The following is a 72,089-nucleotide window of genomic DNA, read 5'->3' on the forward strand; positions in this document are numbered from 1 at the left end:
TACTTCCGTTGAACTTTCTTTCGCACCGTACGCAAGCCAACCCCGTTCAACGGAGGTGCGGGCAGGTGGCGCGGGGAGGGAGAACAAGAGACTAAACCCAATAAGCGGAATTGAGTTTTCAATCCAGACGATTTCAAAGTGCGCAGCTTCCAGTGCCTTCCACGTTTTAAAAGGCGAGAGCGTTCCAGACAGCCGTGCAAGATGCATTGGGCAAAGGGGCCGTCCATAAATGACGTCACGCGATGTTGGACGATTTTCGACCCCCACCCCCCACATCGTCACACGGCGTCACAAAAAGTCAGACCCCCCCCCTAAAAATATGACGTCACAAAGCTCTGCTCCCACCCCCCCCCACAAAAATAAAACATGCTTCAAATCGCTTTAAACTATTGTCATTGTAGTGCGTATTTAATGTGCCGCTGCACTCTGATGTTGTGCCAGGCAAGGTGCACTTTGAGACTATGCCACACACACACACGCGCGCGCGCGCGTGCACGCGCACAACTGATAAGACAAAGGTTCCCCGTGCAACCCATATAGACGGCGTGGGCAAGTGCTCTCAGCGAGCACCATTCATAAAACAAAGACTCACTGGCTAAGATAAAGATGCCCCCCCCCCCCGTTAAAATATTTGTTGGGCAAGGATTGATAGCGAACATCCACGAAGATTGGCACAGCACTCGAGGGAGTGGGTGGCCAGCAACACGCCCGGTCACCTTTGTCTTCCCCGTGGCAATGCTTACACCTCGTACCAGCTACGCATTTGAGGCCGAGTTGGCCTCAGGGAGGCACAGGACCGGTTCAGAGATAATCGTCACTGGGGGTCGGTGGCCGTGAGCGGGAATCGAACTCGGGTCGAATGGTTCATGGCACACACCTACACACAGACACCTACGCACAGACACAAAGGCAAAGATACCCCGTATAGCCTTAACACACGGTAGGGGCAAGTGCTGTTAGCGAGCGGCAAAGGCGGTCGGGCTTGGTGCTGGCCACAAACTCACCACCTCCCCCACCCCTCGTGTGCCGCAGCGGCAGCCTTCGTAGTTGCTCGCTCCAAAGACACAGACACACAGACACACACACAGACACACACACAGACACACACACACACACAGAGACACAGAGACACACACAGACACACACACAGACACACACACAGACACACACACACAGACACACACACACAGACACACACACACAGACACACACACACAGACACACACACACAGACACACACACACAGACACACACACACAGAGACACACAGACAAAAACAAACAAAGATCCCCCATATAGCCTTAACAGACTGTAGGGGCAAGTGCTGTTAGCGAGCACCTATGAAGGCCGGTAACGGTACACGAGGGGGTGGGTGGCCAGCACCACGCCCGACCGCCTTTGTCTCCCTAGTGGCAATGTTTACACACCGCACCAGGTACTCATTTGAGGCTGAGTCGACCTAGGGGAGGCCCGGGACCGGTTCAGAAAATCGTCACTGGTGTTGGCCGTGAGCGGGAATCGAACCCGTGTCGCCGGGTTCATAGCGCAGCGCGCTAACCGCTACACTATCGCTCCCCACCCACACACAGACACACACACACTTACACACACACACAGACACACACACAGACACACACACTTACACACACACACAGACACACACAGACACACACACACAGACACAAACACAGACACACACAGACACACACACACAGACACACACACAGACACACACACAGAGACACACACAGACACACACACATATACACACAGACGCACACACAGAGACACACACACAGACACACACACAGACACACACAGACACACACACAGACACACACACACACACAGACACACACACAGACACACACAGACACACACACAGAGACACACACACAGAGACACACACAGAGACACACACAGACACACACAGACACACACACACTGACACACACACACTGACACACACACACTGACACACACACACTGACACACACACACACACATAGAGACACACACACAGACACACACACAGACACACACACAGACACACACAGAGACACACACACAGATACACACACAGACACACACACAGAGACACACACACAGATACACACACACAGACAGACACACAGATACACACACACAGACACACACACACAGACACACACACAGACACACACACAGACACACACACAGAGACACACACAGACACACACACAGACACACACACAGACACACACATATACACACAGACACACACATAGAGACACACACAGACACACACACACAGACACACACACAGACACACACAGACACACACACACATAGAGACACACACACAGACACACACACACAGACACACACACAGAGACACACATACAGGTACACACACAGACACACACACAGAGACACACACACAGATACACACAGACAGACAGACACACAGATACGCACACACAGAGACACACACACAGACACACACAGACACACACACAGACACACACAGACACACACAGAGACACACACAGACACACACACAGACACACACAGACACACACAGAGACACACACAGACACACACACACATATACACACACACAGAGACACACACAGAGACACACACAGACACACACACAGACACACACAGACACACACAGAGACACACACACAGATACACACAGACAGACAGACACACAGATACGCACACACAGAGACACACACACAGACACACACAGACACACACACAGACACACACAGACACACACAGAGACACACACAGACACACACACAGACACACACAGACACACACAGAGACACACACAGACACACACACACATATACACACACACAGAGACACACACAGAGACACACACAGAGACACACACAGACACACACACAGACACACACAGACACACACAGAGACACACACAGAGACACACACAGACACACACAGAGACACACACAGACACACACAGAGACACACACAGAGACACACACACAGAGACACACACAGACACACAGACACACACACAGAGACACACACAGAGACACACACAGACACACACACAGAGACACACACACACACAGAGACACACACACAGATACACACACAGACACACACACAGACACACACACAGACACACACACACAGAGACAGACACACACACAGACACACACACAGAGACACACACACAGACACACACACAGACACACACACAGAGACACACACACGCATCAGAGTTGAACTCCAGGTCGCTGCCGTGTTTCAGATGCTTCGACCGCCCCGACGCATCTCCTGTGAAGAGAACCGCGCGGTCCACCTCCCTCCCTCCCTCCCCAAGACTCCCCCCCATCCCCCCCCCCCCTTCGAAGCCACCCCCCACACCCCCACGTGGCAATATCGTTCCTCTAACAGCCCCCTACGCCCCGATAGCCCACGTCACGTCGCACCTATCCGTGCAAGCCGAGCGCTCAATGATTGCCCGCTGGCGGTCGTATAGTTCCGTTAATAATTACAGCGCCTTATCTCGCGCAACGATCGCCAACAGGTTCGTTTTAAAGTCACGTCGAAGGGAGGCGATGTTATTGGGCCGGCACTCTGTAATCTTCACTTCTTTTTATATATACACACACACACACACGCGCGCACGCACGCACAAACACGTACACACACACACACATACACGGGTGTATTGCACCGTTGATACGCTTGTTGAGAAATATACGTGTGTGTGTGTGCGCGTGCGTGCGTGTGCGCGTGCGCGTTTGTCATAACAGCTCAATAGGCTGACACATTTTTGACAGTTGTCGCGAGGAGTACGGCTGCTTTGGTCGGTGCGTCATTGTTCGCTGCGGGCTCAAGGAGGAGGAGGAGGAGGAGGCCCGGGTAGAGACCAACGTGGGACAGACACCCGGGGTATCACCACCCACCCCCCCCCCCCTCTTCCACCTCTGCGGGAGATACCCACGGGCAGGATTTAGCGTGACGGGTAGACGTGGTGGACGCTTTGACGTGGGAACGTTTTCGTAAATAATAATAATAATCATCATTATCAACAACAACAACAATAATTCCTAAACGGCGATTGTTGTTGTGCCTTCACATCGACTGCAACCACCGCTGTCTATTGCCAAGGCTTGGACGAGAGCATTGTATTCAACAACAACAACAGCAACAACAACAGCCACAACAACAACAACAACAACGCGCGTGGTTGACGCGGCAACACGCAGCTTGAGGTGTTCCGAGTGTGATGCTAACTGCTGTGCAAGTTTCCGGCGTCTAATAGGAGACGATCGCCATCATTCACCATCGGCATCAAGTGTCAGATACAGTTCTGCACAACTAAATTGTCGTTTTTGCTTAAACAACAATCAACAACAACAAATCAACAACAACAAATCAACAACAACAACAACAGAGTCTGATATAAACTTATTTCCCAAAGTTGCTTGGTTTAGCAGCAGCAGCACCTCCAATCAATCTCACACCAACTTTCCAAAAAGAGCCATTTTTAAAACAACAACCAACAACAACCAACCACAACCACCAACAACAACAAACAAGTGACAATGTACATCAACTACCGGCTGCAGGAGAAGGACCCGAACGGTGCCACGCCGCCGATGTTCGCGAGTTCGCGGCCACCCAACATCAACCTGGGCCCTCCGACCAACTTCGGGGTCCCACCACAGTACCACCCCCACCACCACCACCACACGGACTATCCGCCCGGCTACCACACAGCTCCCGGCGACCACCACGGCTTGCAGTCCACCTCGTGGCCTCACCCCTACGTGGCTCAGCCGCGCGACGACTGGCACGGATTCGCGCTGGCACCACCGGGCACGATCCCCACGTCGCTCCACTCGGGCCAGGTCTTCTACTCGCCCTCCGCCGACTTCGGGCCCGTGCAGACTCCCGGTGGCTCCGTGATGCCCTCCCTGGGGCCCGGCGGACCTGGCGGTGGTGGTGGCGGCGGCGGCGGTGGAGGCGGTGGAGGCGGTGGAGGTGGTGGCGGTGGTGGCGGTGGTGTTGGTGGTGTAGGAATCGGGCATCTTGGAGTTGGTCTCCAGAAAGGAGGTGCATTCGAGTGGGCCAAGAAGGCGGGACAACCGGCAAATGGAGGTGCGAACGCGTCTATATTATCTACACGCGCACACTCGCGCTCAGGTGTGTGTGTGTGTGGCCCGAGTTCGATTCCCGGCCACGGGCACGACATCGGTGGGGAGTGGTGTCAATTCCCGTTCGGAGTCTTCCTTCTCTTAGGCGCAGGGGTGGGGAACATTTTTTTTCTGCCAAGGGCCATTTGGATATTTATAACATCATCATTCGTGGGCCATACAAAATCATCAACTTAAAAATTAGCCCGTTATATTTGGTCAAACATTTCATTAACTCACCCCTAATGTGATGGCTGGAACAGACCAAATGATTTCTCGGGCCTGATACCGCCAGCGGGTTGGACGTTCCCCACCCCTGCCGGCTAAGGACGACTCAGACTTGGATGAGTGTGCTCCTTGTGCGCTGTCTGCTTGTAACTCGCTGACCCGCGCACGCCCAGTTGAATAGAAAGAGCTTCATAGCTCATCTGATTCCTCCAGTCTACATAAAGACTCGGTCCAAATGTCAGCACTCGGGATACAAAGGCGGTCGTGCTCGCTAGATGTACAATAGCCTATAGAGTATATAAGATTATACGCGAGGTCGGTGTGTGTGTGTAACACAAACGTGAAGACAACTGCACCTAGCCTGGCACGAACACCACCACTGCGACTCGAGGGGAAGCTGTGTTCGATACAGACCACGTGGGGGGGGGGGGGGGGGGGGGTCTGTCCCGTGACCTCCTGCCAGCGAAATCTCGAACACTTCACGTGGCCTCAAAGCGCACCTAGTCTGGCACAAGCGCCGCTTCATACAATACAATTTCGATCGATACTGCGTCTGAGTGCAACTGAATCTTAAGACGATGCTTTAGGCTGCACGGGTAATGTTTTGTTATCATTGGTGGCGACCTTAATGAGTGCTCGCTAACAGCGATAGCCCCCCACATTCTGTTTGGCTAGTCGGAGATGTCCGTGTGTGTGTGTGCGGAAACGACAGCGTAACGCTTAGCGCGTTGCACTACGAACCTGGCGACCCGAGTTCGATTCCAACTCACGCCCAACACCACCACTGACGATTGTTTGAACCGGTCCCGGGGCCTCCCCTACGTAGACTCAGCCTCAAATGAGCACCTGGTGCGATGTGTAAACAGCGCAACTCGGGAGACAAAGGCGGCCGGGTGTAATGTTGGCCACCCACCCCCTCGTGTGGCGTGTCGGCCTTCATAGGTGCTCACTAACAGCACTTGCCCCCAACAGTATGCTAAGGCTATACGGGAGCTCTTTGTCTTTGTTCTACGGTTATCCCTTTAATTGACTAAAAACTGAACAAGGGCAACCCTGAAGCTCCCATTCGACTTCCTTTCCTCGGCCTTCTGAGTTCCGAAGATGATAACATCTGATCGTGCACCGGCATTCAGAATCAGAATCCTTTATCTGTTCTGGAGAAATCCGATGAGCTATAAAGCTCCTTTTTTAAAAAAAAACAGACGTCCAGTAAAATTGATTTAAACAAGCCTCGCTCTCGTTGACGAGGCACTGCGTCTCGAAATCTCTCCAGAGTTTTGTTTATACTGCATCAATGCTGCCGTGGCGAGGAGATGTTAACTCCCACGCCTGATACGCAGGAGAGACCGTGGGTTCGATCCTGGACCCTGACGACGCCTAATGTTGTAAATTTAGATTTCTCTACGTGTTCTTTTCTCTCTCCCTGAGTGTCTCCGTCTCTACGTGGTGGTCGCGTGGATTGTTCTCCGGGTTCCTTCGGGGTTTGCCCCCCGGCCCCCCGCTACTACAAACTCCCACGCGATGATAACCGTGATGATGATGGATGATGATATAATCCACTTGGTCGATGAGCTATCAGCATGTGTGGCCAGGTCGCCTCTGGGGAATAGATCACAGTTCAGTGGGCTTTACCTGGCAAAATGAAACTTGAGTTAGTGTACGTACTCCCAGACGACCGTGGCGCCGATTAGGGTTGTGTAATCTCAGTTCAACACGTAGCAGACTTTCGCGAACAATATTATTCACAATAAAGGGTTTTTTTTTTGGGGGGGGGGGGGGGGGTTAGATCGCGTTCGTATAAATGTGTCGTAACCCTCCGCCACCCGACGCAGCCAATTTAGTAAGGGATTTGTCACGTAAACAAAACGACCAATTAGTTAGCACTTCAGCACCACCGCTGCGTTGGAGAGTAAATCCACAGCATTTACAATTTGAGCAGTACGACGTTTCGCTGGTGATCACATCAACCAGCGTCATGGGGCGATTTACAGGAATAGTGAAGCAAGCCACCTGCCCCCGGTGTGAAGTAGCAACTAATTGGCGTTTAGCTTCTATGTGTAACCTCATTTAATGCCATATTCGTCTGAGTGCGGCTTCACTCAAGACGCTTGACAGAGTTAACGGGGGGTGGGTCACCGATGACAGAATGTGAAGATTCAGAATACGGTGGAGAGTGCACGGATAGAGGAATGAGTGACCGCGATCACGAAGGGGTCGAGGAGCGGCAGGGAAGGAGTTGGATGGTAGCGAGCAGAGGGAAGAGTCAAATCAATTTGTTGTTATTCTTGGTTCTTTCGGTAAAGTCACGTAGAAGGGAAACAATAAAATAATAAAAATATAAAACAATATATTTTTATGAAATAATAAAAATATAAAACAATATATTTTTTTATGAAATAATAAAAATATAAAACAATATATATTTTTATTATTTTATTGTTTCCCTTCTACGTGGTGACTTTACCGAAAGAACCAAGAATATGAACCCCTGCAGTCACGAAAGCTTTAAATAAAAAAAATTGTTGTTGTAAAAGTCGCGTTTTGCAAACATAAACAAGCAGTAGGCGTCTGCTTACAAATATTATCCACGCACCAAAGATGTGTTTTTTTTGGGGGGGGGGGGGGTGGGGGTTAGATCGCAATGAAGATAAATGTGTCGTTGAACCCGCCACCACCCGGCACAGACAATTAGTAAGGATTTGCCGCGTGAAAGAAAAAACCCCAATAAAAACGTGCCCATTCGTCACCACTTCAGTATGCATTATATTGTATTGTTTGCACGTGTGCTTTTTATAACGGTCATGTAAATACAATCTCATAAAGACGCGGTAACAGAAACGCAACTACTACTGTCCTGGAATATCGTACCGGTGGTTGGCGCACCAACGTGGATGCCCAAGCGGAACTTGGCCCCTGACCTGGCCGTCGCCTAGGTCGACTCGGCCTGAAATAGGTGACTGGTGCGGCGTGATGATGAGCGTCTGCACGAGAGAGACAAAGGCGGCCCCGGCGTGGGTTAAAGGTGGCGGCAAACAAAACAAAAACCACCACCCCGGCCTTAATAATAGGTGCTCGCTAACAACGCTTCCCGCACTAGTTCAGTTCAACACAGAATAATTTTGTCGCGTTGAATGTGTGTGCTGGCGGTGTGTATATTTACGTGTGTGTGTTCGTGTACGGATTCCTATACGTGTAGTGCAGCGATGTGTGCGCGCTGGGATAAAAAAAAACCGGGCAAGCCGAGTTCGATTGCCGCTCACGGCCAACGACCAGTGACTATTGTCTGAACCTGTCATGGGCATCTCGTAGGTCGACTCAGCCTCAAAATGATTACCTCGTGTAAACATCACCACTGGGGAGACAAAGGCGGCCGGGCGTGGTGTTCGCCACCCACCCCCTCGTGTTCCGTGCCGGTCTTCACAGGTGCTCGCCAACAGCACTTGCCCCAACAGTCTGCTAAGGCTACACGACGGGATCTTTGTATGTATGCATGTATGTATGTGTTATGTATCTCTATATATATACATGCGAGTATGTGTTAAAAGAAACGCGTCCCGCGTTTTATCATTATGAGGATGATAAATGCGAGTGTTATATACGCATCGGAATATATATTGTGTGTGTACAGGTTTGCGATTATTTCGCTTCTATGTGGCACTCGCAATGCGCGCGCGCGCAACGCGTTAAACCCCCCCCACCCCGCCGCCGCCCGTCGCTTTACGGACCGACGTTTCGGGCGGCTTTCCGTGGGCCTCGGCTTCGCGCTCGCCACGGGGGAGGCGAATTACTCGGTTCGCCGGCGACGGCGACGCGCGTCTCACGGGAGCCGAGCGGGAGGCCACAAAGCGGTTCGCAACTTTAATGTACGCTGCAAGCCTGCAAGCGCCCCCGTTGGCTGCTCAGCAACAAAGGGGCATCTGACACAGAGATAGAACAGCAACAGCCGCTATCGAATGTAAGACGACGATGTGGCCTGGCCTCGCCTTGCCCCTGTGAGTGAGTAATTACATTCGGTGATTTTAAAAAAAAAAATTCATGGTGGGAAACAAATATCTGGCGTCGCGATTAGGATAGACGCCACTAAAATTTCGCGGAATTTGCAGCTTACATGGGTAACTTCCAATCAATTGTCCAGTGTACCCACGCGCATCATCTTTTCAACAGTTCACGGTATACAGCCCTTTGCCAATCCAACACGTCGAGATGGAGGCCTCGCCGCGCCGCGCCATGCCAGTCACGGTGGAACTGTTTGACCATACTTCACCGCGCTGGTCAATGCGGTTTGGCGAAGGGTGAGTAAAGTGGGCTGTGGCAGGTGACCGGGAGGGCCGGTTTAGACATCACTCGCGCCACTGATGGTCAGCCGTGGCCTGGAATCGAACTCGGGTGGCTCGGTTTCACAACGCGGTGTGCGCTCACCACTGCCCCCCCCCCTCCCCCCACACCGCTGCAGAGTGTACGTGTGTGTTGAACTTCCTTCGCACCGTACGTAGCCCACTGTGCTAGAGCGTAGTTATGCATACACGCATGCGTTAAGTAACGAGTGGAACGTGTACGGCGTGTTAAACACGGCAGGGGCTTGCGTGTACCCCCAAAATGTTGTGAGCGCGTGCCACGTTTGTAAAAGCGATGGACTGTGGGTCTGCTTCGGTTGGCACAGTCGAAAGGGGAGAGAGGGGAGGTGGGGATGGCGCACAGGTGGCAAAATCTATCGGTGGTGCATCTCACTGCGTCTGTCCCGTGACCTCCATGCCAGCGGCGAGACTTTTCACGCTTCACGTGACGATCACCAGGGTGCACCTAGTAGCCTGGCACAAGCACAGTGATTGATTGGTGCTCTTTGTTTTTTTTTGTGTCCTCCAAAATATAATCTAACATCCTTCTTTTGTTGTTGTTATATTTGCGTGAATGTAATATTAGTTCGAGTGAGAATACTGAGATCAGCCGTGATCTACACACCGCTGGATGAAATCCTCCCCCCCCACCTCTCCTCCCCACCCTCCAATATCCGTCGCTACCACTTCTCAGACTCGCGAAGCGACTGATCCACCGTGTGGCGCCCGCCCACGAGTTGAATTCAACATCGCTCCGTCAAAAAGCAGAGCGCTTACTGTGCACCCGTACCTCACCGTCTCGGTGTGTTACTAGCGCCTCTTGTCCACCCACCCCACACCGCACACGTGTGCGCTGTCGTTTTGGATTCGCGTCGTGTGTTTCATGCCACTGTTAGACTAAACAATATACAAAGACTCTTGGGGCAAGCGCTGTTAGGGGGTATCACCTATGAAGGCCGGCACGGCACACGAGGGTGTGGGTGGCCAGCACCACGCCCGGCCGCCTTTGTCTCCCCAGTGGCGATGTTTTGCACACCGCACCGGGAACTCACTCGAGGCCGGGTCGACCCTAAGCGGAGGCCCAGGACCGGTTCACATAATCGTCACTGGTGTTGGCCCTGAACGCGAATCGAACCCGGGTCGTCCAGGTTCTTCTGAAGCTGCTTGTTCTCATACGGATGCGTTTTTTTTTCGTTCACGACCGTTCAACACATCGTTGGACCACACAGGGGTGCCGTGGTGGCGAGGAGATGTTAACTACCTCGCCTGGTATACAGGAGGTCGTGGGTTACATCCCGACCCTGACGCCTGCTGTGTATTTGGAGTTTGCGTGGATCTATCTCCGGGTTCCCTCCAGGTTTCCCCCTCCACATTTTGAATCAACATCACCACGCGCTTAGAGTATTTGGCTGCTGCCAGACATTTGCACGTGATGATGCGAGCTATCATTTGTGGTCAGGTCGCTTCTGAAAGAAAAAAAAAACAGCTACACAGCTCAGTGGGGGGGGGTCTTGCCTGGTTAAAATAAAATAAAAAGTGCGTTAGTGCTAGTCGTGCGGTTTATTAGTCGTGACACATTACTCAGGGAGCCTGTCGTACTCGTCGTCTGAAACGTTGGCGTGTGTGCGTGTTGATGATCCCGCCGCTGCTGCCGCCGCTGTCCAAGCAACACCACGGACTTCCCCGAGAACATTGCCGGGCAACTGGCTCATCATCCGTGGAGCAAATCGAAATGCACCCAGCACTCAATCGCACATCATACTCACGCTCGAACTGAAGTCAAAACAACAAAATTTCATCACGATTCAAAGCGGTGTATTTCATATCATATTCAGCTGGAAAATAACAACCGCGATTCGTCATTTAACACACATTTCAAATAATTGCCGTGATTAGAGCGTGAACGTACGCGTTGCAACATCACGTTGCGTCGTGTTATAATAATAATAATATTATTCTTGGTTCTTTCGGTAAAGTCACGTAGAAGGGAAACAATAAAATAATAAAAATATAAAACAATATTGTTTCCCTTCTACGTGACTTTACCGAAAGAACCAAGAATATGAATCCCTGCAGTCACGGAAGCTTTAAATAATAATAATAATGTTAATCATGTGTGTGATCACAACAACAACAACAATACTTGAGATTTGTACTGAGGATTGTGTTGAGTTGTTTTGAATGTGTAACGCAAGTCCAGCCACAGCATCCATCACTAGAACGAGCTCAGTATTGTGACAGGTTCGCACACAATGCACGTCACAGACGAGACAAAGGTAAAGATCCCCCATGTAGCCTCGAACAAACTCTTGTTGCGAGTTCTGTTCGTGAGCACCTATCCAGGTGCCATGGCAAGAACCACTCCCAGCCGCCTTTGTCTTCCCAGCGTTGCTGCTTACGCTCCGCACACGGGTACTCATTTAAGGCTGAGTCGACCTAGTGGGGGAGGTGGTGGGGTGGGGGGGTAGGAGCCAGGACTGGTTCAGATATCCGCCAACGATGTTGGCTGTGCGAGCGGGAATCAAAGACGGTTCGCCCCCCGGGCCTTCGCAGCGCGGTGCGCTAACCGCGGCGCCACCGCTCCCGTTGCTGGAGTCCCAACGTCCTTTGCGTGCGAGCGTCGCTCACGACGCAACTCGATTTTTTTTTTTTGCTGACACGGAGATCAATAATCCCAGCAACGTTTGTATTGCATCGGGGCTATTTTAAGATGTCATCGAACTTCGTAATTTTTTTTATTTTAAAAACGCTCCGGGATCTGGTGATCTGGTCGACGGGACAGAGATAGAGAGAGAGAGAGAGGGAGAGAAACCAGTTTTTCCGTCCACTGCGATTATTGCGTTGGTGTGGCTTCATCCAGCAGTGGAGTGACCCTGGCTGCCGCCGCCGCTGCTGCTGATGCTGCTGCTGCTGATGATGGCAATCAAACACCTTCCGTGTAACAGGCTGCGCGACAGCTCGTGTAGCTACGCGGTTTAATGTTGCGCGTACAAATAATTGTGAGTTTTAAACGATGACTAAACATTGCCCATTGGAATGCGGCTGTCGGTCTCGCCGGGTGAGAATCTAAGCCACATTGTAGTGGTTGAGTTCCATTGCTGAATAACGTGGTGGTTGTTGTCAAAGAAAATACAATCTTGTTCTGTGCTTCACCAATCCGCATTGACCAGCGTGGTGAAGTATGGTCAAACAACAACACAACTACCCCCCCCCTTACCGGCACGGTGTGGAAATGTCACTATCCAGCAGTAGATTGAGAAAGGAGCCTACATTGACTATACAGTAATCTCACAGAAGTTCAACATCGAACAAAGATGGTCGCTTCAGCGGCCGTCTGGAACGCTCTTCCTTCCGATATTCGGAAGAGACTGAAGCTTTGCACTTTTAAAACTGGACTCAAAACTAATTTCTTTAGAACTGCTTTGAGTGTTTAGTGTGTTGTCCTTCACCCTACCACTGTCAGCTACGTACGGTGCGACAGAAGTTCAACACACACACACACTACTACACTACTAAATACTACACTAGTACGGTATACAATACACTACATACACTATACTATGCACACTACAATACTGTTTACTGTACTACACTACTACACTATACACAGCACTACTACACAACTATACACTATACTATACACATCACTACTACACAACTATACACTATACACACGCCACTACAATACACACGACACTACTACACTATACACAGCACTACTACACAACTATACACTATACACACGCCACTACAATACACGCTACACTACTACACTATACACAGCACTACTACACAACCATACACTATGCACACAACACTACTATACACACTACACTACTACACTATACACATCACTACTACACAACTATACACACGCCACTACAATACACACGACACTACTACACTATACACAGCACCACTACACAACTATACACTACACTATGCACACGCCACTACAATACACACTACACTACTACACAACTGTACACTACACTATGCACACGCCACTACAATACACACTACACTACTACACTATACACAGCACTACTACACAACCATACACTATACACACGCCACTACAATACACGCTACACTACTACACAACTGTACACTACACTATGCACACGCCACTACAATACACACTACACTACTACACTATACACACTACACTACTACACAACTATAGACTATACACACGCCACTACAATACACGCTACACTACTACACTATACACACTACACTACTACACAACTATACACTATACACACGCCACTACAATACACACTACACTACTACACTATACACATTACACTACTACACAACCATACACTATACACACGCCACTACAATACACACTACACTACTACACTATACACACTACACTGCTACACAACCATACACTATACACACGCCACTACAATACACACTACACTACTACACTATACACACTACACTGCTACACAACCATACACTATACACACGCCACTACAATATACACTACACCACTACACAACTGTACACTACACTATGCACACGCCACTACAATACACACTACACTACTACACTATACACACTACACTACTACACAACTATACACACGACACTACAATACACGCTACACTACTACACTATACTCCACTTCACACCACAACGCCATACTGACTTTGACAACTCATCAAGAACTGCTCGCGTTAAATTTGTTGTCCTTCCCCCAAGCAAAGCGACGATCGGTCACGGTTGCCTCCGCGCGGTGTGACAGAAGTTCAACACAACCACCGCTCACCATACGCACCGGAATAATATGTGTGCGTTATGAAACAGCGTCGAGCGCTGGATGTCACCGCGCAGACGAGGGTGCCGAACGCTCAGTGCGGGATATCGGCGGGCGTGATCCGCGGGACAACCGGCGTCGATTGAAACCCCTTTCACTCGACTGGCGCGCCGTTCTCCAAGACGGAACGCGAGGCTTTACGTTCTGGTGACCCACTTGCTTGTCCAGAAGAGCTCCTCGTGATTGTTCTGCGCCGTTAGAACAAGAAAAAAACAAACAAACACAAAAACACCCCATCTCTGGTTATATATTATATAGCTTCATTTCAGAAGCCACCTGGCCACAAATGATAGCTCAATGAAGTGGCTTATTGTCACGTGGACATTTAAAGCAGCCAAATACTCTAAACGCGTGGTGATGTTGATTCTAAACGTGGAGGGAAAAACCGGAGGACCCGGAGAAAAATCCACGCGACCACGGGGAGAGAGAGAACACGCAAACCTCAAATATACAGCAGCAGGCGTCAGGGTCGGGGTTGAACCCACGACCTCCTGCATACCAGGCGAGGTAGTTAACATCTCGCCTTCGTTAACAAAACGTGCCAATTATTCACTGCTTCAGCACCGCCGGTGTGTTGGAGAGAGAGTAAACCCACAACGACATTTACAATTCGAGTTAACGACGCGACAAACCTTGCTCATTGCCTGCGTCGGGTTGAGGTGGGATCCACGTCTCCTACTTAGCCTCGTCTACTCCACGCGTGCACGTGAACACGATCCATCTCCTGCTGAGGCCCGTCTACACCACGCGTGCACGTGAACACGATCCATCTCCTACTGAACCCCGTCTACACCACGCGTGCACGTGAACACGATCCATCTCCTACTGAACTCCGTCTCATTTGAGGCCGAGTCGACCTAGGGGACGCCCAGGACCGGTTCAGATAATCGTCACTGTGGTGTTGGCCGTGATTGAGAATCGAACCCGGGTCGCCGGGTTCATAGCGCAGCGTAGCGCTAACCCCTACACTACCGCTCCCCTACCTGCTACACGCACACGCGGACACACACAGACAAAGATCACCCATATAGCCTTGAACAGATTATTTGGGCAAGCGCTGTTAGCGAAGCACCACCTATGAAGGCCGGCATGGCAGTCGAGGGGGTATGGGTGGACAGCACCACTCCCTGCCACCTTTGTCTCCCCGGTGGCGATGTTTACTACACACCGCACCAGGTACTCAATTGAGGCTGAGCCGACCTAGGGGAGGCTCAGGACCGGCTCAGCCGAGGTCACCGCAGATCGTAGCTCCCCGCACGCCGCCACAAACCCAGGGTTGTTTTATCTTGACGACGATGATGACGATGATGACGATGTCGAATTGCGTAGCACGCGCATCTATACACTGAGCGTAGTTGTGTGTTGAACTTCTATCGCACCGTACCTAGACAAACGTGGATAATCGTAGGTGCCGGGGGGGGGGGGGGAATGCCAGTTCTAAATGAGTTGTCAATGTCAGTGTGGTGTTGTAGTGTAAAGTAGTGTATAGTGTAGTGTATAGTTGTGTAGTAATGATGTGTATCGTGTAGTAGTGTAGCGTAGTACAGTAAACAGCATTGTAGTGTGTATAGTATAGTGTATGTAGTGTATAGTTTCCCGTACTAGTGTAGTATATAGTAGTGTAGTATGTATGTGTGTATGTTGAACTTCTGTCGCACCGTACGTAGCCAAACGTAGCCAATCGTAGGTGCGGGGTGATGGACAACATAAACAGCAGTTCTAAACAAATTTAAAAGCGCGCAGCTCCAGCGGCGTCCGAACATCGGATGGAAGAGCGTTCCAGACGGCCGCGGAAGCGCGCCTGAAAGCGCCGCGCGACGACCGCCGCCTTTGTTCGACGGTTCGCGGCCAGCCCCTGCCGCAGCCGCTGCGAGGATGAAGCGGAGTTGGCGTGGCGATGGTTCATCGCTCTTCGACGAGATCCGTGGGCGAGCTCTCGCTGTGGTTCATTTGTAGCGAGTACCGCGCGTGTAATGAGCGCGACCTGACACCTCTGTCTCTGTCACTCTCTCTCTCTATGTCTCTCTCTATGTCTCTCTCTGTCTCTCTGTCTCTCGCTGTGTCTCTCTGTCTCTCTATGTCTCTCTCTATGTCTCTCTCTGTCTCTCTGTCTCTCGCTGTGTCTCTCTGTCTCTCTATGTCTCTCTCTATGTCTCTCTCTGTCTCGCTGTGTGGTTCATCTGTAGCGAGTACCGCGCGTGTAATGAGCGCGACCTGACACCTCTGTCTCTCTGTCTCTCTCTGTCTCTCTGTCTCTCTCTATGTCTCTCTCTGTCTCTCTCTCTGTCTCTCTGTCTCTCTGTCTCTCTATGTCTCTCTCTGTGTCTCTCTGTCTCTCTCTGTCTCTCTGTCTCTCTCTGTCTCTCTGTCTCTCTCTCTGTCTCTCTCTGTCTCTCTGTCTCGCTCTGTCTCTCTCTGTCTCTCTGTCTCTCTCTGTCTCTCTGTCTCTCTCTGTCTCTCTGTCTCTCTCTCTGTCTCTCTCTGTCTCTCTGTCTCGCTCTGTCTCTCTCTGTCTCTCTGTCTCTCTCTCTGTCGCTCTGTCTCTCTATGTCTCTCTCTGTGTGTCTCTGTCTCTCTGCTCTCTTTATGTCTCTCTCTGTCTCTCTGTGTCTCTCTGTGTCTCTCTGTCTCTCTGTCTCTCTTTCTCTCTGTCTCTCTCTCTGTCTCTCTCTGTCTCTATCTGTGTCTCTCTCTGTCTCTCTCTGTCTCTCTCTCTCTGTCTCTCTCTGTCTGTCTCTCTCTGTTTCTCTCTCTGTATCTCTTTCTGTCTCACTGTCTGTCTCTTTCTCTGTCTCTCTGTCTCTCTTTCTCTCTGTCTCTCTCTGTCTCTCTGTCTCTATCTGTCTTTCTGGGGATGTAACGGGGGGGGGGGGGGGGGGGCAGTTCCGTTGGAGGCGACGTCGTCGGTCTGTGATCGAGCGAGCGAGAGGCAGAGAGAGAGACAGAGATACGCAGAGAGAGACAGAGAGAGACAGCGAGACAGAGACTGAGACAGAGACACAGAGAGATACAAAGAGATAGAGACAGAGAGAGACAGATACAGAGAGACAGAGACAGACAGAGAGAGAGACACAGAGAGAGACAGACACAGAGAGACAGATAGAGACAGAGAGAGACAGAGACACGACAAACGGGAACCGTCCCACAAAATCAGCGCGGGCTACGCGACTCTTCCGTGCGTCGTTCAGCTCATATTTGAAGTTCGCGTCTCTCTCTCTCACCGTGGATCGCGTGGATGTTTAACTATCCGAGTCCTCTGTTTTTTCCCTCCACGTTTAGAAACGTGCATCGAGATTAGTTTGCCGCTATAAATCTCCACGCGACGAGCCACTTTGTGGAGCTTTCATTCGTGGCCAGGTCGCTTCTGAAAAATAAGTTAATGCCTGGGAGTGTAAAAAAAAAGTGTATTATCTACTGATTTTTTTGGTTAAGTTATTTTTTACCTTCCCTATACCCCGTGCTGTTGTGTTGTTTGCTGTTGTTGTTGTAGCAACGTTCTGACCCCGTGCCCCGACTGGACGTCGATTTAAAAAAAAAAACAGCTTTATAGCTCATCGGATTCCTCCCGTGTAAATAAACGTTCTGATTCTAATGACTCGTTTTCTCCCGCCACCGTCACCCGCGTTCCCTTTGAATGGAGACCCCCACAGGGAATAACAGAGGAGGTGGCGGGAGGGAGAAGGAGAGGGGGGGGAGGAGGGGGCGAAGTGGCTGGGTAGGCGGGCGGGCGGGCGGGCGGGCGGTGAGACTGCGCCAGTTGTAAAGTTGAACCTCTTTCAACCTTGGACTTTTTCCGAGCAAACACGCCAGTCAACTCCAGCACGCACACACACACACACGCACACACTCACAGGCACACACACACACGCACACACACACGCACACACGCACACTCACACACACACAAAGATCCCCCGTGTAGCCTTAACAGACTGTAGGGGCAAGTGCTGTTAGCGAGCACCTATGAAGGCCGGAACGGTACACGAGGGGGTGGGTGGCCAGCACCACGCCCGACCGCCTTTGTCTCCCTAGTGGCGATGCTTACACACCGCACCAGGTACTCATTTGAGGCTGAGTCGACACGCACACCCACGCACACACACACACACGCACACACGCACGCACACACACGTACACACGCACACACACGTACACACACACACGCACACACACGCACACACGGACACACACGCACACACGCACGCACACACACGTAAACACACACACACGCACACACGCACGCACACACACGCACACACGCACACACACACGCACACACACGCACACACACTCATACGCACACACACACGCACACACACACACGCACACACGCACACACACTCATACGCACACACAAACGCACACACACACACGCACACACACACGCGCACGCACACACACACACACACGCACGCACACACACGCACACACGCACACACGCACACGCGTGCGGATATTAGTACGGCACCCAGAGAGAGAGAGAGACACACGCACACACGCGCGCACACAATTACTTCGATACGTCTTGTACATCAGAAGCGTGGATTACATTCAGAATCAGAATCTGTGTTTATCTCCGGAGGAATCCGATGAGCTACAAAGCTCTTTTCTCACAGGTGTCGAGTCAATTCGCACTGAATATCAAGACGCTGGGAGGGATTGGATTGTCACCGTGGTGGGCACGATGATGATGATGATGAACACGACTCGGTTCGATTTCTCGACGCGGCAGTTGATATCCTGGGCAAGCGCATTGCACCCCCCGCCCCCCCCACGCTCACCCTCACTCGGCCTCTGTCCCCCCAGCAGTAAAAATGTGTCCAGCACAGTGATGCAGTCAATCCCATTGGGTAGCGTGAAGTGTGGGCATCTCCCACCACCTCCACGACGCCTGAACTCGCGCATGGAAGAGCAGGCCAAGTAGCCTGACCAGCAGGGGCGCGAAGGAGCACTTGCGGGGCCGCGCCTGTAACTCCACTTGGATGTTTACAAATTGCATGAACTCCATTCCGTCGACCTAGCTAAGAATGCTATTTACTAATTGACTATTAAAAAAAATATATTACCAGATAAGGCCTCACTGAGCTATATAGCTTGTCTTTCAGAAGCAACCTGATCACGGCGCATGATGGCTCAACAAGTGGCTTACCACGGCACATGATGGCTCAACAAGTGACTTACCACGGCACATGATGGCTCAACAAGTGGCTTACCACGGCACGTGATGGCTCAACAAGTGGCTTACCACGGCACGTGATGGCTCAACAAGTGGCTTATCACGGCACATGATGGCTCAACAAGTGGCTTACCACGACACATGATGGCTCAACAAGTGGCTTACCACGGCACATGATGGCTCAACAAGTGGCTTACCACGGCACATGATGGCTCAACAAGTGGCTTACCACGACACATGATGGCTCAACAAGTGGCTTACCACGGCACATGATGGCTCAACAAGTGGCTTACCACGGCACATGATGGCTCAACAAGTGGCTTATCACGGCACATGATGGCTCAACAAGTGGCTTACCACGACACATGATGGCTCAACAAGTGGCTTACCACGGCACATGATGGCTCAACAAGTGGCTTACCACGGCACGTGATGGCTCAACAAGTGGCTCATCACGGCACATGATGGCTCAACAAGTGGCTTATCACGGCACATGATGGCTCAACAAGTGGCTTACCACGGCACATGATAGCTCAACAAGTGGCTTACCACGGCACGTGATGGCTCAACAAGTGGCTTATCACGGCACATGATGGCTCAACAAGTGGCTTACCATGGCACATGATGGCTCAACAAGTGACTTACCACGGCACATGATGGCTCAACAAGTGGCTTACCACGGCACGTGATGGCTCAACAAGTGGCTTACCACGGCACGTGATGGCTCAACAAGTGGCTTATCACGGCACATTATGGCTCAACAAGTGGCTTACCACGGCACGTGATGGCTCAACAAGTGGCTTACCACGGCACATGATGGCTCAACGAAGTGGCTTACCACGGCACATGATGGCTCAACAAGTGGCTTACCACGGCACATGATGGCTCAACAAGTGGCTTACCACGGCACGTGATGGCTCAACAAGTGGCTTATCACGGCACATGATGGCTCAACGAAGTGGCTTACCACGGCACGTGATGGCTCAACAAGTGGCTTATCACGGCACATGATGGCTCAACAAGTGGCTTACCACGGCACGTGATAGCTCAACGAAGTGGCTTATCACGGCACATGATGGCTCAACAAGTGGCTCATCACGGCACATGATGGCTCAACGAAGTGGCTTACCAGGACACATGATGGCTCAACAAGTGGCTTACCAGGACACATGATGGCTCAACAAGTGGCTTACCACGGCACATGATGGCTCAACAAGTGGCTTACCACGGCACATGATGGCTCAACGAAGTGGCTTATCACGGCACATGATGGCTCAACAAGTGGCTTACCACGGCACATGATAGCTCAACAAGTGGCTTACCACGGCACATGATGGCTCAACAAGTGGCTTACCACGGCACATGATGGCTCAACAAGTGGCTTATCACGGCACATGATGGCTCAACAAGTGGCTTACCACGGCACATGATGGCTCAACGAAGTGGCTTACCAGGACACATGATGGCTCAACAAGTGGCTTACCACGGCACGTGATGGCTCAACAAGTGGCTTACCACGGCACATGATGGCTCAACAAGTGGCTTACCACGGCACATGATGGCTCAATGAAGTGGCTTACCACGGCACATGATGGCTCAACAAGTGGCTTACCACGGCACATGATGGCTCAACAAGTGGCTTACCACGGCACATGATAGCTCTACGAAGTGGTTTACCACCACGTGTGGAAATTCATAGCAGCCAAACTAAACACACGTTGATTCTAAATGTGGATGGAAAAACCGGAGGACCCGGATAAAAATACACGCGACCTCGGTGAGAGACCAGGCAAATGCAATCTCCAAATGTGCATAATGGGATCTACATTTGCCAGCATCAAAATAAAAAGATAGGTTTTTTGCTTTTCTGGCAATAAAACGGTTGCGTTCAGATGTTTAGACACCAAACAGAAAACTTATGCAAGGAATCGTGTCTGCAATAACCACACTTCATACTTGTGGTGAACATACAAACAAAAAAACATGCTCTGTTAGTATATGATGATGCATTCTCTTTGAAACTGATTGATCCACACCAGAGGATAGATTTCTTTAGAGCCTAGTCTCAAACAGCCAAAAAAGGCATCCTCTGGTTTCTGTTTGGTGTTTTAACGTCTTAGCATGTTTTTTTTGCCAGAAAGGGTAAAAACTATTCTTATATCCAAACATACAGCAGGTGTCAGGGTCAGGATCGAACCCACGACTTCCTGTATACCAGGCGAGGTAGTTAACATCTCCTAGCCACCGTGATGATGATGAGAGAGAGACACGGAAACTCCAAATATACAGCAGCAGGCGTCAGGGTCGGGCTCGAACTCACGACCTCCTATAGACCAGGCGAGGTAGTTAACATCTCCTAGTCACCGTGATGATGATGAGAGAGAGAGAGAGACACCGCAAACTCCAAATACACAGCAGGCGTCAGGGTCGGGATCGAACCCACGACCTCCTGTGTACCAGGCGAGGTAGTTAACATCTCCTAGCCACCGTGATGATGATGAGAGAGAGAGACACGCAAACTCCAAATATACAGCAGGCGTCAGGGTCGGGATCGGACCCACGACCCCCTGTGTACCAGGCGAGGTAGTTAACATCTCAGCCCATCGGCCTAGCGGCTTTCCAGACCAATGTTACCACACCCTGCGGCATTTGTCTCGGCAAGGCAAAACTCTGGGCCGCTTTCAACCTTCTTGGTCTCATCAGCGGAGTCAGCCTTTGCGAAGCAAATGTCGCAGCGATGAGCAAACTACCACCGCTTCCACTTCTTCGTGCTGTCGTTTCGCACGGCTGACGTAGATGCAGAGCTGCGACTGCGATGTCACATTCAGGTGATGCTCAAGGCAAGACGACCGCGCCGGTCGTCAGCGGAGTTGCATCATCATCATCATCATCGCCGCAGCCGCAGTGTCTCCGTTCGCAGTGGTGGATCGCGGCGTTTGAATAGTTATGACCGGAGTCATCCACAGTCGCGCATTGGAGAGTGTTTATTTTAATTTAATACCGCCACCACTAACTACTACTACTACTGCGACACAGAATGTCCACCGCTGACTTCCCACCACGTGGACGTCAGCGGTGAGCATTCCCACCGCCAGTGGTGTGGCCAGCCCTACGGCAACCTGCGTGTTCAAATTGTTGGGGTCGCCCAGTTGAAGCACTTTCCCAGGCTCAAGACTTGCTCAGGTCGTGAAGTCTGGCGACATCCGACTCATAGGCAAGTAGTGCAAGTACATAATACGCTTAACAGCTGTTGTGTGTATACACGCACGGTCTATAATTTATGCATCAGCGGTGTTATTGGTCTTAACATTTGCAGCGCAGTCAATGTTACAGACCGCGCAGTTCACGCGACTGGCTGTGTAGTTTGTGGAGAGTCTGGCTGTAGATTCCCCTGGGCAGTTACGTGAATTGCGATGTAAATGGTCGGCGAAACGAGCTCGGTTATAAATGTTGGGGCAATTAGGGACCGCAATGAGAGAGGTGGGGGGGGGGTGCTAGTGGTGGGTCAATAAAGTAGGGAAAGATGTGAAAGTTACGCGTTTTAAGAGAGAAAAGTAGAGACTACCCGTGGCCTCGCCCTGCCGGCCTCTCCCCTCTCATCTCACTGCCCTCCACTCACTCTCCTACCTCCCCCCTCTCATCTCTCATCTCACTCCACTCCCCTCCACACACTCCCCTGCCTCTCCCCTCTCATCTCACTCCCCTCCACACACTCCCCTACCTCTCATCTCACTCCCCTCCACTCACTCTCCTACCTCTCATCTCTCTCCACTCTCCTCCACACACTCTCCTCCCTCTCCCTCTCATCTCACTCCACTCCCCTCCACACACTCTCCTCCCTCTCCCTCTCGTCTCACTCCACTCCCCTCCACACACTCTCCTCCCTCTCCCTCTCATCTCACTCCACTCCCCTCCACACACTCCTACCTCTCATCTCACTCCCCTCCACTCACTCTCCTACCTCTCCCTCTCATCTCACTCCACTCCCCTCCACTCACTCTCCTACCTCTCCCCTCTCATCTCACTCCACTCCCCTCCACACACTCTCCTACCTCTCCCCTCTCATCTCACTCTACTCCCCTCCACTCACTCTCCTACCTCCCCCCTCTCATCTCTCATCTCTCTCCACTCCCCTCCACTCACTCTCCTACCTCTCCCCTCTCATCTCTCTCCACTCCCCTCCACTCACTCTCCTACCTCTCCCTCTCATCTCACTCTACTCCCCTCCACGCACTCTCCTACCTCTCCCCTCTCATCTCACTCCCCTCCACTCAGTCTCCTACCTCTCATCTCACTCCACTCCCCTCCACACACTCTCCTACCTCTCATCTCACTCCACTCCCCTCCACGCACTCTCCTACATCTCATCTCACTCCCCTCCACTCACTCTCCTACCTGGCGAGCAGAGCGGAACAACGCGAACGTCCAGAAAAAAAAAAGATCGAATCCGAGACACCAGACACCGCACAGCCTGGCTTTGGCGTTCACTAAGAGACCCATGCGTACATCCCCTTCGCGAAAAGGAAATGAAACACCCGCGCCAGAGCATTGTGATTGTGGCCACACAACTGAGACCACGGGCCATAGAGTAAACCCAGGGAGCAAGGCCGTCATAATATATATTTGGGGGGGACACAATATTCAAATATGCTCAAAATCTCGCCCCCCCCCAAAATGTTTTCCTATAAAATAGATTTATGTTTATGTGATTGTGGTTATGGTTGTACTTTGTTAATCCATAATCTCTGCCATTGCATACAATGAAACAAGAAAAGGTAAAAAATAAAAAACAGCAATGTATTACAATAATACACTATCAGACATTATTGTAAAAAAATAAATTAAAAGTCCATCCTCTGTATTAGTGAAATTTTTTAAATATTTTAGGCAGGAAAATGGTAGCATATTCGTTTTCAAATTTAGATATTTTATTCTGGGGGGGGGGGGGTACCCTCTGAAAGATTTGGTCCCCCCCAATGTTGACTTCATGGCTACGGCCTTGCCACGGAGACTCATAGAGTCGCACACAGATGACACATGGGGACCTACAGAGACTCATGGCGATACACGGAGACGCATTGGAGACACGTGAAAGACACGCGCCACGAGGTGCGCGACTGTGGCCTTGCCACCCACACGATGGACCACGCGGTGAACCCATGGAGACTCATAGAGATGCATAGAGACGCACAGGACTACACAGAGACCCGTTCATCATCCAGCGGCCCGTAGAGATGCGTAGATTCCCACCGTAGGTGAGTGTGGCCATGCAATCCACACCATGAACCGCGCAGTAAACCCACTGCGGTCTGCGCTCCTTCGACTCTTTCTCTCTTTCCCTCTCTGCTGAAGCCGTCTCGCCCGTGGCCAGCCAGCAGCAGCAGCTGCAGCAGCAGCAGCTGCAGCAGCTGCAGCAGCTGCAGCAGCAGCAGCAGCTGCAGCAGCAGCTGCAGCAGCTGCAGCAGCAGCAGCAGCTGCAGCAGCAGCAGCTGCAGCAGCAGCAGCTGCAGCAGCTGCAGCAGCAGCAGCAGCAGCTGCAGCAGCAGCTGCAGGAGCAGCAGCTGCAGCAGCAGCAGCAGCAGCAGCTGCAGCAGCAGCTGCAGCAGCAGCAGCTGCAGCAGCAGCAGCTGCAGCAGCAGCAGCTGCAGCAGCAGCAGCTGCAGCAGCAGCAGCTGCAGCAGCAGCAGCTGCAGCAGCAGCAGCTGGAGGACCTCGCCACTGGCATCGAGTTCCTGAGCATTGCTGCCGGCATCAGGCAGCGACATAGAAGAGGGTAGCCAGCCTACTCATTCTTGGTCGTTGTCTTCAAGTGCGGGCATTGAGGCTCCCCCTCCTCCTCCCCCTCCTCCTCCCCCTCCTCCTCCTCCTCCCTCTCCTCCTCCTCCTCCCCCTCCTCCTCCTTTTCTCCTCTGCGGACGATTCGCAACGACGCTGAGAGGTGGCAAACGAAACGCTTCCTTCGCATCTCCGTCTCTCTCCAGCTAGAACAACAACTGTAATACTTATTCTTGGTTCTTTCGGTAAAGTCACGTAGAAGGGAAACAATAAAAAAATAAAAATATATTAAACAATAAAATTCTCACGACGTTTCGACTGCAACACAAGCAATCATCATCAGGTGTGAAAACCACAGCAAGAAAATTTGAAAAAAGTGGCGGTTATTTTTAACGTTAGTGGCAGTTATTAAATTATTGCTTGTGTTGTAGTCGAAACGTCGTGAGAATTTTATTGTTTTATATATTTTTATTTTTTTATTGTTTCCCTTCTACGTGACTTTACCGAAAGAACCAAGAATATGAATCCATGCAGTCACGAAAGCTTTAAATCAAAAACTATAATACTCTTTGGTTCTTTCGGTAAAAGTCACGTGGGTAGAAAATTAAACAAAGCACGACGTTTCGATCGCAACACAAGCGGTCGTCCCCAGGCGGACAAAATATAATCCATCAGTGGAACTGCTGAACCAGCGAGAGAGCTGTTACAACAAGAGGCTGTATATGTGTGTGTGTGAGACCCCGCTTGTTTGCCCGTCGCCGCATATATAGCCGCGTGTTGTAACAGCTCTCTCGCTGGTCCAGCAAGTTCCACTGCTGGATGAGATTTTGCCCGCCTGAGGACGACCGCTTGTGTTGCGATCGAAACGTCGCGCTTCGTTTAATTTTCCTACCCACGTGACTTTTTCCGAAAGAATTCAAGAGTATGGATTCCTGCAGTCACGAAAGCTTCACATCAACGATTGAACAACTATAATAACAACAATCTTCCCCCCGCCACCCACCCCCACCCCACCCACCGCGCGCACCACCCCATGACCTTCACGGAGTGCATCGTCTCAACACCATTCGTTCGGCACAAAGGCGGAACTGTGCCGCCGTTCCCACACCACGCGGGTGTTTCTCATGGGCAGATTCAGGGGCTTTGCTCGACTCGGCGCCGGTGAACGGGCCGCAGGCTCTTTGGGAGGAAATGCCTCTCTGCCTCTTAAGACACGGATGGACCCGAGTGGCGAATATAATGACCGCATCTTCCGTAGGGTAACGTTGCACGCGAAAGCCTACGTGTTAAATATAATGACACATGCTCTCTCTGTCTCTCTCTCTGTCTCGTGTCCTGCAACTTACCGCCCGTCGACCATCGAGTGGACGATGGGACCCTGCGTGCTGACCCACAGTGGCACTCGGTGGGTTAGGCCACTCGGTTTTCACAGGCACTGATCCCCCGTTGACTCTCCAACGAGGTCCCTGAGATCTTCGAGTCGGATCGAAGACCTGGAAGATCTCAGGGACCACAGCAAGAAAATTTTGAAAAATTTTCTTTGCTGTGGTTTTCACACCTGATGACGATTGCTTGTGTTGCAATCGAAACGTCGTGAGAATTTTTTTAATTTTATTATTTCCTTTCTACGTGGTGACTTTACCGAAAGAACCAAGAATATGAATCCCTGCAGTCACGAAAGCTTTAAATCGAAATACACTACTATACACTACACTACTATACACTACAGTATACACTACACTACTATACACTACACTATACACTACTATACACTACAGTATACACTACAGCATACACCACACTATACACTACACTACTATACACTACACTATAGACTACACTACTATACACTACACTATACACTGCACTACAATACACTACACTACTGTACACTACAGTATACACTACACTACTATACACTACACTATACAGTACTATACACTACACTATACGCTACACTACTATACACTACACTCTAGACTACACTACTATACACTACACTACTATACACTACAGTATACACCACACCATACACTACACTACTACACACTACACTATTCACTGCACTATAGACTACACTACTTTACACTACACTATACACTACGATACACTACAGTATACACTACACTACTATACACTACAGTATACACTACACTATACACTACTATACACTACACTATACACTACACTACTATACACTACACTATAGACTACACTACTATACACTACACTATACACTACACTACTATACACTACAGTATACACTACACTACTATACACTACACTATACACTACTATACACTACACTATACACTACTATACACTACACTATACACTACACTACTATACACTACACTATACACTACTATACACTACACTATACACTACACTACTATACACTACACTATAGACTACAATACATTAACAGTGGATCTCAAACCGGGGGTACGCCGACCCGCTGGGGTTATGTGGCAATGTCCTAAGGGGGGGTGGTACGTGAGGTTATGTATAAACGTGTTCAATTATATCTTACATGAGAGTCATTGGGGGGCTAAGCACGTATGAATCCTCCAATATAGAATAACTGCGATAAAATGTTAATCCACGCGATAGCATAGAACGTTACGTAAAAAAAACCTTTCTAAACGCATTGATCGTAAACGACGCGATTTACAAGAGTAACCAGTTTTTATTTATTTGCTTACAGTTACGTGAGTTTTAGCTGGGTTACACCTCACCAAATGGCCAAAATCGATTAAAATATTGACGCTCGTGAATCCATTCACGTTGATTTCCCAGCATCATGTTGGGGTCAGCCAAGGGGGGTGTCGAGGGGGGGGGGGGTACACTCGATTGAAGCAACATTCAACAAGGTGGGGAGTGGAGGGGGTACGGTAGCCCATACGTGCTAAACGTGTGTTTATCACGTGCTAAATGTGTGTTTATCACACGTGCTAAACGTATGTTTATCACGTGCTAAACGTGTGTTTATCACGTGCTAAACGTGTGTTTATCACGTGCTAAACGTGTGTTTATCACGTGCTAAACGTGTGTTTATCACGTGCTAAACGTGTGTTTATCACGTGCTAAACGCGTGTTTATCACGTGCTAAACGTGTGTTTATCACGTGCTAAACGTGTGTTTATCACGTGCTAAACGTATGTTTATCAGGTGCTAAACGTATGTTTATCACGTGCTAAACATATGTTTACCGCGTGCTAAATGTATGTTTATCGCGTGATAAATGTATGTTTATCACGTGCTAAACGTATGTTTACCGCGTGATAAATGTATGTTCATCACGTGCTAAACGTATGTTTATCACGTGATAAATGTATGTTTATCAGGTGCTCAACGTATGTTTATCACGTGCTAAACGTATGTTTATCACGTGCTCAACGTATGTTTATCACGTGCTCAACGTATGTTTATCAGGTGCTAAACGTATGTTTATCACGTGCTCAACGTATGTTTATCAGGTGCTAAACGTATGTTTATCACGTGCTAAACGTATGTTTATCACGTGCTAAACGTATGTTTATCAGGTGCTAAACGTATGTTTATCACGTGCTAAACGTATGTTTATCACGTGCTAAACGTATGTTTATCACGTGCTAAACGTATGTTTATCACGTGCTAAACGTGTGTTTATCACGTGCTAAACGTATGTTTATCACGTGCTAAACGTGTGTTTATCACGTGCTAAACGTATGTTTATCACGTGCTAAACGTATGTTTATCACGTGCTAAACGTATGTTTACCGCGTGTGAATGGTGTCAAAGTGCGGACGTTCAGAATAAAGGCGTTTGGGTTTTGTTTATTAGCAGCCGAGCGTGGCGGTACACAAATTGTAAACGTAGCGAGGCTCACTCTCCAACCACACCGCCGGGCCGGAGTAGTAACGAACTAATTGGTTGGCTGTGTCGGGTGGTGGCGGGTTGACGACACAATTAATACTTAACGCGATGGAACCCAAAACAAACGAAGCCAAAAAAAAAGAAAACCCCTTTCATCGTGAAGAATATGTATCCCCAAAGGCCCTAGCGCGCGTTGTACTGAGTGTGTACGTTGTATCGGTTAGACAGGACGATCGTGCGTCGCCCGTAGTGATCTCCCGTGAAGGCTTGGATATCTGCACATCTGCACAATTACTGGTGGACTTGACAATTGGTCGCAAGACACTACGGCTTAGGAAGTTGTTTGGTGACAGCTTTCGGATCAGCGTAAAGTTCGACGCTACAACAACAACAAACAACAATCACAATTCGCCACTAAGTAAAAAATACGGTATTTTTATCCTGGAAGACTTTGCTGGGTTTTTTTTTCCTTGATTGTTCTGTCGCGCGTATAGTCACTTTAAGATGTTTTCTTGTTCACTGTTTTTTGTTTTGTCGCGGTTGAACCCGAGTCAAGAGCCGCATGGCTCACAGGGTTACACCTAATCAATGAAACTGAAGAAAGAGCTTCACAGCTTATCGGATTCCTCCGGGCGAAATACAAATTGCTGATTGTCAAGTGGCGGTGGGCGTGTCGACACACGGCGCTTTGTGCCAGGCTAGGTGCACACGCGACCTCTGTCTATCTCCACTGCAAAACGTCCCCCATAATCCGACTCGGCAGAGGTACACACAAAGCAGACAACGCCTACTGCTTTGCGGGGAAGTAACGTTCAAGTTTCAAGTTTCATTTATTTAGGTAGAGCCCTGTGAGCCATGCGGCTCTTAAGTCGGCTGCAACCGCAACACAACAAAACTATGAACACGGAAACATCTTAAAGCGACGATGCGCAACAGAAACATCCTGGGATAAATCAGCAAAATCTTCCAAAAAAAAATCAACCCACCGTATTACAACGCTGTGCGCACAAATCCCGGTGTGATGCAAGTCAAACAATAACAACCATAAGACAATTTAGATTAAAGTTACGAGGCCAACTCCGAACTTCCGCAAGAAATATGGCTTAACCATATTATTATTATCATTATTATTTTATTGTTTCCCTTCTACGTATATGAATCCCTGCATGCAGTCACGAAAGTTTTTAAATTGAAAAGTTCATCTCAACCAAGTCAACGTCCGTTGTCCCACGGATGGACTCGCCCTCGTCAAGGGAACGCGGACAATTGTTTTTGCCCACTAACACTTTCTCGTCGGCAAGCGAACGGGGTAGCCGGGCACGCCGAACTCGATTCATCCCTTCGGGAGCTATCGTAGAATTTGTGCCTCCGAGTGATTCGAGTCCCGCGGAGTGCGACGCCGAAGCCGATAAAAAGCGTCGCAAAAAAATATTTCCTCGAGGCGCTGATGTGAATCCCCGCCGCGTCGCGTGGTGCGTCCCCGACTTACGCGCACCCAGTGGCTCGCGTGCCCTGCGCGGTGTTGTATGCGCGCAACGTGCGCGCGCACGCGTGTGGCTTCCACGCGCTGCACGTGCAATTTGTGTAAATAAATACATGCGCGGTATGCGCGTTGAGACTTTACAGACGTGATTTTATATCTTCGCGTTGAATTGTTTTATTTTACTTGAATGGTTTTATTGACGCGCGTGTATGCGCGACCTTGTTAAGGGTCTTAATAATATAAGAGACTGAGGCGGCGCACGAGCATGTGGTTGTGATCAAGAAGCACGCCCGGCCGCCTTTGTCTCCCCGGTGTCAAATGTTTGCTTACCGCGCCAGGCATTAATTTCAGGATGAGTCGATCTGCATGCGAGAGACACACATGCATGCACGCGCGCATGCAAAGGCGAAGATGCCTCGTGTAGCCTTAACAGACTGTTGGGGCAAGTGCTGTTAGCGAGTGGCGCCTATGAAGGCCGGCACGGCACACGAGGGGGTGGGTGTGCCAGCAACCACGCCCGACCGCCTTTGTCTCCCCAGTGGCGATGTTTACTACTACTACACCGCACCAGGTACTCATTTGAGGCTGACTCGACCTGACCACACGCTCACATACCCATAAAAATAAATGTACGCACATGCACATACGCACGCATACGATTCATCGAGAATACGTCACGTGCGAAGCTACAGGTGGCGAGACAAAGACGGCCACGAGTTGCATTCGTTGGTAAAGAGGTGTTTTTTTTTGTTCCGCTTAATAGGCGCTCGCAAACAATAGCGGTTATATATTATTGCCCAATAAAGAGGCAATTCAATTAGCGAGCTCTGTAAATTCGGTTCAATCCACTCTCTCTCTTTCTCCCGAATGGATTTTCTTTTTTTTTTCCTGCCTACACCGGAACACTGAGACGGAGGTCATACCCCGTTGGATGTCCCGAGTCAACAGTTGTCAATTCCACATTCACATGACGGGGACTGATACACTTTACACGAATATCGTCGTTGAATAATATTAACGTCTACGGGTTTCCGGAGTCGTTGCTACAGCCATCCATGTGCGTTCGTCGTCCATCTCAAAGGGGTGATGGGGTGGGGTAAGGGGGGTGTTTCGCCCGGTTGAATGAACGATGCGCAAGTTGCGTCGTCAGGTGGGTAGGTTGGTACGGAGGTAGATCGGTTGGTCTATAGGTGGTTAGGCGAGTAGTCACGTGTGTCGGTAGGTCGGGTCGCCAGGCACGCACGTTTGTGTGTGTGAACGTGGAGCGGTGAGCGCCACGCTGCGCTACGAACCCGGCCACACGAGTTCGATTCCCGCTGACGGCCAGCAGCAACACCACAGTGACGATTATCTGACACCGGTCCTGGGCCTCCCCCAGATCGACTCAGCCTCGAATGAGTACCCGGTGCGGTGCGTAGACACACCGCCACTGGGGAGACAAAGGCGGCCGGGCGTGGTGCTGGGCCACCCACACCCCCTCGTGTGCCGTGCAGGACGTTATAGGTGCTGCTCGCTAACAGCACTTGCCCCTACGGTCTGCGAAGGCTACACGGGGTATCTTTGTGAATGTGAGAAGGTAGCTGGGTGGGTAGGCGTGACGATTGGTCAAAGCCGAACACGAGAGAGCGAGAGAGAGGGAGTGCGCGTGGCGTCTCTCATCCGCGCTGGCGACTCCGAAGTCAGTAGTGGTGGTGGGAAATTCCACGTTCCCAGGGACGAGCAGCCGTCCGTTTCACCCCCCCACCCACCCACCCCCCCACGAGATCGCCCGTCTCTCCAACCGCCCGCGTTATGCAAACACCGCGGCGCCTGTCGCCTGCCGACGATCAGCAGAGACGAGGGAGTCGCCCGCGCCACTCCGTGTCGAATAAATAAACAAATTAAGAACCGGCGCATTCGTCTTGCGACGTCTCTCATCCTCCGAGCTCGTAAAAACGGAACAGCGCGAGGCCCGCGCGCTATAAGCGGCGAATGATTAACCCCGCGAGACCGGGCGGCTTTGATACGACCGCGGGGTTCAGCGGCGTTTTATGTTTGTCGGCTCCCGCCTAGCCGCCCCCCCCCCCGCCAACCCACGCCCCGCTCCTCCGCTCCGTACCGCCGCCGTGTCTCCCCCCGTGGATCTGTCTCCCCCCGTGGATCTGTCTCTCCCCCCTCCCCGTGTCTCCCGCGTGGTCCGTCTGCCGCCTCTCCAGTTGCACAATCGACGGCGCGCGCGGTCACCGCGGTCACTCGGCAGTGCTGTGGTATCACGCTGTGTGGGTGTTAACGACCTCGCCTGGTCGGCGAGTGTCCCACTCTCCCTCTCTCCACCTGGTCGCGTGGATGCTTCTCGCCGGGGCCCCACCCCCCCCCGTCACAATTCAGACTCAACCGTCACGCGTTTTGAGTATTTGCCCGCTATACATGTCCACGTGGGCAATCCTTTTGTGATCCGGGGCGCTTCTGAAAAGTAGCTATATAGCTCGGTGTGCCTTACCTGGTAACATTAAACAGAATTGTTGAGTTTCAGTGTGGTGGTTAGCGCGCCGCGCTACGAACCCGGCGACCCGAGTTCAATGCCCGCTCACGGCCAACACCAGCGACGATTTTCTGAACCGGTCCTGGGTCTCCCCTAGGTCGACTCCAGCCTCAGTCGAGCGCCCGGTTCGGTGTGGAAACATTGCCGCTGGGGAGACAAAGGCGGCCGGGCGTGGTAATTGGCCACCCTCCCCCTATGTGCACCGGGCTGGCCTTCATAGGCGCTGCTCGCTAGCAGCAACTTGCCCCAACAGCCTGTTGGAATGCTATCTGGGGGGACTTTGTCTTGGTTGGACTCAGGGTTAGAGTGTTCGTGGTGGCTGTGTCACCATCGCTCGGCCAAGATCAAGAGTGATGTGTCTCAGTGGAGTTAGCATTCAAAAGGAGAATAATAATTTACGGGGTTTTATTTTTTTTAGTAAATTCATGCTTTATTGCATCTCACAACGCCATACAATTAATTTACAATCACAATCACATTCATGGATGCATTCGATTCATAGCAATTATTACAGCTACTACTACGACTACAGTATTCAGTGAATGAAAACCTCAGAAAATAAAAGTGAGTCAGCAAATCAAGAAATGGTTAAAATATAAACATTTAAACAACAACAACAACAAAGTGATAACAACAGAATCTGCTGATGCATTTTCGCCCTTGATGTACTATGCCAGCGTCCTTCACTCATTGTCAGAGGAGGAGGGGGGCCTGCCACTTTCGCCGGCCGGTAAGGCCTCATCAGCAGTGTAAGGCCCGGCCACACATTTTAAACCATTGTTGGGTTTGACAGCACCACGATGATAATGATGGGGGTGGGGGGGGGTGTCACCGTTTGCGTTTTGTTTCTGGATCCCGCACTAAAGGCCACCAGGGAGCCCCCAGTGCCCCGCGGGACTTGCGACGAAGAAGACCGCTCGGAACGCATTCTCAAAGGGCCTCAACATCGCGCCTCATCCGAATCATTCCCATGCACGGCTGCCGTAGACGGGGTTCCTTTCTGGCATAGGGGGGGGGGGGGGGAACTCGGCGAAGGGCAGCTGCCCCTGTGCGGCGCAATAATAATAATGCCAATTTGTGTGTAAGTTGCATGTTGAACTTCTTTCGCACCGTACGCAGCCAAACCGTGCTGTGTATGCATGCAATGAAGAAGACTTGGGCAAGGGTTCTCCGTCGCGGAGAGGATGGTTCACAGTGAGATGTTGGGGTTCGTACACGAGGAAGGTTCGTAATGGTGTCACCGATCACCTGAGCTCGATCACCCGGTCACGGCTAACATCAGCCACATCTGGAGGGAGGGAGGCCTCGATTTAAAAGTCAAATGGAAAGCGTTCGGCACGCAGGCGTTCGCGAGCGAAGGTGTGCGCTAACCAGTCCGCCACCGCTCCCCGCACACATGTGCACGCACACACACGCGCGTGCACACACACACACGCGCGTGCACACACACACACGCATGCATACACACACACACGCTGCCTGCTGTTCGTGCGCAGCGGGTACCTCGTCCCTAAGATGATTTACGCCTTCCCCCGTTTCACGTCGTTTCGCAAAATACGTCGACACTTTATTAATGCCACGACTCCGATTTGCGACGGGATAGCGGCGAGTGGTTTGGGGCCGTCCATTGAGGGCGCACGCAAAAAAAAATCTATCAAAACTTGACCCCCTCTCCACCTTCCTTGTAGGCACGTGGACTTTTAACACCACCACCACCCGCCCCCCGAATCCTATAGAACGGCCGATATTTAATCCACGCAGAAACGATCAAGGATTATTAATAATCTTGAACGTGTTTAAGCAAACAGATAGTCCACACCGCCGGACTATCTAACTCATTTGATGTAGACAAATAATTATCGAGGCTTCACCACCCCCCCCGTACATTGTCAGTAGACCCCCCCATACGCAAGTTACGCATTTGGGTTAACCCCCCCCGCTTACCCCTCCATGCGTACGCACTATATGTATGGCCCCGTTAGGAGTTGCTGTATGTGTATAGAATCGTTAGTAGAGTAGGCATGACGGTGTGCACAGTCATTGTAACTGTTCACGCAGTCCCAGGGAAGAGCTACAGTCTGTGTGTCGTAGTGTATAGTGTAGTAGTGTATAGTGTAGTAGTGTATAGTGTAGTAGTGTATAGTGTAGTAGTGTATAGTGTAGTAGTGTATAGTGTAGTGTATAGTGTAGTAGTGTATAGTGTAGTAGTGTATAGTGTGGTAGTGTATAGTGTAGTGTATAGTGTAGCAGTGTATAGTGTAGTGTATAGTGTATTAGTGTATAGTGTAGTGTATAGTGTAGTAGTGTATAGTGTAGTGTACAGTGTAGTGTATAGTGTAGTAGTGTATAGTGTAGTAGTGTATAGTGTAGTAGTGTATAGTGTAATAGTGTATAGTGTAGTAGTGTATAGTGTAGTAGTGTATAGTGTAGTAGTGTATTGTGTAGTAGTGTATAGTGTAGTGTATAGTGTAGTAGTGTATAGTGTAGTAGTGTATTGTGTAGTAGTGTATAGTGTAGTGTATAGTGTATAGTATAGTAGTGTAGTAGTGTATAGTGTAGTGTATCGTGTAGTGTATAGTGTAGTAGTGTATAGTGTAGTGTATAGTGTAGTGTATCGTGTAGTGAATAGTGTAGTAGTGTATAGTGTAGTAGTGTAAAGTGTAGAGGTGTATAGTGTAGTAGTGTATAGTGTGGTAGTGTATAGTGTAGCGTATAGTGTAGCAGTGTATCGTGTAGTAGTGTATAGTGTAGTGTATAGTGTTGCAGTGTATAGTGTAGTGTATAGTGTAGTAGTGTATAGTGTAGTGTATAGTGTAGTAGTGTATAGTGTAGTAGTGTAGTGTATAGTGTAGTAGTGTATAGTGTATTCGTGTATAGTCTAGTAGTGTATAGTGTAGTAGTGTATAATGTAATGTATAGTGTAGTAGTGTATCGTGTAGTGTATCGTGTAGTAGTGTATAGTGTAGTAGTGTATAGTGTGATAGTGTATGGTGTAGTGTATTGTGTAGTAGTGTATAGTGTAGAAGTGTATAGTGTAGTGTATAGTGTAGTAGTTTATAGTCTAGTAGTGTATAGTGTAGTAGTGTATATTGTAGTAGTGTATAGTGTAGTGTATAGTGTAGTAGTGTATAGTGTAGTAGTGTATAGTGTGGTAGTGTATAGTGTAGTGTATAGTGTAGCAGTGTATAGTGTAGTGTATAGTGTATTAGTGTATAGTGTAGTGTATAGTGTAGTAGTGTATAGTGTAGTGTACAGTGTAGTGTATAGTGTAGTAGTGTATAGTGTAGTAGTGTATAGTGTAGTAGTGTATAGTGTAGTAAGTAGTGTATAGTGTAGTAGTGTATAGTGTAGTAGTGTATAGTGTAGTAGTGTATTGTGTAGTAGTGTATAGTGTAGTGTATAGTGTAGTAGTGTATAGTGTAGTAGTGTATTGTGTAGTAGTGTATAGTGTAGTGTATAGTGTATAGTATAGTAGTGTAGTAGTGTATAGTGTAGTGTATCGTGTAGTGTATAGTGTAGTAGTGTATAGTGTAGTGTATAGTGTAGTGTATCGTGTAGTGAATAGTGTAGTAGTGTATAGTGTAGTAGTGTAAAGTGTAGAGGTGTATAGTGTAGTAGTGTATAGTGTGGTAGTGTATAGTGTAGCGTATAGTGTAGCAGTGTATCGTGTAGTAGTGTATAGTGTAGTGTATAGTGTTGCAGTGTATAGTGTAGTGTATAGTGTAGTAGTGTATAGTGTAGTGTATAGTGTAGTAGTGTATAGTGTAGTAGTGTAGTGTATAGTGTAGTAGTGTATAGTGTATTCGTGTATAGTCTAGTAGTGTATAGTGTAGTAGTGTATAATGTAATGTATAGTGTAGTAGTGTATCGTGTAGTGTATCGTGTAGTAGTGTATAGTGTAGTAGTGTATAGTGTGATAGTGTATGGTGTAGTGTATTGTGTAGTAGTGTATAGTGTAGAAGTGTATAGTGTAGTGTATAGTGTAGTAGTTTATAGTCTAGTAGTGTATAGTGTAGTAGTGTAAAGTGTAGTAGTGTATAGTGTTTTAGTATAAAGTGTAGTGTATAGTGTAGTAGTGTATATTGTAGTATTGTATTGTGGAGTGTATAGTGTAGTAGTGTATAGTGTAGTGTACAGTGTAGTAGTGTATATTGTAGTAGTGTATAGTGTAGTGTATAGTGTAGTAGTGTATAGTGTAGTGTATAGTGTAGTCGTGTATAGTATAGTAGTGTATAGTGTAGTAGTGTATAGTGTAGTAGTGTTTAGTGTAGTAGTGTATCGTGTAGTGTAGTAGTGTATAGTGTAGTGTATCGTGTAGTGTATAGTTTAGTAGTGTATCGTGTAGTGTATTGTGTAGTAGTGTATAGTGTAGTGTATAATATCGTAGTGTATAGTGTAGTAGTGTATTGTGTAGTAGTGTATAGGGTAGTAGTGTATAGTGTAGTGCATAGTGTAGTAGTGTATCGTGTAGTAGTGTATAGTGTAATGTATAGTGTAGTCGTGTATCGTGTAGTAGTGTATAGTATAGTGTGTAGTCTAGTAGTGTATAGTGTAGTGTATAGTGTATAATGTAGTAGTGTATAGTGTAGTGTATAGTGTAGTGTATAGTGTAGTAGTGTATAGTGTAGTAGTGTATAGTGTAGTAGTGTATAGTGTAGTAGTGTATAGTGTAGTAGTATATCGTATAGTAGTGTATAGTGTAGTGTATTGTGTAGTAGTGTAATAGTGTATAGTGTAGTAGTGTATAGTGTAGTGTATAGTGTAGTAGTTTATAGTGTAGTAGTGTATAGTGTAGTAGTGTATAGTGTAGTAGTGTATTGTGTACTAGTGTATAGTGTAGTAGTGTATCGTGTAGTGTATAGTGTTTTAGTGTATAGTGTAGTAGTGTATATTGTAGTAGTGTATAGTGTAGTATATAGTGTAGTAGTGTATAGTGTAGTGTATAGTGTAGTGTATAGTGTAGTCGTGCATAGTATAGTAGTGTATAGTGTAGTCGTGCATAGTATAGTAGTGTAGCAGTGTATAGTGTAGTAGTGTATAGTGTAGTAGTGTATAGTGTAGTGTACAGTGTAGCAGTGTATCGTGTAGTGTATAGTGTAGTCGTGTATAGTGTAGTAGTGTATAGTGTAGTGTATAGTGTAGTGTATAATGTAGTAGTGTATAGTGTAGTAGTGTATAGCATAGTAGTGTATAGTGTAGTGTATAGTGTAGTCGTGTATAGTGTAGTGTAGAGTGTAGTGTATAGTGTAGTGTAGTAGTGTATAGTGTAGTAGTGTATAGTGTAGTGGTGTATAGTGTAGTAGTGTATAGTGTAGTGTATGGTGTAGTGTATAGTGTAGTGTAGTAGTGTATAGTGTAGTGTATGGTGTAGTGTATAGTGTAGTGTAGTAGTGTATAGTGTAGCGGTGAAACTCTGTCGCTCGCCTGGCCTGGGAGCGCCTGGGCATTCCCCAGGAAGACCTACAGTTTGTGTATTGTAGTGTATTGTGTAGTGTATAGTAATGTATAGTGCAGTGTATAGTAATGTATAGGAGTGTAGCGTATAGTAGTGTATAGTGTAGTGTATAGTAGTGCATAGTGTAGTGTATAATGTAGTGTACAGTGTATAGTAGTGTATAGTGTAGTGTATAGTTATGTATAGTAGTGCAGTGTAAAGTAGTGTATAGTGTAGTAATGTATAGTAGTGTTTAGTTTAGTGTATAGTAATGTATATTAGTGTATAGTAGTGTGTAGTAGTGTATAGTAATGTAGTTTATAGTAATGTATATTAGTGTATAGTAGTGTAGTGTGTCGTAGTATTTAGTAATGTAATGTATAGTAGTGTAATGTATAGCAGTGTATAGTAGTGTACAGTAATGTATAGTCATGCATAGTAACGTAGTGTTTAGTAATGTAATGTATCGTAACGTAGTGTATAGTAATGTATAGTAGCGTTTAGCAATGTAGTGTGTAGTAGTGTATAGTAATGTAGTGTATAGTAATATATAGTAGTGTATGTTTGTGTAGTGTGTAGTAATGTATAGTAGTGTCGTGTGTAGTAATGTATAGTAGTGTCGTGTATAGTAGTGTATAGTAGTGTCGTGTGTAGTAATGTATAGTAATGTACAGTAATTTAGAGTGTATAGTAGTCTATAGTAGTGTTGTGTGTAGTAATGTATATTAGTATATAGTGTATAGTAGTGTAGTGTATAGTAGTGTATATTAGTGTATAGTGTATCGTAGTGTATAGTAGTGTAGTGTGTAGTAATTTATATTAGTATATAGTAGTGTAGTGTATAGTAATGTATAGTAGTGTAGTGTGTAGTAATGTATATTAGTATATAGTGTATAGTAGTGTAGTGTGTAGTAATGTATATTAGTATATAGTGTATAGTAGTCTAGTGTGTAGTAATGTATATTAGTATATAGTGTATAGTACTGTAGTGTACAGTAGTGTATAGTGTATAGTAGTGTAGTGTGTAGTAATGTATATTAGTATGTAGTGTAGTGTATGGTAGTGTATAGGTGTGTATAGTAGGCTATAGTAGTGTAGTGTGTAGTAATGTATATTATTATATAGTGTATAGTAGTGTAGTGTATAGTAGTCTGTAGTAGTGTAGTGTGTAGTAATGTATATTAGTATATAGTGTATGGTAGTGTAGTGTATAGTAGTGTATAGTAGTGTATAGTGTATCGTAGTGTGTAGTAGCGTAGTGTGTAGTAGTGTATAGTAGTGTAGTGTGTAGTAATGTATATTAGTATATAGTGTACAGTAGTGTAGTGTATAGTAGTGTATAGTAGTGTAGTGTGTAGTAATGTATAGTAGTATATAGTGTATAGTAGTTTATAGTAGTGTATATTAGTGTAGTGTGCAGTAATGTTTATTAGTATATAGTGTATAGTAGTGTAGTGTATAGTAGTGTAGTGTGTAGTAATGTTAATTAGTATATAGTGTATAGCAGTGTCTAGTGTATAGTAGGGTATAGTAGTGTAGTGTGTAGCAATGTATAATAGTATATAGTGTATAGTAGTGTAGTACATAGTAGTCTATGGTAGTGTATAGTGTATCGTAGTGTATAGTAGGGTAGTGTATAGTAATGTATATTAGTATATAGTGTATAGTACATAGTAGTCTATGGTAGTGTATAGTGTATCGTAGTGTGTAGTAGGGTAGTGTATAGTGTATAGTAGTGTAGTGTATAGCAGTGTATAGTAGTGTAGTGTATAGTAGTGTATAGAAGTATAGTGTGTAGTAATGTATATTAGTATATAGTGTATTGTAGTGTAGTGTATAGTAGTGTATAGTAGTGTATCGTAGTGTGTAGTAGTGTAGTGTGTAGTAGTGTATAGTAGTGTAGTGTGTAGTAATGTATATTAGTATATAGTGTATAGTAGTGTAGTATATAGTAGTGTATGGTAGTGTATAGTGTATAGTAGTGTATAGTAGTGTAGTGTGTAGTAATGTATATTAGTATATAGTGTATAGTAGTGTAGTGTGTAGTAGTGTATAGTAGTATAGTGTGTAGTAATGTATATTAGTATATAGTGTATAGTAGTGTAGTATATATTAGTGTATGGTAGTGTATAGTGTATAGTAGTGTATAGTAGTGTAGTGTGTAGTAATGTTATATTAGTATATAGTGTATAGTAGTGTAGTGTATAGTAGTGTATAGTGTATCGTAGTGTATAGTAGTGTAGTGTGTAGTAATTTATATTAGTATATAGTGTATAGTAGTGTAGTGTATGGTAGTGTATAGTAGTGTAGTGTGTAGTAATGCATATTAGTATATAGTGTATTGTATTGTATAGTGTATGGTAGTGTATAGTAGTGTAGTGTGTAGTAATGTATATTAGTATATAGTGTATAGTAGTGTAGTATATAGTAGTGTTTGGTAGTGTATAGTGTATCGTAGTGTATAGTAGGGTAGTGTGTAGTAATGTATATTAGTATATAGTGTATAGTAGTGTAGTGGGTAGTAATGTATATTAGTATATAGTCTATAGTAGTGTAGTGTATAGTAGTGTATAGTGTATAGTAGTGTAGTGTATAGTAGTGTAGTGTATAGTAGTATATAGTAATGTGTAGTGTATAGTAGTGTATAGAAGTGTAGTGTGTAGTAATGTATATTAGTATATACTGTATAGTAGTGTAGTGTATATTAGTGTATAGCAGTGTATAGTGTATAGTAGTGTATAGTAGTGTAGTGTGTAGTAATGTATATTAGTTTATAGTGTATAGTAGTGTAGTGTATGGTAGTGTATAGTAGTGTATAGTAGTGTGTAGTAGTGTAGTGTGTAGTAATGTATATTAGTATATACTGTATAGAAGTGTATAGTAGTGTATAGTAGTGTATAGAAGTGTAGTGTGTTGTATTGTATATTTGTATATAGTGTATAGTAGTGTAGTATATAGTATTGTATAGTGTATAGTAGTGTATAGAAGTGTAGTGTGTTGTATTGTATATTTGTATATAGTGTATAGTAGTGTAGTGTATAGTAGTGTATAGTGTATAGTAGTGTATAGTAGTGTATAGTGTATAGTAGTGTATAGTAGTGTAGTGTTTAGTAACGTATATCAGTATATGGTGTATAGTAGTGTAGTATATAGTAGTGTATAGTGTATAGTAGTGTAGTATATAGTAGTGTATATTAGTATATAGTGTATATTAGTATATAGTAGTGGATAGTAGTGTATAGTAGTGGTGTATAGTGTATCGTAGTGCTGGAGTCTGCCGCCAGGGAAGGTCTTGACTGCCCTACGCACGTCGCTGCCGGCCATGACCCTCACCAGGACCGTCAGACCGAGCGACAATCGAACGCACGAACACAGTCCCCTTTAATTGTGGCATTTTAAAAAAATAGTTTTCACACTTGCGCTGTTTGCGTCTCGTGACATGTTTGTTGTTGTTAAACCCAAGATCGCCTCTCCTCCGCGTGCGAACGCAACGCGTGGCCTCCATCAGGGTCTCTGTGCGAGTCGATGGATCTCTTTGGTGAGTCCATAGGTCTCGGTGGAGTGATTCTATGGGTCTATGTGTGAGTCTGTGGGTCTCGGTGGAGTGAGTCGATGGGTCACTGTGTGAGTCTGTGGGTCTCTTTCTGAGTCTGTGGGTTTCTGTGTGAGTCTGTGGGTTTCTGTGTGAGTCTGTGGGCCTCTGTATGATGAGTCTATGGGTCTATGTGTGAGTCTGTGGGTCTCTTTCTGAGTCTGTGGGTTTCTGTGTGAGTCTATGAGTTTCTGTTTGATGAGTCTATGGGTCTATGTGTGAGTCTCTGGGTCTCTTTCTGAGTCTGTGGGTTTCTGTGTGAGTTTGTGGGTTTCTGTGTGATGAGTCTATGGGTCTATGTGTGAGTCTGTGGGTCTCTTTCTGAGTCTGTGGGTTTCTGTGTGAGTCTATGAGTTTCTGTGTGATGAGTCTATGGGTCTATGTGTGAGTCTGTGGGTTTCCTGAGTCTGTGGGTTTCTGTGTGAGTCTGTGGGTTTCTGTGTGATGAGTCTATGGGTCTATGTGTGAGTCTGTCGGTCTCTTTCTGAGTCTGTGGGTTTCTGTATGAGTCTATTAGTTTCTGTGTGATGAGTCTATGGGTCTATGTGTGAGTCTGTGGGTCTCTTTCTGAGTCTGTGGGTTTCTGTGTGAGTCTGTGGGTTTCTGTGTGAGTCTGTGGGCCTCTGTATGATGAGTCTATGGGTCTATGTGTGAGTCTGTGGGTCTCTTTCTGAGTCTGTGGGTTTCTGTGTGAGTCTATGAGTTTCTGTTTGATGAGTCTATGGGTCTATGTGTGAGTCTCTGGGTCTCTTTCTGAGTCTGTGGGTTTCTGTGTGAGTCTGTGGGTTTCTGTGTGATGAGTCTATGGGTCTATGTGTGAGTCTGTGGGTCTCTTTCTGAGTCTGTGGGTTTCTGTGTGAGTCTATGAGTTTCTGTTTGATGAGTCTATGGGTCTATGTGTGAGTCTCTGGGTCTCTTTCTGAGTCTGTGGGTTTCTGTGTGAGTTTGTGGGTTTCTGTGTGATGAGTCTATGGGTCTATGTGTGAGTCTGTGGGTCTCTTTCTGAGTCTGTGGGTTTCTGTGTGAGTCTATGAGTTTCTGTGTGATGAGTCTATGGGTCTATGTGTGAGTCTGTGGGTTTCCTGAGTCTGTGGGTTTCTGTGTGAGTCTGTGGGTTTCTGTGTGATGAGTCTATGGGTCTATGTGTGAGTCTGTGGGTCTCTTTCTGAGTCTGTGGGTTTCTGTATGAGTCTATTAGTTTCTGTGTGATGAGTCTATGGGTCTATGTGTGAGTCTGTGGGTCTCTTTCTGAGTCTGTGGGTGTCTGTGTGAGTCTATGAGTTTCTGTGTGATGAGTCTATGGGTCTATGTGTGAGTCTGTGGGTCTCTTCTGAGTCTGTGGGTTTCTGTGTGAGTCTATGAGTTTCTGTGTGATGAGTCTATGTGTCTATGTGTGAGTCTGTGGGTCTCCTGAGTCTGTGGGTTTCTGTGTGAGTCTGTGAGTTTCTGTGTGATGAGTCTATGTGTCTATGTGTGAGTATGAGTTTCTGTGTGATGAGTCTATGGGTCTATGTGTGAGTCTCTGGGTCTCTTTCTGAGTCTGTGGGTTTCTGTGTGAGTCTGTGGGTTTCTGTGTGATGAGTCTATGGGTCTATGTGTGAGTCTGTGGGTCTCTTTCTGAGTCTGTGGGTTTCTGTGTGAGTCTGTGGGTTTCTGTGTGATGAGTCTATGGGTCTATGTGTGAGTCTGTGGGTCTCTTTCTGAGTCTGTGGGTTTCTGTGTGAGTCTATGAGTTTCTGTGTGATGAGTATATGGGTCTATGTGTGAGTCTGTGGGTCTCCTGAGTCTATGAGTTTCTGTGTGATGAGTCTATGGGTCTGATGACGTTGGGCGCGGCTGTATATCGGCGCAACGTCGCACGGTTGGCGACGTACGGTACGAAAGAAGTTCAGCACACGGACACCCCCAGTTGTTAGACGTGGTGTGAGCTCGGTCCTCGACAACAACAACAACGAACGTCGGTGCTGCCGAAGCGAGCGCTCTAGAACTTTCGCAAGGCGAGCGCGTCTGCCCCGCAGGCAGCCTCCACCGTCCTGTCCCAACGTTCACGGAACGTTGTGGTGCCACGCTACGTTGGGCAACGGTTCACGGTCACACCGTCAACAACCACACGAGCCAATTCAGCACGCGAGGCTTGTTCATAATGAAGCGATATTAGTCGTAATATCGGTGGGGAGGGGGGGGATTTTTGGTGTTAGATCGCGTAAATGTGTCGTAAAATCCACCTCCACCCGGCACGAAAAATTTCGTGAGGTTTGTTATATCGTGAACTCGAATTGTGAGTGTTGTTGAAGTAAGTCAACTAGGACAGCACACTTTAAATCACGCGATCGATCTGACTGACACCCCCCACCCCACACAGACACACACAGTCAATTGTGCATCTCTATGATAATCTCTGTCGAAGGCGTGTGTCTCCCTTGTCCTCGTGTGCATTCGGATGTGCGCCTACATGCAACCTCGACAAACTTGTCCCATACGTGGCTGCGGATTCGGACCGCAGCTCATCGTGAGAGCCTCGGTGCAGATGTGAGTCGCTCCAGCGTTACAGCGCAACGCCACTCCTGAGTTGGGGTAGTCGCGGTTCGTGCAGAAATCAGAACTTGTTATCGTTATTCAAGGTATTTATCTCGCGGCTCTCCCCTGCTGTTGTGCATTCGGAGCGACGCGCGCGATGGTTGGCACGGCGTTCAAGCCCTCGCCCGGGGAAGGTGGAGCGAAACGTCGGACATTTCGCCGAACAACACGCGACACAACCGGCACACTCATCGGATATTCGGCGTAACTTTATCACGTACATTTAGGTTTGATTTGGTGGTTAAAAAACAAAAAAAATCGGGATTTAATTTCAGCTGGAGCTGCTCATGGCTGAGCTTCGGAAAATATTTCCGTGCCCCCCCCCCCCCAAGTGGGGGCAGGGAAGGGGGCGGGGGGGGGGGAGAGCCCGGTAGGTTGGGAGTTTGAAGGACGCAGAAAACCCGGACAATTTTCCCCGGAAAAAAAAAATCCCTGATTTTAAATTAATCACCTCCCCCCACCCACCCCCACCCCCCATCACCACAACCCGTCGTTCCCCGTCGCAGGCAAAACGCGTACCAAGGACAAGTACCGCGTGGTGTACTCGGACTACCAGAGGCTGGAGCTGGAGAAGGAGTTCCAGGCGAATCGATTCATCACGATCAGGCGCAAGTCGGAGCTCGCGTCGCACCTGGGCCTCTCCGAGAGACAGGTGACGGTGACCCCCACGGGGGACTCGCTGGCCCTCCCTCCCTCCCTCGCGCACACTTACACACACACTGACACACACACTGACGCACACACTGACACACACACTGACACGCACACTGACACACACACTGACACGCACACTGACACGCGCCTCTGCATGCGCGCGCGCGCACACACAGAGGCTAACACACACAGAGGCTAACACACACAGAGGCTAACACACACAGCGGCTAACACACACAGCGGCTAACACACACAGAGGCTAACACACACAGAGGCTAACACACACAGAGGCTAACACACACAGCGGCTAACACACACAGAGGCTAACACACACAGAGGCTAACACACACAGAGGCTAACACACACAGAGGCTAACACACACAGAGGCTAACACACACAGCGGCTAACACACACAGAGGCTAACACACACAGAGGCTAACACACACAGCGGCTAACACACACAGAGGCTAACACACACAGAGGCTAACACACAGAGGCTAACACACACAGATGCTAACACACACAGAGGCTAACACACAGAGGCTAACACACACAGAGGCTAACACACACAGAGGCTAACACACACAGAGGCTAACACACACAGAGGCTAACACACAGAGGCTAACACACAGAGGCTAACACACACAGAGGCTAACACACACAGAGGCTAACACACACAGAGGCTAACACACACAGAGGCTAACACACACAGATGCTAACACACACAGAGGCTAACACACAGAGGCTAACACACACAGAGGCTAACACACACAGAGGCTAACACACACCGAGGCTAACACACACAGAGGCTAACACACACAGAGGCTAACACACACAGAGGCTAACACACACAGAGGCTAACACACACAGAGGCTAACACACACAGAGGCTAACACACACAGCGGCTAACACACACGCGTGCGCGTCTGCGTGATGTGCCCGACGCAGGTGAAGATCTGGTTCCAGAACCGACGAGCGAAGGAACGGAAAGTGAATAAGAAATTGCAGCAGCAGCAGCAACAGCAGCAGCAGCAGTCGCGCGTCTCGTCAGCCTCCCCAGAGATCTCGTCGGGCATGCCGCCTCTCAGCAGCGGCACGAACGTCGTGAGCAGCAGCAGCCTCTTATCGGGAGGGGTCCCCCTGCAGTGAGGCATCGGTGGCCCCACGCCCAGTCCACGCGGGACGTTGGCGCAACGTTGGCCTCCCAACGTTGGCCCGACGTCGTGCCCGCCAACGTTGGGCCAACGTTCGAAAACACGCGCCGACGCTGGCCCCAGCTGTTACTGGGCAAGTGGTTGCGCTGTGGGGTGTACATTGTGACCGTGGGTGAACGTGTGAAGGGCGTCTGCGTCGGAACGTGCGCGCGCCGTGCGTTTTGTGATATATTATAATGTATAAGTTGGGCGGCAATGTGTCTATGTGTCAAATCAAGATTGTCTTTGTTGTTGTTGTTGTTGTTGTTCGTGCGCGTGGTTAGTCGACCCGAAACCACCGATGGGGGGGTGGTGGAGGTGGTGGTGGTGGTGGTGTGTTCCCCGTGATCTCCTGCTAGCACCTAGCCTGGCACCGGACCTGTGGGTGACGTTGCCGTTGCTTGCAAGTCGGTTGTTGTTGTTGTTGCTGTTGTTGTTGTTGCGTGCGCGTCTGTGCGCGTGGTGGTGGTGGGGGTGGGTGGGACAGCGGCTACCGCGTTGCGCTTCGAACCAGGCCACCCGAGTTCGAGTCCCGCTCGCGGCCACCAGCACCAAGTGACGATTAACTGAATCGGTCGTGGGTCTCCCCTAGGTCGACTCAGTCTCAAATGCCTATCTGGTGCGCTGTGCGTAGTGAACATCGCCAGTGGGGGAGACAAAGGCGGCTGAGCGTGGTGCTGGTAGCCACCCCTCCCGCTCGGCCTTCGTAGGTGCTGCTCGCTAACAGCACTTGCCCCCTACAGTCAAAGTGGGATCTTTGTCTTTGCAATCGTGTGTACGCGGGCACGTGTGTGAATGTCTATGCTGGTGGTGTGTACGCGTGTTGCTATGTATTTGTCAGTGTGCACATGTGTGTTGAATCCCTCCCGGAACGGTGAACATTGAGCACAGATTTGAAGCTTTCGTGACTGCAAGGAATCCATACCCTCTCTGGTTCTTTCGGTAAAGCCACGTGGGTAGAAACAATAATTATAAATCACGACGTTTCGATGGCCACACAGGCTAATCGTTTTCCCACCTGAAGACGATTGCTTGTGTGGCGATCGAAACGTCGTGATCAATTTTTATTTTTTCTAACTTACGTGACTTTAACATTTTGATTTAAAGCTTTCGTGACTGCAGGGATTCATATTCTTGGTTCATTCGGTAAAGTCTCGTAGAAGGGAAATATTAAAATAATTAAAATATAAAACAATAAAATTCTCACGACGTTTCGACTGCAACACAAGCAATCATGATGAGGTGTGAAAACCACAGCAAGAACATTTGAAAAAACTGGCGTATTTTATTAACGTTAGCACCACGGAGAGCGATTTGGCAGTTATTCAGGTGGACGAGTCCATCTAAGTTTCGAAAAGAGGAGGGGGGAGACGAAAATAATGGATCATACACAGAGGTAAGCGGTATCAGAACTCGTCCCGGGGGCTCATCTAGGTAGACTCGGCCTTAAATTAATACCTGCTGCTGCTACTGCTGCTACTGCTGCTACTACTGTTGCTGCTACTACTACTGCTACTACTGCTGCTACTGCTGCTGCTACTGCTATTGCTGCTGCTACTACTGCTGCTACTGCTGCTGCTACAAGCTGGCATAAACATCAGCACTGGGGATACAAACTCGTTTGGTGGGTGTGTCTCTGTGTGTGTCTGATGTGTGTGTGTGTTTGTGTGTGTCTGATGTGTGTGTGTTTCTGTGTGTGTCTGGTGTGTGTGTGTGTCTGTGTGTGTGTCTGATGTGTGTCTGTGTGTTTCTGTGTGTGTCTCTGTGTGTGCCTGGTGTGTGTGTGTGTTTCTGTGTGTGTCTCTGTATGTGTGTGTCTGATGTGTGTCTGTGTGTTTTTGTGTGTGTCTCTGTGTGTGTCTGATGTATGTATGTGTGTGTTTTCCCGACCACACCGCTCGCACGTCCACAGCATCCGTGATCGCGGTGCCTGCTATCTCGTTGTCGTTGTTGGTAACGTCCGGATACTGGTAGTAAAACAACAACAACGACAACAACACAACAGCGCAGCGAAAACTGTCGTAAAAGTCGTTATCGAAGTCCAAAAAGCGACCGTTCGTTCCGTCTCCTCCGAAGCACGGTGCGATGTGTAAACATCGTCACTGGGCACCCACCCCCTCGTGTGCCGTGCCGGCCTTCACAGGTGCTACTCGCTAACAGCACTTGCCCCAACAGTCTGTTAAGGCTACACGAAGGGGGATGATCTTTGTCTTTGTGTGGCGAGGCTGGTGTGTCAAGGCAGTCGCTACTCTGCATCTTCTACATCAGCCAGAACCACTCTAGGACCCCTCAACTTCGCCCCTTTGAGTAGATAGAAAGACAAAGATCCCCCGTGTAGCCTGTAACAGACTGTTGGGGCAAGTGCTGTTAGCGAGCACCTACTGTATGAAGGTCGGAACGTGTTATCTGTATTAATTGTGTATTGTCTAACGTGTTATCTTTATTAATTGTGTATTGTCTAACGTGTTATCTTTATTAATTGTGTATTGTCTAACGTGTTATCTGTATTAATTGTGTATTGTCTAACGTGTTATCTGTATTAATTGTGTATTATCCAACGTGTTATCTTTATTAATTGTGTATTGTCTAACGTGTAATCTGTATTAATTGTGTATTGTCTAACGTGTTATCTGTATTAATTGTGTATTGTCTAACGTGTTATCTTTATTAATTGTGTATTGTCTAACGTGTTATCTTTATTAATTGTGTATTATCTAATGTGTTATCTTTATTAATTGTGTATTGTCTAACGTGTTATATTGATTAATTGTGTATTGTCTAACGTGTTATCTGTATTAATTGTGTATTGTCTAACGTGTTATCTGTATTAATTGTGTATTGTCTAACGTGTTATCTGTATTTATTGTGTATTGTCTAACGTGCTATCTGTATTAATTGTGTATTGTCTAACGTGTTATCTGTATTAATTGTGTATTGTCTAACGTGTTATCTGTATTAATTGTGTATTGTCTAACGTGTTATCTGTATTAATTGTGTATTGTCTAACGTGTTATCTTTGTTAATTGTGTGTTACCTAATCAGTTGTGCATTTTCTCGTGTGTTCTACATTGTGTGATTCATTTAGCATCGTTAAATTCGCCTTGCATTGTTCAATTAATTCCGGTAGTGCTGGCCAGGTACTCTTGCTGAGCTTACATTGCACTCTCCTGAGTTATTAAGTCTTCTATTTTAGAAATCCAACGGTGCTGATTGTTACTGACCGCTTGAAGTTTTTTGATCTTTAGGGCCCTTGCTCAGCAAGTTGAGATTTGCTATAAAAAAGTACGAAATATGGGTGTTGGTTTACGATGTATACATTGTTAATGGGTTGTTGTGGTGGTGGTGGTTGTGATGATGGTGGTTGTGTGGATGGTGGTTGTGGTGATGGTGGCGGTTGTGGTGGCTGAATTGGCCTCTAACTTACGTGAAAACCCCGTAGCGAATGTGTTACTCGTGTAGGTGTACGCATCTAACCAAATGACAGAGATATTAGATCTATATATATAGATTTGCCCGTACAGATGTTCTCGCTTTTAACTCGCAATTGGTGTGTAAGCTATGTGTGTGTGTGTGCGCGCGCTCGGTCGTGTAGCCTTCATAGGTGCTACTCGCTAACGGCACTTGCCCCCAACAGTCTGTTAAGGCTACACGGGGGATCTTTGTCTTCGTATGTGTTGGGAGCGGTGGCGCAGCGGTTAGCGCATTGCGCAGAGAACGGTTCCCGGCCGAGTGGTATCTGAAGCGATAACTCAGCCTCGGGAAGACAAAGGGGGCCGGGTGTGGTCCTGGCAACACCACCTACCGTGCGATATTTCTGGCCTAATAGGTGCTCGCTAACAACGCTTACACCACTCTATAAGGCTATGCTAAGGATATTTGTGTCGTGTGTGTGCCCGTGTATGTGTGTAAATGTGATAGTGTGTTTGTGCCCGTGTATGTGTGGAAATGTGATTGTACGTGCGTGTGGGTGTGTCCGTGTATGTATGTAAATGTAATTGTGCGTGTGTGTGTGTCTTTTGTGTGTTTTTATGTACTGTGCTCGTGGGTCGGCTAATATGCATGTTCATGTTCATGTGTGTGTGTTTTGTATATGTATGCGTGCGTATGTGCATGTGCGTAATTTTTTTATGGGTATGTGAGCGTGTGGTCAGGTCGAATCAGCCTCAAATGAGTACCTGGTGCGGTGTGTAGTAAACATCGCCACTGGGGAGACAAAGGCGGCCGGACGTGGTGCTGGCCACCCACCCCCTAGTGCGCCGTTCCGGCCTTCATAGGTGCTCGCTAACAGCACTTGCCCCTACAGTCAGCGAAGGCTACACGAAGGATCTTTGTCTTTGTTTGTGTATGTGCAAGCTTCGATTTAAAGCTTTCGTGACTACAGGGATTCATATTCTTGGTTCTTTCGGTAAAGTCACGTAGAAGGGAAACAATAAAATAATAAAAATATAAAACAATAAAATTCTCACGACGTTTCGATTGCAACACAAGCAATCATCATCATGTGTGAAAACCACAGCAAGAAAATTTGAAAAAAGTGTAGTTTTTTTTTTAAACGGTAGCACCACGGACAGCAACTAGCGGTTGTTCAGACGGACGAGTCACTCTATCTTTATAGTTTTTTTTAAATTATTATTTTAATATTTCCCTTCTACGTGAACTTTACCGAAAGAACCAAGAATATGTGCAAACTCGTGTTTTTGTGTATGCATGCTCACGTGTATGTGAGTGTACGTATGGGGGCGCGTATTTGTGTACGTGTGCGTGCATCTTTGGGTATGTAATTTACGTGAGAATTATACGGACGGTTAATCTTTTTTATCGTGAATTATAACGTGTACAATGCAATTTGTTGCGTTTCTGACACAAGTCTTGTACATAATACAGACGTGCATGGGTGGTGGTGCGGGTGCTTGTCGTGCATCGATTGTACAAGCCACGACTACGCCGGGCACTGTCAGACGCAAAATAAAATGACGCGTGTCACCGAATCGCGTGGAGGATGCACAATTGGCGTCGCGGGAATTTTTTCTTTCGGACTGCTGCGTTCACAAATTGCATCGTGGGAGTCTGTCCCCGGCCGGGTCTCGCCTCTCGCTACACTCGACTCTGCGTCCGGGTGCACACGGAGGTGGTCCAATACAACACCGCACGGCAAGACCGTAGCAGTGAAGTCAACATTGGTGGGGGGGGGGGGGGGGGGAGGGACAAAATCTTCCAGGGAGTCTGGGGGTGTTCCACCCCCCCCTCCCCCCACCCAGAAAAAAAATCTAAATTTGAAAACGAATTTCCTGCCTAAAATATACAAAAATGCACGAAGACATGGGATGGACTTTAATTTTATTTTTTTACAATAATGTCTAGTAGTGTATTATTGTATTACATTGCTCTGTCTTGTTATTTTTTTACCTTTTCTTGTTTCATTGTATGTAATGGCAGAGATTAGGGATTAATAAAGTACAACCATATCCACAATCACATAAACAGAAATCTATTTTATAGCAATATATTGGGGGGGGGGGGGAGGGGACATTTTGAGCATATTTGAGTATTGGGGGGGAGATGTGCCCCCCCTCAATATTTATTATAATTACGGCCTTGACACACGGGACTTCGGGGAGACGCTGAGTCTTCGGGTCAAACGAATCCCGACGACGGATACCCAATAACAGGGCCCGGCCTGTACCTAGGTAGGTACACCCCCGTGCTGCGTATGGACAGCTGCCACTGGGTGGTGGTAGGAGGGGGGGGGGGTCTCCTCGGCTATTCCGAATCCTTACACTTCAAAAAAACACTCGATCAACATCCCACTGACTGCTCACGTACCCTCGGTGGTGAAGCTTTCAAGCGTTTAATTCCATCCTCGCTCATACAACCAGAATGTATCACTACCACCCCCCTTGCCCCCCCCAATTAGATCTTCGTCAACTCTAGCGCACGTGTTGGTACCTCGCTAATCAAGTTCACGACTCCCGCAAAACCTCCACGGAGTGCACGAAGTCGGCCAGCCACCGGGGCGCCGCGCAATCTGCGCCCCGCAAGGGATTGGTCGCTGGAGTCGGCAGGCGGACACGGGGTGCTGTGTGTGTGCTGTGTGTGTGCTGGCTGTGTGTGTGTGTTGTGTGTGTGTGCTGTGTGTGTGCTGTGTGTGTGCTGTGTGTGTGTGCTCTGTGTGTGTGTGCTGTGTGTGTGCTGTGTGTGTGTGCTGTGTGTGTGTGCTGTGTGTGTGTGTGTGCTGTGCGTGTGCTGTGTGTGTGTGCTGTGTGTGTGTGTGCTGTGTGTGCTGTGTGTGTGTGCTGTGTGTGTGTGCTGTGTGTGTGTGATGTGTGTGTGATGCGTGTGTGTGTGCTGCGTGTGTGTGTGCTGTGTGTGTGTGCTGTGTGTATGTGCTGCGTGTGTGTGTGCTGTGTGTGTGCTGTGTGTGTTATGTGTGTGTGTGCTGTGTGTGTGTGTGCTGTGTGTGTGTGCTGTGTGTGTGTGTGCTGTGTGTGTGTGCTGTGTGTGTGTGCTGCGTGTGTGTGCTATGTGTGCTGTGTGCTGTGTGTGTGGTGTGTGTGTGTGCGCTGTGTGTGTGTGCTGCGTGTGTGTGCTGTGTGTGTGCTGTGTGTGTGTGCTGTATGGGGAGCGATAGTGTAGCGGTTAGCGCGCTGCGCTATGAACCTGGCGACCCGGGTTCGATTCCCGCTCATGGCCAACATCGGTGACGATTATCTGAACCGGTCCCGGGCCTCCCCTAGGTCGACTCAGCCTCAAATGAGTACCTGGTGCGGTGTGTAAACATTGCCACTAGAGAGACAAAGGCGGTCGGGCGTGGTGCTGGCCACCCACCCCCTCGTGTACCGTTCCGGCCTTCACAGGTGCTACTCGCTAACAGCACTTGCCCCTACAGTCTGTTAAGGCTATATGGGGGATCTTTGGTTTTTGTGTGCTGTGTGTGTGTGCTGTGTGTGTGTGCTGTGTGTGTGTGCTGTGTGTGTGTGATGTGTGTGTGCTGCGTGTGTGTGTGCTGCGTGTGTGTGTGCTGTGTGTGTGTGTGTGCTGTGTGTGTGCTGTGTGTGTGCTGTGTGTGTGCTGTGTGTGTGCTGTGTGTGTGTGCTGTGTGTGTGTGTGCTGTGTGTGTGTAGCTGTGTGTGTGTGCTGTGTGTGTGTGCTGTGTGTGTGTGCTGTGTGTGTGTGCTATGTGTGCTGTGTGCTGTGTGTGTGCTGCGTGTGTGTGTGCTGTGTGTGTGCGCTGTGTGTATGTGCTGCGTGTGTGTGTGTGCTGTGTGTGTGCTGTGTGTGTGCTGTGTGTGTGCTGTGTGTGCTGTGTGTGTGTGTGTGCTGTGTGTGTGTGCTGTGTGTGTGTGTGCTGTGTGTGTGTGTGCTGTGTGTGTGTGTGCTGTGTGTGTGTGTGCTGCGTGTGTGTGCTATGTGTGCTGTGTGCTGTGTGTGTGGTGTGTGTGTGCGCTGTGTGTGTGTGCTGCGTGTGTGTGCTATGTGTGCTGTGTGCTGTGTGTGTACTGCGTGTGTGTGTGCTGTGTGTGTGCGCTGTGTGTATGTGCTGCGTGTGTGTGTGTGCTGTGTGTGTGCTGTGTGTGTGCTGTGTGTGCTGTGTGTGTGTGTGTGCTGTGTGTGTGTGCTGTGTGTGTGTGTGCTGTGTGTGTGTGTGCTGCGTGTGTGTGCTATGTGTGCTGTGTGCTGTGTGTGTGGTGTGTGTGTGTGCTGCGTGTGTGTGCTGTGTGTGTGCTGTGTGTGTGTGCTGTGTGTGTGTGCTGTGTGTGTGTGCTGTGTGTGTGATGTGTGTGTGCTGCGTGTGTGTGTGCTGCGTGTGTGTGTGCTGTGTGTGTGTGTGCTGTGTGTGTGCTGTGTGTGCTGTGTGTGTGTGCTGTGTGTGTGTGTGTGCTGTGTGTGTGCTGTGTGTGCTGTGTGTGTGCTGCGTGTGTGTGCTGTGTGTGTGTGCTGTGTGTGTGTGCTGCGTGTGTGTGCTGTGTGTGATGTGTGCTGTGTGTGTGCTGTGTGTGTGTGCTGTGTGTGCGCTGCGTGTGTACGTTGAACTTTTTTCGCGCCGCACGTAGCCAACCGCGCCCATCGGAGGTGCGTGGCCGAACGACAACAAAGCGAGCGACAAGAGCGGCTCTCAAGATTGGAGTTCGGCGATCTTGACGACGCTTGTCAAAGTCGCACGGCTACACGGCGGCTTCCCAGTATCGGGAAGGAAGAGCGTTCCAGACGGGTCCCGCCGCCTTTGCCGGACCAACCGCAGCCCCCCGTATCGTGGCGTTAGTCTCGGCAGACACCGGAAGACAACTTCGGCACGAGGAGGTGTGGCGTCACCGGTGCGCAAAGGAGCCTGGGTAATTTCCATTGTGACGTCGGGCAGCAGGGAATTTACCAAGGCAGCTGGCACCCCCCCCCACCCCCCTGGTCACCCCCCTCCCGGTCACCCCCCCCGCACCCCCCCCCCCTATCACTCCCCTCCCACGTGGCCGCCCCCCCCCCCCCGTTATCCGTGTTTCAACAAATGTCTTCAAGACGCCGGTGTATGGCAAGCAAGAGCAGTAGAGTTTAACAACACGCAGGCAGTCGCGACCAACATCCACAAAAGAGGTTTTTTTTTTTCGGGGTGGGGGGCGGTTAGATCGCGTCAATATATAAATGTGTCGTCAAAACTCGTCACCACAGTCCTCGGATTGTAAATGTTGTGGCTGGGCTCTCCAACACACCGGTTAGCGCTGTACCAGTGACGAATTGGCCACGTTCTGTTTACGTGACAAGACCCTCGCTAGTCGGCTGTGTCGGGTGGTGGCGGGTTTGAACGACGACACAACATTTATATATTGACGCCATCTAACCTCCCCCCCCCCTCTCTTATGTTAGATCAGTTGACGCTGCACGCGACCATTCGCTGAGTGGGCGCGACGAGCGAACGAAGCTGCGGTTTAGTCGATTAAAGCAGTAGCCCAGTGATGGTGACGGTGATGATGACGGTGATGGTGACGGTGATGGTGACGGTGATGATGACGGTGATGGTGACGGTGATGGTGACGGTGATGGTGACGGTGATGATGACGGTGATGGTGACGGTGATGATGACGGTGATGGTGACGGTGATGGTGACGGTGATGGTGACGGTGATGGTGACGGTGATGGTGACGGTGATGATGATGGTGATGGTGACGGTGATGGTGATGGTGATGGTGACGGTGATGGTGATGGTGACGGTGATGGTGACGGTGATAGTGACGGTGATGGTGATGATGATGGTGATGGTGACGGTGATGGTGATGGTGATGATGACGGTGATGGTGACGGTGATGATGACGGTGATGGTGACGGTGATGGTGACGGTGATGGTGACGGTGATGGTGACGGTGATGGTGACGGTGATGATGACGGTGACGGTGATGGTGACGGTGATGGTGACGGTGATGGTGACGGTGATGATGACGGTGATGGTGATGGTGACGGTGATGGTGACGGTGATAGTGACGGTGATGGTGATGATGATGGTGATGGTGACGGTGATGGTGATGGTGATGATGACGGTGATGGTGACGGTGATAGTGACGGTGATGGTGATGATGATGGTGATGGTGACGGTGATGGTGATGGTGATGATGACGGTGATGGTGACGGTGATGATGACGGTGATGGTGACGGTGATGGTGACGGTGATGGTGACGGTGATGGTGACGGTGATGGTGACGGTGATGGTGACGGTGATGGTGACGGTGATGGTGACGGTGATGGTGACGGTGATGGTGACGGTGATGGTGACGGTGATGATGACGGTGATGGTGATGGTGACGGTGATGGTGACGGTGATGGTGACGGTGATGATGACGGTGACGGTGATGGTGACGGTGATGGTGACGGTGATAGTGACGGTGACGGTGATGGTGACGGTGATAGTGACGGTGATGGTGATGGTGACGGTGATGATGACGGTGATGGTGACGGTGATGGTGATGGTGACGATGATGATGATGATGGTGACGGTGATGGTGACGGTGATGGTGATGGTGACGGTGATGGTGATGGTGACGGTGATGGTGACGGTGATGGTGACGGTGATGGTGACGGTGATGGTGACGGTGATGGTGACGGTGATGGTGACGGTGATGGTGACGGTGATGGTGACGGTGATGGTGACGGTGATGATGACGGTGATGGTGATGGTGACGGTGATGGTGACGGTGATGGTGACGGTGATGATGACGGTGATGGTGATGGTGACGGTGATGGTGACGGTGATAGTGACGGTGATGGTGATGATGATGGTGATGGTGACGGTGATGGTGATGGTGATGATGACGGTGATGGTGACGGTGATGATGACGGTGATGGTGACGGTGATGGTGACGGTGATGGTGACGGTGATGGTGACGGTGATGGTGACGGTGATGATGACGGTGATGGTGATGGTGACGGTGATGGTGACGGTGATGGTGACGGTGATGATGACGGTGATGGTGATGGTGACGGTGATGGTGACGGTGATGGTGACGGTGATGGTGACGGTGATGATGACGGTGATGGTGACGATGATGGTGATGATGATGGTGATGATGACGGTGATGATGACGGTGATGGTGATGATGATGGTGATGGTGACGGTGATGGTGACGGTGATGATGACGGTGATGGTGACGGTGATGGTGACGGTGATGGTGACGGTGATGATGACGGTGATGATGACGGTGATGGTGATGATGACGGTGATGGTGACGGTGATGGTGACGGTGATGGTGATGGTGACGGTGATGGTGACGGTGATGATGACGGTGATGGTGATGGTGACGGTGATGGTGACGGTGATGGTGACGGTGATGGTGATGGTGACGGTGATGGTGACGGTGATGGTGACGGTGATGGTGATGGTGACGGTGATGGTGACGGTGATAGTGACGGTGATGGTGATGGTGACGGTGATGATGACGGTGATGGTGACGGTGATGGTGATGGTGACGATGATGATGATGATGGTGACGGTGATGGTGACGGTGATGGTGATGATGACGGTGATGGTGATGATGACGGTGATGATGACGGTGACGGTGATGATGACGGTGATGGTGATGGTGATGATGACGGTGATGGTGACGGTGATGGTGACGGTGATGGTGACGGTGATGATGACGGTGATGGTGACGATGATGGTGATGATGATGGTGATGATGACGGTGATGATGACGGTGATGGTGATGATGATGGTGATGGTGACGGTGATGGTGACGGTGATGATGACGGTGATGGTGACGGTGATGGTGACGGTGATGGTGACGGTGATGATGACGGTGATGATGACGGTGATGGTGATGATGACGGTGATGGTGACGGTGATGGTGACGGTGATGATGACGGTGATGGTGACGGTGATGGTGACGGTGATGGTGACGGTGATGATGACGGTGATGGTGACGGTGATGGTGACGGTGATGGTGACGGTGATGATGACGGTGATGGTGATGGTGACGGTGATGATGACGGTGATGATGACGGTGATGGTGACGATGACGGTGACGGTGATGGTGACGGTGATGATGACGGTGATGATGACGGTGATGATGACGGTGATGGTGACGGTGATGATGACGGTGATGATGACGGTGATGGTGACGGTGACGGTGATGATGACGGTGATGGTGACGGTGATGATGACGGTGATGGTGACGGTGATGGTGACGGTGAGGGTGACGGTGATGGTGACGGTGATGGTGACGGTGATGGTGACGGTGATGGTGACGGTGATAATGATGGTGATGATGACGGTGATGGTGACGGTGATGATGACGGTGATGATGATGGTGATGGTGACGGTGATGATGACGGCGATGATGACGGTGATGATGACGGTGATGGTGACGGTGATGGTGACGGTGATGGTGACGGTGACGATGATGATGATGGTGACGGTGATGGTGACGGTGATGGTGACGGTGATGGTGACGGCGATGATGACGGTAATGGTGACGGTGATGGTGACGGTGATGGTGATGATGACGGTGATGGTGATGATGACGATGATGATGACGGTGATGATGACGGTGATGGTGACGGTGATGATGACGGTGATGGTGACGGTGATGGTGACGGTGATGGTGACGGTGATGATGACGGTGATGGTGACGATGATGGCGATGATGATGGTGACGGTGATGATGACGGTGATGATGACGGTGATGGTGATGATGATGGTGATGGTGACGGTGATGGTGACGGTGATGATGACGGTGATGGTGACGGTGATGGTGACGGTGATGGTGACGGTGATGATGACGGTGATGATGACGGTGATGGTGATGATGACGGTGATGGTGACGGTGATGGTGACGGTGATGATGACGGTGATGGTGACGGTGATGGTGACGGTGATGGTGACGGTGATGATGACGGTGATGGTGACGGTGATGGTGACGGTGATGGTGACGGTGATAGTGACGGCGATGATGACGATAATGGTGACGGTGATGGTGACGGTGATGGTGACGGCGATTATGACTGTAATGGTGATGGTGATGATGACGGTGATGGTGATGATGACGGTGATGGTGATGATGACGGTGATGATGACGGTGACGGTGATGATGACGGTGATGGTGACGGTGATGATGACGGTGATGGTGACGGTGATGGTGACGGTGATGGTGACGGTGATGATGACGGTGATGGTGACGATGATGGTGATGATGATGGTGATGGTGATGATGACGGTGATGATGACGGTGATGGTGATGATGATGGTGATGGTGACGGTGATGGTGACGGTGATGATGACGGTGATGGTGACGGTGATGGTGACGGTGATGGTAACGGTGATGATGACGGTGATGATGACGGTGATGGTGATGATGACGGTGATGGTGACGGTGATGGTGACGGTGATGATGACGGTGATGGTGACGGTGATGGTGACGGTGATGATGACGGTGATGGTGACGGTGATGATGACGGTGATGGTGACGGTGATGATGACGGTGATGATGACGGTGATGGTGACGGTGACGGTGATGATGACGGTGATGGTGACGGTGATGATGACGGTGATGATGACGGTGATGGTGACGATGACTGTGATGGTGACGGTCATGGTGACGGTGATGATGACGGTGATGATGACGGTGATGATGACGGTGATGATGACGGTGATGGTGACGGTGATGATGACGGTGATGATGACGGTGATGGTGACGGTGACGGTGATGATGACGGTGATGGTGACGGTGATGATGACGGTGATGGTGATGGTGACGGTGATGGTGACGGTGAGGGTGACGGTGATGGTGACGGTGATGGTGACGGTGATGGTGACGGTGATGGTGACGGTGATGGTGACGGTGATAATGATGGTGATGATGACGGTGATGGTGACGGTGATGATGACGGTGATGATGATGGTGATGGTGACGGTGATGATGATGGCGATGATGACGGTGATGATGACGGTGATGGTGACGGTGATGGTGACGGTGATGGTGACGGTGACGATGATGATGATGGTGACGGTGACGGTGATGGTGACGGTGATGGTGACGGCGATGATGACGGTAATGGTGACGGTGATGGTGACGGTGATGGTGATGATGACGGTGATGGTGATGATGACGATGATGATGACGGTGACGGTGATGATGACGGTGATGGTGACGGTGATGATGACGGTGATGGTGATGGTGATGGTGACGGTGATGGTGACGGTGATGATGACGGTGATGGTGACGATGATGGCGATGATGATGGTGACGGTGATGATGACGGTGATGATGACGGTGATGGTGATGATGATGGTGACGGTGATGGTGACGGTGATGATGACGGTGATGGTGACGGTGATGGTGACGGTGATGGTGACGGTGATGATGACGGTGATGATGACGGTGATGGTGATGATGACGGTGATGGTGACGGTGATGGTGACGGTGATGATGACGGTGATGGTGACGGTGATGGTGACGGTGATGATGACGGTGATGGTGACGGTGATGGTGACGGTGATGGTGACGGTGATAGTGACGGCGATGATGACGATAATGGTGACGGTGATGGTGACGGTGATGGTGACGGCGATTATGACGGTAATGGTGACGGTGATGATGACGGTGATGGTGATGATGACGGTGATGGTGATGATGACGGTGATGATGACGGTGACGGTGATGATGACGGTGATGGTGACGGTGATGATGACGGTGATGGTGACGGTGATGGTGACGGTGATGGTGACGGTGATGATGACGGTGATGGTGACGATGATGGTGATGATGATGGTGATGGTGATGATGACGGTGATGATGACGGTGATGGTGATGATGATGGTGATGGTGACGGTGATGGTGACGGTGATGATGACGGTGATGGTGACGGTGATGGTGACGGTGATGGTGACGGTGATGATGACGGTGATGATGACGGTGATGGTGATGATGACGGTGATGGTGACGGTGATGGTGACGGTGATGATGACGGTGATGGTGACGGTGATGTTGACGGTGATGGTGACGGTGATGATGACGGTGATGGTGACGGTGATGGTGACGGTGATGGTGACGGTGATGATGACGGTGATGGTGACGGTGATGATGACGGTGATGATGACGGTGATGGTGACGATGACTGTGATGGTGACGGTCATGGTGACGGTGATGATGACGGTGATGATGACGGTGATGATGACGGTGATGATGACGGTGATGGTGACGGTGATGATGACGGTGATGATGACGGTGATGGTGACGGTGACGGTGATGATGACGGTGATGGTGACGGTGATGATGACGGTGATGGTGATGGTGACGGTGATGGTGACGGTGAGGGTGACGGTGATGGTGACGGTGATGGTGACGGTGATGGTGACGGTGATGGTGACGGTGATGGTGACGGTGATAATGATGGTGATGATGACGGTGATGGTGACGGTGATGATGACGGTGATGATGATGGTGATGGTGACGGTGATGATGATGGCGATGATGACGGTGATGATGACGGTGATGGTGACGGTGATGGTGACGGTGATGGTGACGGTGACGATGATGATGATGGTGACGGTGATGGTGACGGTGATGGTGACGGCGATGATGACGGTAATGGTGACGGTGATGGTGACGGTGATGGTGATGATGACGGTGATGGTGATGATGACGATGATGATGACGGTGACGGTGATGATGACGGTGATGGTGACGGTGATGATGACGGTGATGGTGACGGTGATGGTGACGGTGATGGTGACGGTGATGATGACGGTGATGGTGACGATGATGGCGATGATGATGGTGACGGTGATGATGACGGTGATGATGACGGTGATGGTGATGATGATGGTGACGGTGATGGTGACGGTGATGATGACTGTGATGGTGACGGTGATGGTGACGGTGATGGTGACGGTGATGATGACGGTGATGATGACGGTGATGGTGATGATGACGGTGATGGTGACGGTGATGGTGACGGTGATGATGACGGTGATGGTGACGGTGATGCTGACGGTGATGGTGACGGTGATGATGACGGTGATGGTGACGGTGATGGTGACGATGATGGTGACGGTGATGATGACGGTGATGGTGACGGTGATGGTGACGGTGATGATGACGGTGATGATGACGGTGATGGTGACGATGACGGTGATGGTGACGGTGATGGTGACAGTGATGATGACGGTGATGATGACGGTGATGATGACGGTGATGGTGACGGTGATGATGACGGTGATGATGACGGTGATGGTGACGGTGACGGTGATGATGACGGTGATGGTGACGGTGATGATGACGGTGATGGTGATGGTGACGGTGATGGTGACGGTGAGGGTGATGGTGACGGTGATGGTGACGGTGATGGTGACGGTGATGGTGACGGTGATAATGATGGTGATGATGACGGTGATGGTGACGGTGATGATGACGGTGATGATGACGGTGATGGTGACGGTGATGATGACGGCGATGATGACGGTGATGATGACGGTGATGGTGACGGTGATGATGACGGTGATGGTGACGGTGATGGTGACGGTGATGGTGACGGTGATGGTGACGGTGATGATGACGGTGATGGTGACGATGATGGTGATGATGATGGTGACGGTGATGATGACGGTGATGGTGACGGTGATGGTGACGGTGATGATGATGGTGATGGTGACGGTGATGGTGACGGTGATGGTGACGGTGATGATGACGGTGATGGTGACGGTGATGGTGACGGTGATGATGACGGTGATGATGACGGTGATGGTGACGATGACGGTGATGGTGACGGTGATGGTGACGGTGATGATGACGGTGATGATGACGGTGATGATGACGGTGATGATGACGATGATGGTGACGGTGATGATGACGGTGATGATGACGGTGATGGTGACGGTGATGATGACGGTGATGATGACGGTGATGATGACGGTGATGGTGACGGTGATGATGACGGCGATGATGACGGTGATGGTGACGGTGATGATGACGGTGTTGATGACGGTGATGATGACGGTGATGATGACGGTGATGATGACGGCGATGGTGACGGCGATGACGACGGCAATGATGACGGTGATGATGACGGTGATGATGACGGTGATGATGAGGGTGATGATGACGGTGATGGTGACGGTGATGATGACGGTGATGATGCTGCTGGCTGCCGCTTCTCCGCGTTTGCTAGTGGTGGACAGGCACACTCATGGACATACAAACTCGGCACGTTCGTCAACAATAACGACAACAACAATAACAACAATAACACTTGTGTGGCCGTAAAAAAAGATTCATAAAAAAAACGACATACACAATCCGCGACGTTTCGGGCTACGGCCCTCATGTTATGACTACGGGGGGGGGGGGTGGGGGCATCTCCGCCAACGTCACCTGGTGTCTATTTATATTTGAAAAACGGCGGTGTTATCGACTAAATGCGTTGCGTTGATTTCCCTATCGCAGTTTAGGTGATGGGGCTACAGTATACTGGGGGATGTTACGGGCTGGCCACGATGTCAGAGCTGATTGGCCCTGACATCTACGGCCGCGTGGGCTATCCACTGCTGGATGGAGGCCTCTTCCCCGTGATCTCACCGCGACAGGCGTTCCCTCCCGCCTTTGGCTGCCATTCCGTGGCCACTCTTTAAAAAAAAAAACTGAACTAAAACTATTTTTTTGATGATCAGATGAGGCACAACTGAGCTACATTTCTCGTTTTCAGAAGCTTACCCGGCCATCACAAACGATAGCTCAACGAATTGGCTTATCATCATCAATATCATCATCATCATCACCGCCATCATCACCATCATCATCATCACCACCATTTTCATCACCATCATCATCACCATCATCATCACCGTCATTATCACCACCATTATCAACACCATCATCACCATCATCTTCACCGTCATCATCATCATCACCGTCATCATCATCATCATCATCACCATCATCATCACCGTCATCATCACCATCATCATCACCATCATCATCACCGACATTATCACCACCATTATCAACACCATCATCAACATCATCATCATCACCGTCATCATCACCATCATCATCACCATTATCATCACTGTCATTATCACCACCATTATCACCACCATCATCATCACCATCATCACCATTATCATCACCATCATCATCACCATCATCATCACCGTCATCATCACCATCATCATCACCATCATCATAACCATCATTATCACCACCATTATCAACACCATCATCACCATCATCTTCACCGTCATCACCATCATCACCGTCATCATCATCATCACCATCATCATCACCGTCATCATCACCATCATCATCACCATTATCATCACCACCATCATCACCATCATCATCATCATCATTATCACCATCATCATCACCATCATCATGCGTAAATGTGTAGCAGCGGCCCAGCTACTCCAAACGCGCGATGCCGATTCTAAAATGTGGGAGCATCGGCAACAACAACAATACCACGCCGGAGGACGCCGCACGAGAAAACCAAAATCGACGCCTCACAAACATCGCCTCGCCTCGCGCGCACATGTCACGGCAGGGATCGCGACCCATCGCCGTGGCCCATCGCCGTGACCCATCGCCGTGACCCATCGCCGTGACCCATCGCCGCGACCCATCGCCGTGACCCATCGCCGTGACCCATCGCCGTGACCCATCGCCGTGACCCATCGCCGTGACCCATCGCCGTGACCCATCGCCGTGACCCATCGCCGTGACCCATCGCCGTGACCCATCGCCGTGACCCATCGCCGTGACCCATCGCCGTGACCCATCGCCGTGACCCATCGCCGACCACGGGAAGACGAGACTCGTCTGAGCTCAACACGCGCGTCAATCGATGCGTGCGCCATGCAGGAGGGGGCATTGCTCGAAACGTCGCCGGTTATATGTATCGATGCGAATCTTGGCTTCCAAGGCCACGGTGTTAACGATGAACGTGGCGAGATGGGGGTTATTTATTTAGCTGATTCCATGTCAGACAGGGTGCCCTGCGTGCTGCTGCTGCTGCTGCGTTGGCAAAGGCGCACGAGCGACGTCAACAACAACACCTCGACATCAACAACAACACCTCGACGTCAACAACAACACCTCGACATCAACAATGACACCTCGACATCAACAATGACACCTCGACATCAACAACAACACCTCGACATCAACAACAACACCTCGACATCAACAACAACACCTTGACATCAACAACAACACCTCGACATCAACAACAACACCTCGACATCAACAACAACACCTCGACATCAACAACAACACCTCGACATCAACAATGATCTACAAAGTACGATCTACAAAGTACGATCTACATAGTACGATCTATAAAGTACGATCTATGAAGTACGATCTATAAAGTACGATCTACAAAGTACGATCTATAATGTACGATCTATAAAGTAGATCTGTAAAGTATGTATAGCGACGTCTGTATTTTCTTTCTTTCTCAGATTTCATGAATGCGTCGTAAGCTCAACTGCGCCCCCGACGCAGCCCATCGGGAAGCTTCACCACGTGAAACAACACGTGATACAACACGTGATACAACACGTGATACAACACGTGAAACAACACGTGAAACAACACTTGATACAACACGTCATACAACACGTCATACAACACGTGAAACAACACGTGATACAACACGTGATACAACACGTGAAACAACACGTGATACAACACATGAAACAACACGTGATACAACACGTGATACAACACGTGAAACAACACGTGATACAACACATAATACAACACGTGATACAACACGTGAAACAACACGTGAAACAACACGTGATACAACACGTGATACAACACGTGATACAACACGTGATACAACACGTGAAACAACACGTGAAACAACACTTGATACAACACGTGATACAACACGTGATACAACACGTGAAACAACACGTGATACAACACGTGATACAACACGTGATACAACACGTCATACAACACGTGATACAACACGTGAAACAACACTTGATACAACACGTCATACAACACGTGACACAACACGTGCAACAACACATGAAACAACACGTGATACAACACGTGATACAACACGTGAAACAACACGTGATACAACACGTAATACAACACGTGATACAACACGTGATACAACACGTGAAACAACACGTGATACAACACGTGATACAACACGTGATACAACACGTGATACAACACGTGAAACAACACGTGAAACAACACTTGATACAACACGTGATACAACACGTGATACAACACGTGAAACAACACGTGATACAACACGTGATACAACACGTGATACAACACGTCATACAACACGTGATACAACACGTGAAACAACACTTGATACAACACGTCATACAACACGTGATACAACACGTGCAACAACACTTGATACAACACGTTATACAACACGTGATACAACACGTGAAACAACACTTGATACAACACGTCATACAACACGTGATACAACACGTCACACAACACGTCATACAACACGTCATACAACACGTGAAACAACACGTGATACAACACGTGAAACAACACGGGACAAATCGGCAAACGCCGCCACCGTTTGCAATGTCGAGTGCGTGTAAATTGCACGTGTAGAATACATGCGACGTTTCGGGCAACGAAGCCCATCTTCATAGCACAGAGTCTTCTAGTGGTTCTGGAAGTAACCGTGGTAGGTTGTGCTCGCAAGGCCGTCGTCCATACGGCGCTAGCATTGCTATTATTTCATTAAACGAATAAGCACTAAAAACCACGGATCCCATTCGACAGAAAGGAACATCGTATAATACAATAGTGCTGCTTGTTGCTGACCGCTTGGCCTTTGTGGGTGTATCTGTGGTGGGGGGGTGCTTTATTGTTTGTTGTTGTTGTTGTTGTTGCTGATATTCACTGCGTCTTCACGCGATGTTACGACTCGCTCGCAAAAATGCGTCATCTGAACTTCGCTCATCGTCACGACCCTCGCCGCGAGTGACACTTTGCCCGTGCCCGTGGCGAATAAGCCGCAACACTCGTGGTGATGAAGATGATGGCATTCAGAATATCAATCATGGTTAAACGATGTGTGTACACGCACACACGTGTGTGTGTGTGTGTGGCGGTTAGTGCTACGCTGCGCTACGAACCCGGCGATCCTGGTTCGATTCCCGCCCACGGCCAACACCACCAGTGACGATTATCTGAACCGGGTCCTGGGCCTCCCTTAGGTCGACTCAGCCTCAAATCATTACCTGGTGCGGTGTGTAAACATCGCCACTGGGGAGACAAAGGCGTGGTGCTGGCCACCCACCCCCTCATGTGCCGTGCCGGCCTTAATAGGTGCTCGCAAACAGCACTTGCCCCAACAGTCTGTTACAGGCTACACGGGGGATCTTTGTCTTTGTACTCGTGGGAGGGGGGGCGGGGGGAGCGGTGGCGCAGCGATTAGCGCGCCCGCGCTGCGAACTCGGCTGTGACCCGAGTTCGATTCCCGCTCACGGCCCCTGCCAGCACCACAGCGACGATTATCTGAACCGGTCCTGTGCCTCCCCTAGGTCGACTCAGCCTCAAATGAGTACCTGGTGCGGTGTGTAAACATCTGCACAGGGCAGTCAAAGACGGCCTTCATAGGCGCTCGCCAACACCGCACTTGCCCCAAAAGCATGCTGAGGCTATACGGGGGGGGGGGGGGGTGGGGGTGAATCTTTGTCTTTGTGCTCGCGGCCGAACTCCGTTCACAGCTCCCGGCGTCTCTGTTCTGACAGAAGAATCCTGTAAATTGTCTCAAATCTTTACAGAATAAACATCGAGTTTCATACACGGTCCCCCAATCGCGTGGCTGAGTGTGTGCGCGTGTGTGTCAGTGTGTGTGGGGAGCGGTGGTGTAGCGGTTAGCGCGCTACGCTATGAACCCGGCGACCCGGGTTCGATTCCCGCTCACGGCCAACACCACCCCCTCGTGTACCGTTCCGGCCTTCATAGGTGCTCGCTAACAGCACTTGCCCCTACAGTCTGTTACAGGCTATATGGGGGATCTTTGTGCGCGCGTGTCCCCTGCGCCGTGAAGAGGGGTCGTAACCCGAAACGTCGCCTACTAACTATTTTTAAATATTCTAAGAGGCTACGTTGGAATTCGATCCCACTGGACGTTTGCTCTGACGACTCCCAGCGCTCTGTCCGTCAAAACATTCCCGTCTCAAGACGCGCTGCACCTTCAGGGGATCTTTCATTCATTCGCTGAGTTTTGTTGAGCCGGTTTGGGCCACTCTTCAGCCAGAAAAAAACTGGGGAAAGCAGCACTGACTCAGTGTCACTAACCTAACGTTGCAACTAACGATAACATATTGAAGATTCAAAGAGACAAACAACATCTATACCAGTAAACAAAATAAGAATTTAATGCTCAACTTAAAGTCTCGTTCAACAATGGTCCTTAAAAAAAATATCCGGGACAGCGTTCCATTACCCAACCAGGTTATTGGATAATTGGTGTTGGGGTCTGGATTTGTCGGTGAGAGGCTGCGTTGTCTTTTTGTTATGCACAGCACAGCGCCGTAAAGTGCAAAGTATTATACATTCATGACGGCCACATTGTTGTGGCCTTAATGCATCTGTGCAAAAAAGAGCTTTGGAGCTCATCGGATTCTTCCGATTTTCATTGACGAATCTGTCGAGCGACGCTGTCACCAAATAAACAAGATACAACAACAACAACAAAAACCCAACGTGAGAATGTCCAATAATAACAATGCACATGACACGCTTAACCCGAGGCTCGTAGAAACAAACGCGTAGGCAAGCGGCTGATGTCACGTAAACATCGCGTGCGGAGCGGTGGTGCTGCGGTTAGCCGTGACCGACCGCGGCGGCTCTGCCCATCGTCGGTGGCGAATATTCGCTCCGGGACTCGGGTCTCGCCTAGGTCGGCTTGGCCTTAACAAACGAGCATTTGATGCAGGCGTGCGATTCGACGTCTGCCATCGTCCACGCCACAGCCTCGTGCCATGTTAGGTGCTCGCTAATGAGGATTCTCATTACGCTAACCGCTACACCACCGCTAACCGCTACACCCGCTGACGATGATCTGAACCGGTACCTGGGCCTCCCCTAGGTCGACTCAGCCTCAACTGAGGACCTGGTGCTGTGTAGTAAAACATCGCCACTGGGGAGACAAAGGCGGCCGGGCGTGGTGCTGGCCACCCACCCCCTCGTGTGCAACAGTGCCGACCTTCATAGGTGCTGCTCGCTAACGGCACTTGCCCCAACAGTCTGTTAAGGCTACACGGGGGATCTTTGTCTTCGTATTCCCGTGCAGGTGTTTATATATATGTGTTTGCGTGTGTATATATGTGTGTGTGTGTTCCCGTGTACGCGTGTGTTTGTGTATGTATATATGTATGTTCCCATGTATGTGTGTGTGTATACATATAAAATGTGATTGTGCGTTTATATAAGTCGGCGGTTAGCGCTACGAAACCGGCGACCCGAGTTCGATTCCCGCTCACGGCCAACACCACCGTGACGATTATCTGAACCGGTCCTGGGCGTCCCCTAGGTCGACTCGGCCTCAAATGAGTACCCTGGCGCGGTGTGGAAACATCGCCACTGGGGAGACAGAGGCGGCAACAGACTAGTTGAATCTGTACGGGAGATCTTTGTCCATGTCTTTGCACAGGTATATGTATTTACGTATACGCGCATACTGTATTGTAAGGGCATACGTTAGCAAGTGTATGCGTGTATCTGCTCGTCTAAACACAGAGTACTGTGCAGAACAGGATACAACCATCTACCGTATAGCCATAACAGACCGTTGGGGCATACGTGGGGAAGATCTGCACCACGACCGCCTTTGTATCCCCAGTGGCCAATGTTTCCACGCCGAACCGGGTCACTCATCTGAGGCTGATCGCTACCCGACACGCCACACGCACGGGCACGCACACACCCACGCCGTAATCCCATCATCACAATGTCGGCGAGACGTCGTAAGCTCAGCATTCAGGCGCTTTAGGGTTTGTAAATGCACTTCTATTTAAGAGGCGCAATTAAGAAATAAAGGCGCTGTAAAGGAATAAATTAGACTGCAGCGCGCTCCACTCGCCGCCAATGCCATCGACGCCTGGTGTGACTCTGATCCATTGGTTCACTCACACAGCTAGGGTGTGACTCTGATTCATTGTTTCACTCTCACACAGCTACGGTGTGACACTCATTCATTGTTTCACTCACACAGCTACGGTGTGACTCTGATTCATTGTTTCACTCACACAGCTACGGTGTGACACTCATTCATTGTTTCACTCACACAGCTACGGTGTGACTCTGATTCATTGTTTCATTCACACAGCTACGGTGTGACTCTGATTCATTGTTTCACTCACACAGCTACGGTGTGACACTCATTCATTGTTTCACTCACACAGCTACGGTGTGACTCTTATTCATTGTTTCACTCACACAGCTACGGTGTGACTCTGATTCATTGTTTCACTCACACAGCTACGGTGTGACTCTGATTCATTGTTTCACTCACACAGCTACGGTGTGACTCTGATTCATTGTTTCATTCACACAGCTACGGTGTGACTCTGATTCATTGTTTCATTCACACAGCTACGGTGTGACTCTCATTCATTGTTTCATTCACACAGCTACGGTGTGACTCTGATTCATTGTTTCACTCACACAGCTACGGTGTGACTTTCCTTCATTCATTCTTTCACTCAAAAAAATATTTGACATCAGAAATGCGGCGGGTGCATTTTAATTATTATTATCACCGCAATCATAATCTTTGCCGTCATCGTCGTCAGCCATGGTCAATCCACCGCTGGATGAAGCACACTCCGATGCCATCGCTGTACAGTACTGTCTATCGGCTTTATTGTCCAATTAAGCGAAGCCGGAATAGCTGTACTGTACAATAATGCCATAATTAACGTGGTTATTTTTCACAAGCATTGTTATCCACCACCACCATCACCATCCTCAACACAATCATGAAAACATTCACGCGTGGTCAACCCACTGCCGGATGAACACCGCTGCTATGGCCGTTCGAGAGCTCTGTTCAAACGATAGCGGTAAATTTTATCCAATAAAGCTGACCCCGAAAATCTCACCGTTACATGTAATCGTTAGCAGCAGCAACATCTATGATCAATCCACCGCTGGATGGAGGCCTCCTTCACAAGCCGCCGCCACCTATCATGGTCGTGTGATGCTGTAACAAGCAAAGACAAAGATCCCCCCGTGTAGCCCTGACATTGTTTTTGTGAATAGTGCGATGAGCGAGTAGCACCTATGAAGGCCGAAACGTCACACGAGGTGGGTGATTGACCACCGACGTCCCTCGTGGCGATGTTTACACACCGTACCGGGTGCTAGTTTTGAGGCTGAGTCGACCTAGGGGAGGCCCAGAACCGCTTAAGATAATCGTCACTGGCGGTGGTGGTTGCCATGAGCGGCATTCGAACTCGGGTTGCTGGGATCGACCAAGAACCCTGCATGAATTCAGATGTCAAACAAAATTGATGAATGTTCAAAGGTTACACCTGAAATGTTAAATAAAAGTCCGAAATTCATTTACAAAGAGAATGCATGCATTCACGGAAATGGCAGGTTTTTTTTTTACACATTTGTTAAAATAAAATAAATAACACGACGCGTGATTTGTTCAAATAAATATCATAAACTAAACTAGGAACTAATTTTTATTTCGCCAGGTAAGGCCCACTGAGCTATACGTAGCTCTTTTTTTTCTAAAGCGACCTGGCCACAAATGATAGCTGAACGAAGTGG

General features: G+C 49.1%; 1 protein-coding gene across 1 annotated transcript; it reads left to right on the plus strand.

The window, feature by feature from the left end:
* Positions 1-4,574: 4,574 nt before the first annotated feature.
* On the plus strand, positions 4,575-47,257 carry LOC116942839 (homeobox protein CDX-1-like). The gene is made up of 3 exons (XM_032955193.2): positions 4,575-5,130; positions 45,481-45,626; positions 46,577-47,257. Exons 1-3 carry the CDS (start codon positions 4,575-4,577, stop codon positions 46,775-46,777), a joined length of 903 nt encoding a protein of 300 aa, XP_032811084.1. The 3' UTR covers positions 46,778-47,257.
* Positions 47,258-72,089: the final 24,832 nt, after the last annotated feature.

Source organism: Petromyzon marinus, chromosome 16, assembly GCF_048934315.1.
Source record: "Petromyzon marinus isolate PM22_M1 ecotype Great Lakes invasive population chromosome 16, UKy_Petmar_22M1.pri1.0, whole genome shotgun sequence".
In the NCBI taxonomy this organism is placed as follows: Eukaryota; Metazoa; Chordata; class Hyperoartia; order Petromyzontiformes; family Petromyzontidae; genus Petromyzon; species Petromyzon marinus.

Coding starts and splice junctions, on each gene's coding strand:
- LOC116942839 (XM_032955193.2), top strand. CDS start 4,575: ATGTACATCAACTACCGGCTGCAGGAGAAGGACCCGAACGGTGCCACG. Junction 5,131..45,480: donor GGGACAACCGGCAAATGGAG/GTGCGAACGCGT, acceptor TCCCCGTCGCAG/GCAAAACGCGTACCAAGGAC. Junction 45,627..46,576: donor TGGGCCTCTCCGAGAGACAG/GTGACGGTGACC, acceptor TGCCCGACGCAG/GTGAAGATCTGGTTCCAGAA.